The following is a 70,674-nucleotide window of genomic DNA, read 5'->3' on the forward strand; positions in this document are numbered from 1 at the left end:
TTCGTGACTATTGTTTCTCCAACCTAGCAACAGTAACCGTGGAGGGCGGAACTTGACAAAGGGTCAATTCACACTTTAACTCTAACACCGAAGTACATTAGAGTTTTCATTGTGAGTGTAACACTCCTGTGTTACCATTAGCTGAAAGCCTTGTTTAGCTTCACAGGTTTGTAAGCATGATGCATTTGTTTTCTTGACATTTACGGCTGCTCTCTCCACAGATCATCTGTCAGCTTGTCTCTGGGATTCCTGTTTGTTTCCTTTCTTTCGCTCTTCATGATTGCTGTCGCTGCTGAATTTCTCATTCTTCTGTTTGTTCCAAAGAAACGATAAACATCTTCGCTCACTGTGAAACATTTCCCAGAGACACCTGCCTGACACCATGACATCAGCGTGTGATACTGTGATCACAGAAGCAAAACAACCACTGGTGTCAGTGCAAACTGCCTGTTTAATATTATAAATAATACAGATGATGGGCTGGTACAGTGAAACATGTCTCCTGTTTCTCCTGTTTACACTTGATATGTGAAGCGCAGCTTAGTCGTTAGGGGAGATGAATCCAGGCAGGGGCCACTCCAACATGTCTATTAGTCTCTGAAGAGTCGTTTAAGACGTGCAGCCTCTCCCTGATTCACAATTACACTCCACTTTGCATTAATGTCTCTACCTGTGATGGCAACTGAGAAACAGCAGGACGTCTCCGACACGTGAGCTCAAACCTGGTGAAGTAGTCTCAACAACCCGAGGCTGAATGTGTCAGAAGTCAATGTGCATGCCGTCAGGGATCAGCACTGGTGTTTACTTAGTTGTCTATCACAGCATCTGTCCTGAGGGCAGAGGTCACAGTGAGGAACTTATTATGTCCTCATGGGCCTGGTAGAATAAGAGCTGGCCCATTGCCATAATCCCTATAGTCGATAAATGAGTAGGTTCGTTACGCCCAGCTGGCTAAAATCCAGGAAGTAGTGGTACTTCCTGGTTGGTACTTTCTGAATTTCAGCCAGCCAGGTGTGTCTGATTATTGTTTTGAGGTCAGACACACCGGGATTAATCAGTTTGGCCAATCATGTACAACAGGAAATAAAGGAGCTGGCTGAAATTCAGGCAGTACCAACCAGGAAGTACCACTACTTCCTGGATTTTAGCCAGCTGGGCATATAGCCTATTGTCGGTGTAAGCTATTTTTAGAACAGCGAAGCAGAGCAGCGAGCTGCTCAGAGCTACGCTACGGAGGCTAATGGGATTTCTTGGTTTCCCTCATAAAACTCATCAAATACACAATCCAACAACTCCAAAACGCTCTCATGGACAGTTGTGACCTGCACATTCACCACGCTATGAGATAATAACTGAACGTTACGAGACGGAGTTGTTTTCGAGGCAAATGAAGAGTCTGCTTCCTGAAAAACTGCCCCCAACGGAAACACGCATCAGCTTTAAATTTTAAATTTGTCTGACGAAGAGCAGTTGTCGCTCGAAACGTTACACTTCTCCTGTGAATAAATGGACTGCATTTTGGAGCCCTGTGGTGTGCAAGCCTTTCTATTTTCTTTTTAATTCTTGCACGTCTTTGGCTCAGCACCTGCCCAAAGTTCTTGGCACGGATGTGCGTGTGGTTTTTTCCTTTTTTGATACAAATTTGAAATTTGTTCACATCCAAGGATGTCAAATTTTTTGATTTGATTCATAACGATACATTTTGTAAAAGGAAAAAAACTAAGAGAAAGATCGAGCAAAGCAACTGAGAGGTTCGAGATAAACAGAACATTGTTACAATAAAATTAAAGATATATATTTCAATACAAATATCTACAGTCACTGTGTGATATGACATTTTAACTAATCAATAATTTTCTGATCAATCTGGTTTTAAAAGCTCTTCAGCTCTGACATAAAATCAATTATATTAAAACCTGAATAATTGTCAATGTGTGTAAAATATTGATTTTACTCCATTTCTCTCCTACTCCTCTCAAATGTCGATCAAGTAATAGCCTATACTGTTTGCAGTAACTCCTTGGAGAACCAGAAGATGTGTTCTACATTAGGACCTGTTCACAATTATATTGACAACTAAAGTCACAGAGGTTTGGGGGCGTGGCCTCTGACTGACAGGTGGGTTAATGTGCCAGGTCTCAGCTCCTCCTCTTTGACAATTTTCATATGAGTCAGAGTGACTGCCAAGATGGCGACTGTTGAGTAGCTCACTCTGAGCTTCAGAAACCTGGGGGCGGAGTCACAGAGGTGGCATCCATCTTTATCTACAGTCCGTGGGTTAAAGCTGAAAGAACAGAGCTGGACGGATGGTAACAGTTCTTGAGTAAGTTGAATAAATCGACTGAAGAAGAGATGAACCTGTTGGTTTGTGTTATGTTGAGCCAGGGGAGATCGGCCTTCGATCATCAACTGTCTCCGGTGTTTTATTGGCTGACGCCCACCTGCCTGGTGCGACAGGTGTTTTTAAAACAAATGCCACAACTTCACATAATGAGTCTAGCTCCTTTCAGACTGACGGCCCTCAGTCGACTGAGGGAGGAGGACTTTAACACCCAGGACATTTTATTTCCTCCACCCACACACTGACTCCCCCTTTCTCCTCACCCCTCCATCCCTCTCTCCTCCTTGCCAGCTCCCTCCTTCACTTCCTCTGCTCCCCTTCCTCCCTTGTGTCCTCTGTCACCTCTTTCGCCTTCTCTCATCCCACTGCTCCGCTTAATTCCTACCCTTCTATCATCCCTTCTTTTCTTTTCCTCCTCTCCTCTCTGTCTTTTTCTTACCCATTTTTTTTCATTCATCCTGCCCCCACTCTGTACACCCCCCCCCTCCTCCTCTTCCCCATGACGTGGGACCAGATCAAGGCACCCGTGTTGCCAGAGTAGCAGGGATTGAGAGCGACGCGTTGGAATGTAACTCCAGCCGAGTCCCTGAGAACAGGAGGGGAAAAGGAGGAGGGAGGGAAGGAGGGAGGGAGGGAGGGGGGGTCGAGAGCAAGTATTTCCACTATCCCTATGAAGTGTTTCTCCCACATTCTCTCTCTCCTCCTCCTTTGGTCTGTGACATTTGAGGCTCCTTCCTTTTCCTTCCCCTCCTCTGTTTGAGAAGCTGCTGCTCTTCTTCGTCTTCTTCTTTTTGCTGCTCTCTCTGGTTCATTCACCTGTCTCTACTTCCTGTTTCACCTCCCGCTACATATTTTCTTTCTTTTTTTTTCATTCTAAATCTTTCTCCTGTGTTCCGACTTTGTGTTTTGTCTGTTTGTCTCGTTGCTCCTATGTAAATGGGAGTGAGAGAGAGAGACAGAGAGAGAGAGAGCAAACACATGCTGTAGATACAGACTCAAACACACATTCACATTCAAACACATTCACACATTCCCTCTCTCCAAAGTGCCACCACACACTCCCCCTCCCTCCCTCCCTCCCACCCTCCACCCACCCACTTGATCAGCAGAATGAAAGTGCTTTCTCGCGGTATTTGAATGAGACAGAAAAAGCTCTATTCAGCCTCTGACCGGCTTCTATTAACACTGCGCGTCACTGAGGCGACATAAGCCCCCCCACCCCACACACACACACACACACACACACACACACACTGGCACACACATCCTCACCCCTGTCTGCCTCCACACACACACAGAGGGAGGTCTCTCCTGTTCAGGTATGATGATGATACCCCCCTCCCTCTCCACCTACCCACCCCATCCTTTTTTCTATCATCCCTCTCTCTCTCGTTGGCTCCTCCTCACTCAGGGGCTTTTGTTACCTCACCCTCCTCCCTTTCTACCACACCTCTCCCTCTCCTCTCTCTCTCTCTCTCTCCCTCTCCCTCTCCCTCTCTCTCTGCCTCTGCAGCTGAATGGAAATACGCACAGACGCGTAAAGGGGCGGTCAAACTCCACATATCCACCGGTGGCAGCGGCAGCATCACGGCCCCGGTCTCTCTCTCCGGACCAGAGGACAGGAGGACCGAGTAGGGGACAAACTACTGTTTTTTCCTTTCTTTCTTTTTTTTCTTTTTCTTTTTTTTTTTTGGACAATTGTGAAGTCGTCTGTCTGAAGCCGCCTTGAGCCCGGAGCTCGAGCCCGGGAACCACCTGTTAGAAAACCGGACCAGTTGTCTCGGATCACCCGGCCAGAGGAGCCGCGGTGTCCCGCCTCGGATGCACGGATGCTCGTCTCCTCCTCCTCCTCCTCCTCTTCTTCACCATCTCCTTCTTTTCCCCCTCTCCTCTTCTGTGCTCGTCGGTGTCTGATCCAGAAATAGCAGCAGCCTGTTAGAGGTTGTATGAGGATGATGGTGTTTATTCGCAGTAGTTTCTTCTTTCTTTCCCTGATTTCCTCTGGTTTGAGTCTCGTCTCTTGTCGCCGCTGCTGTTTGTGAGTTTGCAGCTTTGATGCTTCTCACTCTGCCGGAGTCTCACTAATTAGCGGCTTGATTGACAGCTAGGTAATTGGATTTATTTCATATCCGCTCCTTGAAGTTGTGAAGCCTCTCGCGGCTCCTCGAGCTTCATTCCTGCACTAAACAATAAAAGCAGCCGCGGGATGTGGAGGGAGGTTCCGGCTTTAATGCTCAGGTTCCCCTACAACAGGTCCCGAGGCTCACAGGCCCCGGACACAGCGGGGGGGGGTGAGTGTCAGCCAGAGTCAGGAATCACTAGTATTAACATTATATTATCTTCGTCATTAATATTATTCTATTTCATTAAGAACACAAAATGTAACCCCCCCTCTCTGCAGTGAAGTGTGTGACTGCATGTGAGAGGAATAGGTATTACAGATGTGTCCAGTGTGTCTGATCAGTCACGTGACTCTTTACTGATCAATGAAACCATTTCATCACTGACAGATTCTTATAAACTGGTTTAAATGAGGTTCAGAGAACTTGTTGGTGTCAGAGAACAACAGGTGTCTCTGTTGATTTAACATTCAATTATTTAGGCCTACGGGAGTTTTTATTTTGTTAATAAGGCTCCAATTCACAGAGGGGGAAAAACTAGGTTTTAGACTCAGAATCTGACGTTTAATTCATTTACACAAGAAGAATAACACGTGGGGTTTCTATTGTCCAAGTGGGATGTACACATCAGACTGACTGAAGCATCAGGAGACTGTATTTCAGTCCTGTCAGATTTGAGCTGAGCAGATACCTGAGTCTCTCTTTTTTTCCCGTATTTCTTTAGACACCCGTGTGTGTGTGTGTGTGTGTGTGTGTGTGTGTGTGTGTGTGCGGGGGGGGGGGGGGTTGGTAGGATGAAGCACTTGTGCCTCTGCTGTGTGTGAAGGAGGTGGAGAGGAGGTTCAGGAGGTAAAGGGGTTGACACAGTGGGAGGGGGGGTAGGGGGGGTGTCCAGGATCCAGCTCTGGGGACAAAAAAGTGCGGGTGTGGATCTCGAGATTGTGTCGCACCTCACATCGTCCTCCTCGTCCTCACACTCTCACACCCTCTGTCTCCTGTTCAGTCAGCTGATCAGGTCTCAGCCCAGTACCAGGCTGTTAAATCCAGTAAACCCAGTGTGTGGTCCTCCACAAGCTCTGATCCTGTTTCCAGTTCTGCAGACCTCAGTGTCTTTCTATCATCTGACTGTGTGTGTGTGTGTGTGTGTGTGTGTGTGTGTGTGTGTGTGTGTGTGTGTGTGTGTGTGTGTGTGTGTGTGTGTGTGTGTGTGTGTGTGTGTATCCTTGCAGTCTTCCCTATGCTCAGTGCGCTGTATGGCTTTTTATTCCTATCTGACTGTACTGATGGTTCATATAGGGATGGAAGCCATGCACCGCGCTGGGAGCCCAACGCACTGGACCGTGATGGACCTGAGCCCTGTCACCTTATATATACACACACTCACACACTCACACACTTACACACTCACACACTCACACACTCACAGGCCTGTATGTATGAATTCACACCCAGGCAATAAATGCATGCACACTTCCAGGAGTGCGTGAAGTGAAACCTGTCACACAGAAATATGGATACACATGCTCTGCACACATAAACATGCATTAGCAGGAGGTGTATGCATATGCATGTGTCTGCTACACACACACACACAGACACACACACACACACACACACACACACACACACTCACTCATACGTGTGCATACAGTGCAGAGTGGTGCCCTGGTCCCATAAGGCCAACTGCAGCAAGTCAGTCTGAAGCTGTTGGACTGTGTCAGCTGACAGACGGCTCTCTGAAGTGAAACACACACACACACACACACACACACACACACACACACACACACCTGCCTCAGAGTGTCAACGTGGTCAATTCAGATCCGAGCAGCAGGAAAAACAAGAGTGAAACCGAAATGAGGGAGAAACTGCTTCAGAGGAGAAGAAGAGAATCAGTTCATCCAGTCATAGTCCTGCTCCCTCTTCATCCTTTATTCAGGCTCCCAGTGGGAGGAAGAGAGCATCCCAGCATGCACCGGGTGAAAGGCAGTGAGTCTCCTGGGACACGCTGACACACACACACACACACACACACACACAGATTCTGAAGAAGCTCAGTCTGGCATGTGGGGATAAAACCTGTGAAGCAGCAGGAGGATGGAGGAGAAGATGTTTAGATGCCGTCACACTGATATTAATTAGACAGAACTTCATCACAGCAGTGAAGCTCAGTCCATTCACAACGTTAGAGTTTATTGTTACATCAACACAAATGTTCAAGTCAAAAATCACATGGAACTTTATATTCACTTGACAAACACTCATCCTCTGAGATTTACATGATTTTTTATCCTAACGATTTTTGATTCTTGAGATAATTGTACTGTACGTATAAAGCTGATTCACAAACAAGTTATTTTATCATGTGAATGAAAATGTTGTGATAAATTGATGAAAATCTCCAGTCGGGCTCATTTGATATTCAAACCTATGACCAAAGTTTGTGTTAAGTCATAAAACATAAACATCCTGTAGACACGACACATAATTAAATGCTCAATAAACAAATTGTCTTGTGTGATTTAGTAAAGGTGCGTTGAATCAACATTTATTTCCAGTCAGATGATCGAGGTCATATTTGTTTTTGAGCCAGTTAAACTCACGATGTTTACATTACTGTATCAAATCAAATGTTTTGAGTGCAGCTGTTTCCAATAAAGTTTAAAGTTCACAGTGTCAGAGGGAAACCACACTGTATTCATTACATTGCTAAAATGATTTTAGCTGCAGGGGATTTCTTCAGGTAGTTTGATGTTTGATGATATTGTGTGGAGTCCACTCATGAGTGTGAAGTAAAATCTTCACCTGAACATTTGTTTGATTATTGTTTTGTTTTTTTGTTTTTTTACACGGGCACAACAGGAAACACTACATGGACAACAAAAGAGAAAATGACATAAATCCATGATGCTCTGCACATTAGAGGAGAATGAGAACCTGTCATGACTGTATATTAAACCACAGGCTGTCGTCCTGTCCATGGTGTGACGATGAACCAGAAACTTGATCACTCACATTGATTCATGTGTTTTATTTCAGTTACATTAATATAATGCACAGAGCATCAGCACATGTGGCCTGGCTTAAATGTCACAACACAGTTCAAGATATTCTTTGAGAATAGGAACAGAAAATAAAATTAAACATGTTCAATCTCTGGTTCAGTTTTTCTACTGATCACTGTGTTTCTCCTGTGGAAAACATCTCTTCCGGTGTAGCCAAACAGCCTGCGTGTGTTTGTGTTGTATTCTAGTTATTGTTATTATTATTATTATTATTATTATTAATGTGTCACTGATGAAACTGATGTGACATTTTAATATCAGGGGACAGCAGAGACAAACTGAAAAAAAGGGAGAGAAAGCATCTTTTGGGAAATGAGGGATACTTTACCCCTCATTGCTTTTATATTCACCTGTTCTACGCGTGTCATAAAAATTCTGCTTATTGTTGTTAGATTACCTGAATTACTGTAGGCTACATAACATTACATTTCTTTTGATTAGTAAAGGAGTAACCAAGCAGAGGCAGCAACTGCAGCTACATATACAGCACAACAGCGCCCCCCAGTGGAAAATCTTTGGTATTACATCTGCAAAATCAGAATTTACATTGAACAAATAAAGAGAATTTAGTGTAGCCTAATGTCTTCATTAGTATCAAATATCTGAAACAATGTCTTACATCTGCTCATGTGCCTTTGCTTGGTTTTAGAAAGAAAGTGGGGTGAACAATAAGACAAAAAAATGTGAAGTTTGTTCAATACAGATATTATAGTAGCAGCTGTACCTTCAGGTTGTCAATCAGAAACTGTGGTGTTTATATGCATGTAATTGTAAACTCTGTCAGTACGTTTAGCGTCGTTGCAGATTTATTTATTGAGCATCAAAACAAAATGCAAACATTATGCAAACAAGTATTTTACAATTATATATTTGCTCAATTTTACATTCATAAATGTGAGATTGACAAAAAAAAAAAATAGGCTATATTGTCAAAATTATCCATTCTTTATATAAGTGACTACTCACACATTATATCCGATTATGTCCCAATAAGATAGAGAAGCTGGGATTCAATATCATCTTGGACAAAAATGTAATGTATGTTATTATCCTCAAATATTCTCTACATCTTCATTTTATTTTTATTTCATTTTTTTATATGAACTTCCTTCAAATTAAATGGAAATGAAGAGGAGGCAGGTGCAAGGGTGCAACCAGGCTATATGGGTGCAGCCCAGGTGCAGCCTCTATGGGTGCAACCATAGACTGTAAAAAGAGGGTGCAACCCATGGAAATATCCATGCTGCAACCAGGCAGCAACATTTTTTTTAGGCGTTGCGGATGTGGCGTTGCGGATGTGACGTCACAGTCCGGCGTCCGCCACAGCCGGAGTTTGTTGTTATGAAAGATGTTGGAGAAGTAACTTACACAACGGCGGCGTGGAGCGAGAGGAGCTGGAGGACATCTGGTCGCCTGGTTTAGTGAAAAGACGTTTGAATAATACTTTTTAAAAAGATCGAGAGAGAGAAAAAGATGGCGAAGAGGAGAGAGGAGAGGGGAAAGGGAGAAGAGGTCGAGGCCGGGACAAAGAAGCAGAGGCAGGTGCTAAAGAGCAGCGCAAAGAAGGAGAAGGAGAAGAAAGATGCAGGTACGATGGGACGACTCACCTGGACTGAGACTGAGAGCAGCTAACAGACTGTCAAAATAAAGTTCAGCTGCAGAAACACTAGAAAAACCCTGAAACACATGTCCCTATTAATGGTCGAAGTGATGAAAAATAACATTGTTGATGCAGACTGAGCTGTAGAGTCAGTGATTTAAAAAAAACAGTGAAACATCTACTATTATAAAACTAGATGTAAATATGCAAAAATGTTATGTGACATGACCCAGCTGATGTTGAACTCTGATAAACCTCAGTGACTGAACTTCTTTCTGCAGCTTTTAAACAATCATGTGAACATGTGATGTGTTATAATGACAGACTGTGATGAGCTCTGTCACTGACTCACTTCATTCAGGGCAGAGCCACTTGATCTTATTCAGCTCATTCAGTCGTGTCAGTAGCAACATGAACCGTCACAGGTTTGTGTTGATGCCGAGGGTTGTTGATGATCATCCTGGTCACTGGAGCTGATCTCCAGACTCAGACTCACCTGAGCGTCACTTCCTCTATACATCTAACTTGTTTTGTTTTGTTGTGACAGATGTTTGTTTGGTTCTTCACATCTGCATCTCTGTTCCTCTCTCATCTCATTTCCATGTGTCTTGTCAAAGTAACAACAGCAGTGTAAACACGACGACCACTGTACAGTTTTAATTATTGTGATTAGTGCTCACTCTATTTATCGTATAGAAATTGATCTTTTCCAGTGGTCCCAAAAGCTGAGGCAACATTTTTGTTTTTTTGTTTTTGTGTGTTGTCGTTGAATATGATTTATATAGTAAATATGCATTAGGCTAATGCAGTTGAGATTAATGGAAAGCAAATAATGCACTATAATGAGGATTTAGTTCAATTGTTTGATTTATATTGTGCAGTTACATAGAGCTGCATAAGACAAGTTACAGCTAAAAAATAAATGTTTAATTAACAGTTTGATAGTTTTGCAACAGTAGGGAGGAGAAAGTGTGACGACAAGGTTCAGTACAAATGGGGTAAAACTTGAATCACATATATAACATAATAAACATCTGTTCTGTCTGTGTCACAGAGGAAGAGGAGACACTTGAGAGGAAGGTCAAACCCAAGAAACGTTTGTCCTCAAAACTGCCAGCAAGTAACAGTAAGACCTCAAAGACCAGTACCACCAACCCCAGTGCCCAGTCCGCCACCAAGACCACCACCAAATCCAGCGCTCCTGTCAAAACCAGTAAATACTTCCAGTCTCCGGTGAAGCAGCGGGAGGTCGACAGTGAAGATGACTTTGACATGATGACGTCACCACCACCACCTGGGAAGAGACCAGAGAAGGAGGAGGAGGAGGAGGAGGAGGACAGTGAGGAAGATGAGGATGACTGGGAGGAAGTGGAAGGTGAAGATGAGTAACAGTTATTTTGTTTTGTTTTCTTACATCTCCACTTTATTAAGTGTGTGTGTGTGTGTGTGTGTGTCAGAGCTGGATGAGCCTCTGTATCCAGGTGAACATGCGGACCCTCCCCTCCCCTCTGAACCTGTGGAGATCGAGATCGAGACTCCAGAGATCAGAAAGAGGTGAGTGACACGTGTGGAGGGTTATTTCTTCTTTATTTTATGGCTTTGTTTTATTTTATTTTATGATAAATATCATTGATAGATATCTGAAGTCTTGGTTCGTCTCTCCTCCCTCTTCATGTTGTCAGAAGTCAAACGCATGAGCATCAAATGAATTGTATGACCCGCTTTCTTGGTTTGTCATAATAAACTGTGTTTATTTCAGATTCATTGACTCATTCACAGTTATTTATGTCTCTGTTTGACTGTCACCTCTGATTGGTCAGACAGAAGAGGAAGGCGGAGTTCGAGGCGTACCTGAAGAGGGTGATCAACAGATGCAAGAAGGACCTACTGGTGGACACACACAAGGTGAGGCACACCACTGCACCTGTGTGTGTGTGTGTGTGTGTGTGTGTGTGTGTGTGTGTTCTGTGAGATGTGTGTTGGCCTCCTCACACCTGTGCTGTGTTTCCCAGGTTCACCTCATGTGTCTCTTGGCCAGTGGGATGTTTCATAACCGTCTGTGCAGTGAACCCGACCTGCTCGCCATTACTCTGTCACTTCTGCCCCCCCACTTCGCCCTGGTTGCTAAGGAACGCATCGACCACAACTACCTCAGTGGACTCCTCAGATGGTGAGAGAACGTAATTCGTCTTATGTAAAGTGACCTGAGGACACTGGGGATTTTTTATTTTAAATTTTATTTAAACCTTAAATCATCATTTTATCTCATCAATTATTAAGTAGATGTAAATTAAACCTTCTGCTTTTTGTTTACATCAAGACAAAACAGTATACACAGATCAAACTGAGCTCATTCAGGCTAATCAAAAGAAGATGAATGGAGAAAATACATTAGAAATGAAAACAAATTTGATTCTGCATTTTGACTCATAGTTTTAACCAACTCTCTGCCTGAACGAGTCAGTCACTAAATTGCAGTTACGAGAATATAATTTAAAACTAAAACCTCAAGATCACATTTTTCAGATTTCTGAAACACCCGTCCTTGTTGTTTCCAGGTTCAGAGCCACCTTCACCCTGAACCCCAGTCTTCCCTATGAGGAGCGTCCGGACCCACGGGCTCAGCTGGAGAGGCGGCTCGCCAGCCTCTCAGCCCGGACCCACCAGGAGATGACTCATGTTGGTGTTTGGCTTTAATGATTGAACATGTGACTGAAGGTGCAGAGGTCTATGGCCACGATGATGATGGTCCTGTGTTTGTCTTCCTGCAGCTCTTCCTGCTTGTCCTCCGCTCGCTGCAGCTCTTCTGCCGATTGGTTCTGTCGCTCCAGCCGCTTCCTTTCAAACCTCCGACAGCAAAGGTACCGACGTCACAGTCACTCTGACTCATCCACTGGAGAGAGAGGAAACACAAACCTGGTTCAGACTTGGATTAAACCAGCTGCTCCACTACAAATGTCCTCATGTACTTCATTTGAGTTGATTTGATTTATTTGCACATGAAACATCACAAACACATTATTTACAGATTTTTCTGAAATTAATATGCAGGTTAGAAAAACACAGAGGCTACAGTTAAACATCGGCATAGAAAGAAACAATCACAGACAACTAGAAAAAAAAAAAAGAGAGACTTATATACTAGATCAATGGTTCTCAAAGTGGGGTTTGGGGACCCCCAGGGGTCCTTGAGAGGGTTCAAGGGGGTCCCCAACTTTTTCTCAAAATTTCACCACATTTTTTCCCCAGAAATCTCTTGAAATCTTTCCAAAAATTCATGCCACTGGCAGTAATTTTAACCTACATTGACTAAAAAAAAGTAACATTATTCATTCTGGGAACAAATATTTGTGATTTCTGGTGTTTGTTTCAAAATTTTGTCCATTTGGGGGTCCGTGGTAGCCTAGAAATCTAGCTGCACCCTAGCGGTAGCAAAAATATTTGCTCCGTAGGTGGGTCTAGAAACGAGCCGTAGGAACTTTTTGAGTCTCGAACACCGATTGTGTTCACCAATCACAGCGCTCTATCTGTTTAGAGAGTCGTTGGGTGGGCTTAACGCGATGGCGACGTAGATTTTAATTGGCTTGTCAGGCTAACGTCATCCTGCTCTTTGCTCTGATTGGTCGTAGCGCTACCCTATTGCGTGCAGAGGCAGTTTGAAAGACAGCCATCATCCCGCCCCCTGGATTGAGCCGAGGTCTACCGGTCGTTTCCAGACTATACATTTTAGTGATATAGTCTGGCTTGTCAGGCTAGGTCCGTGGTTTAATTGATGTAAAAAAAAAAGTTTGAGAACCACTGTACTAGACTAGATCATCTTGAGCTGATAAATAAATCTGTATTTCATATTAAAACTCCTCAGTGGAAGAACTGAAACATCCTCTGATGTTCAACTGTACACGTGTGTTTTGATATGTTATATCCTGCGCTGCTGACACATTATTAGCTGCTGTTTGATCTGAAGTGATCGTCTCTGTCTCCAGGGAAACGGGACCAGAACATTGACTGCTGCCTCTAAGAAGAACCAGACGAACGCCGACACCTCTAGGACGCCCTCCCCCCCTGAGCCAAAGGTCTCTCCTGGCACCAAGAGAGCGTCTGGAGCAAAAGGAGAGCGAGGAGGAAAGAAGGCCAAGAGGAAAGAGGTGAAGGAGGAAGAGGAGGGGGAGGAGAAGGCTAAACCATCCGGTGCACAGAGACCAAAGAACTCCAAACGCCGCAGCATCGCCTCCAAGGTCAGCTACAAGGAGGAGAGCAACAGTGAGCAGGAGGCGGGGCTTAGCGAGGAGGAGGAGGAGGAGGAGTTTAAGGCATCCGGTGAGGAGGAGAGTGAAGAGTCAGAGCGAGAGGAGACGAAGACAAAGAGCAAAGTGGGGAAGAACAAGAAACCTGCAGCTTCACAGAGGAGAAGTGGAGGAGGGAAGAAACAGGTGAAAGATGAGGTGGAGGAAGAGGAGCACAAGGATGAGGGAGGAACGACGAAGAACGGAGCAAAGCAAACGGGTGGGAGGAGAAAGAAGAGGGAGGGGCCCGGAGCGGACGAGTGGCTGGAGGTGTTCGTGGACAAAACATCCTCCTGGGTCTGCGTGGACGTCGACCACGGCGTCGGGATGCCTCACCTCTGCTCCCAGAATGCAACGGCCCCGGTGACGTACGTGGTGTCGGTGGACGGGGACGGGTTCGTGAAAGACATGGGGAGGAAGTACGACCCCACCTGGATGACGTCATCTAGGAAGAGACGGGTGGACGACGACTGGTGGGAGGAAACGCTGGAGCCGTTCCTGGGACCTGAAGACGAGAGGGACAAGAAGGAGGACAAGGAGGTGACACGCACTCACTCACTCACACACACACACACACACACACACACAAAATGATCAAAAGATACAAACAAAGAAATCTGATTAAATGTAACGTCTTTCCGATGAGGACGATAAGGACTCTTCAACATGTCATTTTTCTGTCTTTCCACTGATTTTACTGTGGTGGATGAGCAAAAATGTCTTGATGCTGCACATTAAAATAATCCCAGGTCCACAAAAAGACGTCAGAACTGTAAATTGACATAATAACATAACACTAATTAAAAAGATGAACATTGTCTGTGGGGTGGGAGGTCGAAACTTAAGACTGTCCACCCTCCAGGTTACATCCTGGGACTTCATCAGTCTTCATCCCAGCTGCAGAGAGTTAACCCAGAGAAAATCATTCATTTGAATGAAACCCTGAAATGCTGGCCTCCAATAATGAGAATAAAAAAGTACTTTACTCATGAGCATATTTTAAGACACTTGACAAAGTCAATGAAAATATTCAGAGACATAGACAAGATCAAAACTGTAAAATGCACCTCTTACCTATCTGAACATAAGTGACGGCTGTAAAACTCAATGATAAAATAAATAAATGCAGGTGTATTTAATTATTTATTGATGTATTAGAAACATATTAGAAATATAAAATCTGTGAACATTCTCTTCACTACATACGAACACACAGACAGACAGTTGGCGGACAGTTGATCTCTGTCTCTGTCTCAGTGGAGGACACAGGTGATTCACTGTCTGTCTTTAATGGTCAATTGATGATAAACTATGGCTCTTACATCAGTTACATCCTCTGTGCTGACTCTTTGTTTTTCTGCCTCAGGTCCAGAACAAGCTGCTGAACAAGCCTCTCCCCGTCTCCATAACTGAGTACAAGAACCACCCTCTGTACGCCCTGAAGAGACACCTGCTCAAGTACGAAGCCATCTACCCCCCAACGGCCTCGGTGCTGGGCTACTGCCGAGGAGAGCCGGTCTACTCCAGGTCTGTGCTGCAGGGGGGGGGTCAGTTAAATCTGGTAAAGCATGGTTTATACTGTAGCACAGAGGATGACAGAGGACAAACACTCTGAAACTTTTCCTTACTCCTCCAACAGGAGAAACCAGCTGTGAAACCTCCTCTGTACACGGTGCAGATGTTTTACAGATGAGTCTGAATGATGTGATTCACTGATATTTAAGTTTTATCAATCATCTAGAAACATCACCTGTAGTGTAACCGGGGGTAACAAGGAGGTCATACTAGTTTATTTTTGATTTTGTAAACTGGACTTATTTCACTTTATGAACTGTAGCAACCGAAGCAGAATTAGTTCTGGTCTGTGTAGGTGGTGGATCAGTCTGGACCTGGTTCAGTCAGGACCAGACCCTCTGTAGGAGTCACTGCTGACGGACTTTCTGAGTGTCAGTATCCAGCAGGTGGCGCTGTGGGATGAGTTAAACCTGAAGCTGTGCCACAGAGCAACAGTCACTGAGATGAGATGGCACTGTCCCATTTCTCCACACTTGGCTCAGTGCGCTTGATCACGCGCACACTTTGGTGACGTTTTGCTGGTGGAACGTACATTTGCATATAGTGTGCAAGCATTTATTAAGTGTCCAAGCACGCGGGGGGATATTTAAAAGCAATCGGGACATACTTGACAAGTGAAGCCTGTCATCTGAGTGCCATTGTGCACACTAGCACAACTCCGACACACACACACACAGCACAGCAACAGTTTTAATAAACAGTGCTGCTGGATCACAGTCTCATTTACTCCAAATGTTTCTCTATGCACAAGATTCAAATCACAAAAGTGTAAGCCCAACTCCGTAAGTAAAAAAACAACAGAAAAACGAAAATATAATATATATATATAATATAAAAACATGAACAGAGCGTGATGAATATAAAATATGAGATTAAAAAGTCATAATTATGAGATAGAAAGTTAATTTCATTTTATTGAAATTTATTCAATGGCATTTCCCAATCGTGGCTTGTGGCTCCCGGTGACGGCAGACTTCACCGTGGTGCATTGTGGGATTTATACTTGGCCAAATACCGCTCGTGTGGGTAAAGTGAAAATCAAGTGCGCTGCACGTTTGGTCGTTGGAGAAATGGGACACATTTGCGCACTTACACTAAGCCCATGAACGCGCACGCCAAGTGCCCAAGCGTGTAAGTATGACCGATTGTGCATATTGGGACAGGCCCTCTGTTGATCCTAAACCTCAGTGATCAGGTGTGAACTCTCTCAGAGACTGGATGTTGATGTTACACGATGATCTGACGGACACGTGGACGTCAGTGATGAGTGAAGTTACACTGAAGCAGCTCAGAGCTCCACAGGAAGTCACTCCTGCCTGTGGCCGTTAAACTGAACAACTTGAACTCACCTCCACAACCCAGTTATTTGTTTAGTTACTTACACAGATAAAATGACCATGCAATCTTCATATTCATTTACATTTGCATATTGGTGGTACTGTATTGTTCTCATATATATTATAGTGTAAGGACATGATTTTTCTTATATTTTGTGTACGTATTTAGAAGTGTGTATATATATCTTTATTTTTGTCTTAACCTTTATCCTCTTTATATTCTCTGTTCTCAGAGCAGCTGTAATGTAACGTAATCCCCTCTCTCCTGGGATCAATAAAGTATCTGATTGTGGTTTTGATTGTGATTGTAGTTCTGTTTGACTGTGTGTCCACAGAGACTGTGTCCACACGCTCCACTCCAAAGACACGTGGCTGAAAGAAGCTCGGACAGTCAGACTGGGGGAGGAACCGTTCAAGGTCAGAGAGGAGGAGGAGTCGTTGTCTTCTTTTTCTTCTCCTTCTCCTTTCTCATCTTCCTCTTATTTCTTTCTCTGTGAACCCGATGTGTCCCTTTGTGTCTGTCCCTGTGACTCATTCATGTAAAGAGGAACCGTTAATGACAGAAAGAAAACCTCCTTGTTGATATGGAGATCAGCTCCGACAACCTGACTGCTCTAACCGGTGCTTCTCCTCTGTGATTTACTGAGCTGTGGTTTGTTGTCAAACAGCTGCTTGAGGGTTTAACAGAGAGACGTTTTACTGCTCTGAGTTTATTCAGATTCAGAGGAAGCTGCTTGTTTTCCTGCAGAGTGGAAACAGACTTTTCACAGACCTGCAGAACGTGGATGATCTGGTGTTTTAAAGGGATAGTTCAACATTTTGGCAAATTGGCCCATTGCCATAATCGCTATAGTCATAGCAGTAGGTTCGTTACCTTTATTTGTCGGTGTAAGCTATTTTTAGAACGGAGGAGCGGAGCGGCAGGCTGCTCAGAGCTACGTTACAGAGGCTAATGGAATTTCTTGGTTTCCCTCATCAAACTCATCAAATACAAAATCCCAAAACTCCAAAACGCTTTCGTGGACAAGTTGTGACCTGCACATTCACCACGCTATGAGATAATAATGGAACATTACGAAACGGAGCCGTTTTCGAGGTAAATACAGGGTAAATACAGAGTCTGCTTGCTGAAAAACTGTCCCTGAACGCAACGCGCATCAGCGGTTTTGCATGAATTTACCTCTAAAACAGCTCCGTCTCATAACGTTCCGTTGTTATCTCATAGCGTGGTGATTGTGCAGCTCACAACTTGTCCACGACAGCCTTTTGGAGTTGTTAGGTTGTGTATTTGATGAGTTTGATGAGGAAAACCAAGAAATTCCTTTAGCCTCCATAGCGTAGCTCTGAGCAGCCTGCCGCTCCGCTCCTCCGTTCTAAAAATAGCTTACACCGACAATTAAAGGTAACGAACCTACTGCTATGACTATAGCGATTATGGCAATGGGCCAATTTGCCAAAATGTTGAACTATCCCTTTAATGTTAGAGACAAGCCGGTGCATATTCTCATTTGTCCAGGTCATAGTATTTCAAAGGAGGTTAAATCAAAAGCAACTGGACTTCGTTATTTGTCCAGGAAGACGTTTCACCTCTCATCCAAGAGGCTTCATCAGTTCATGTACGCATCTGACTGGTCAGATGCGTACATGAACTGATGAACTGATGTTAGAGACAGTGAACGCAGCACAAACAGAAGATTATCTCAGTGTTTCATCTCTACAGAGACATGATGTTAAGTGGATGTCCACACTGACCTGTTTGTGCGTCTCAGCCGAGGTTTACAGTGTCTGTTCGTGTGAACTCAGTTTATTAGATGAGGACGATGATGATGATGATGATGATGATGATGATGAGTGTTGGTGTCTCCTCCGTGTCAGATGGTGAGGGGTTTCTCTAATCGCTCTCGCAAGGCCAGGATGATGTCAGAGCAGAAGGAGGAGAAAGACCTGCCGCTGTTTGGAGAGTGGCAGACGGAGGAGTACCAGCCCCCGCTGGCCGTGGACGGGAAGGTAACTGACATCATCAGAGAGAGACAAGTGATGAAGCCACAGAGTCAAATTGGCCAAAATGTCCAGAGAGACACAAAAAAGTCTCCGTTGCCCACTCACTGATTTTTCAGGACCTGAGGGGAACAATATGATCGTCTAAAGGAAACTAACTCAACAATGTGACTCTGGATCAAACATTTCGGTAACACTTTATAATAAGTACACACTATTAAAGGGATAGTTCACCCTAGAATGATATTTCGCTCATTATCTACTCACCCTCATGTTGACTAAGGGCTGGAAGAATTTTCAGAGTCCTCCGTCCCTTCTCTGAGTTACAGGGGGTCTTGGCGTAGCAGTGCATTTCAATGCAACGGTTGCAAAGGGACACCAGAGCTCTTCGTAAAAAAACACACACAAAAAAACATCCAGATACCTCCATGATGCTCGTATGTAATGTCCATCTTGTGCTGAAGCCCCAAATTGCGTAATTGTCCCGAAAAAAATTAAATAAGTCCACATTCCAAGCATGTTTGTAGCATTAGCTCCTAGTGTCTGTTGTCCGGTCTTCCGCTGCCAGCGCGCATGCGCAAGGTTCGCACTGATACTGAGACCGACTGAGACTCGAGTCGGTCTCAGTGCGAACCTTACGCATGCAACATGAGGGTGAGTAGATAATGAGCGAAATATCATTCTAGGGTGAACTATCCCTTTAAGCATTAGTTAAGCATTAATAAATACGGAATTCTTCATTTATAATGCATGAATACTCATTAGTATGTAGTTTATAATTACAGTTAGTGCTTATCAATGATAAGTAAAACATACTAATGAGTATTCATGTGTTATAAGTGATAGATTCAGTATTTAATGCTTAACTAATGCTTAATAGTGTGCACTTATTATAAAGTGTTACCAACATTTCTGTTATAGACCAAACTAAAACACAACTAATGAAAATGAATTAAAATGCATATGCATATATTTACATATCTTCATTTTCCACTCACTCACCTATAGGTTAAATTGTTAAATTTCTCAGTGAACTGATTGACTGAACTGTCATTCACTCTGCGTGCGTGTTGTGTGTGTTGCCTTCAGGTTCCCCGTAACGACTACGGTAACGTGTACCTGTTCAAGCCCTGTATGTTACCTGTGGGCTGTGTTCACCTGAGGCTGCCCAACCTGCACCGCGTTGCCCGGAAGCTGGAGATGGACGCCGCCCCCGCTGTCACCGGCTTCGACTTCCACGGAGGATACTCACACGCTGTGTAAGAGAGAGAGAGAGAGAAATGAGGGTCGTCACAGTCACCATGGAAACCAAGAAGATTCATTGACTCAGACTCCGGTGTTGACAGCAGTTCAGATTTAATGGACTCTGTTGCTGAGGAAAAAGATTAAAATAGACTTGTTAGAAAAACGTATTAAATTAAAAAACATATTTTGTTATTACCTCTTTATCTTTATTGTTGAAATGTTTTTATTTCCTGTGTTTCAGGACGGACGGTTACATCGTATGTGAGGAGCATGAGGAGGTTCTCAGAGCCGCCTGGGTGGAAGAACAAGAGCTACAGAAACAGAAGGAGAAGGAGGTGTGTTTGTGTGCGTGTGTGTGTGTGTGTGTCGGATCAGAAGCATGCTCTCTTTCTGACACATTTATGGAACTGATAAAATTAAAACTCACATGAGAGATAAAAAAGTTCTTTATGAATTGTCTTTTCTTTGTCACAAGAATCTGCCACTAATCCTCCTCATGTGATTTCTCTGTTGCAAAATGTTTACTAACAGGATTTTGTTCCTATTTATAGTTACATACATTATACAGTATGAATATATAACACTTTTCCCCATGTTAATTATTCTTGGATATTAAAAAATTCCACCCATAAAATCAATTGTAAACTAAAAAATATCTACCTGCAGGATAAACCGAGGATTGTTGATGTTACAGATGTTTTAATGTGCAGTCAGTCTGTGATTGTAAGACTGTTATTAATGAGTAACTTGATCAATGTGTCTTATTGCTCTCACTCTAAAACCCTCAACATCACATCATCTGTTCTTTTCTTCCATTCTCCAGAAAAAGGAGAAGAGAGTGATTTCTAACTGGACTCTGCTGGTCAAAGGCCTCCTGATCAGAGAGAGGCTCAAACAGCGCTACGGCAGGAAGAACCAGGGGCTGAGCAGCCTCGCACAAGGAGACGGCGTTGGTCTCTCATCGGACGAGGAGGCGGCGGCCGAAGGTGGCGGAAACCATGAAGCCAAGACGGCATCAGAGACTCTGGCCATGTCTTGGCCCCAGAACAGACAAACAGAGGAGGACGGAGGGAGCGGCAGCGGACTGAAGAAGAAGACGACCACCAAACGAGAGAAGAGAGGACAAGAGAAACATCTGTTCCCCTTCGAAAAAGTCTGAAGTCAGAGCTCAGACTCTACATCCTGCTCTGATCAATCCATCACCACTACACTCTGTTGTGACCACTGCTGTGTGTCCAGAGGAGCAGCAGCATCACAGAAAAAATAATATGGCTTCTCTCAATTTCATATTTTCACTAAAAACAGAACCACTGAGTAAGAATTAAAAAATAAAACTATGAAACCATCAATCAATATTTCAAAGTTACAAATATAGCATAAAACTCTCTTAAATAAACCAGTTGTTACATTTATACATTTTATGAATAATAGAATTTGAAAAACAATTTGAGTGGGCCACTTTTAAGTGGTTTATTTGATCAGTTTCATGTTGTGGTTGTAGATCTGTATTATTGATTGATGGTGTGTGAAGTAGTTTGACTAATGATTCATTCATAAATTCTTTTTACAATTCCTGTTTAAATGTTTATTGAAATTAAGGAAATGTTCTATTATTATTCCTGTAAAGCAGGTGTAACAGATTTACAGAATTTGTAGCACGTTTGGATCTTTACATGTGTTTTCTGAAGCTGCAGTGAGTTGGGGGCAGCAGGTTGACACATGAATGTGCCCCTTTAGCCCCATACGTGTGTTTAACACAGAACACACAAACTCTCCGCTGGTCATTTTACCCAGAAGACTTTGAGACATTCAGTTTCAGTGGGCGGAGTTTCCGTTTCAACAGCCTGCAGCTTCTGTGGAGACTGAACTAAAAACTCTGTAAAAGCAGCAGAAACTGGCACTGAAACACTTTGACCTTTCTCTTCTGCTGTGTCGTTTCAACACATTCACCAGTCAGAGCTCTTCGTCCTGCTTTAGGCTCAAACACTTGGGTTGAACTGCTGAAGCATGTGGACCAAATTTTTGAATATAAGGTCGCATGTCATCTTTGTTCACTCCCCGTCTTCTCGATTCTCTCAGAAACTAAACTTCCTCTTTCTCTTCTTCCTTGTTCAGCTGCTGTTTCCATGGAAATTCACTTGTTTCTGTTGTTTTCTCATGAATCACATTCGTCTCTCTGTCTCACTGACGTCATCGTCTGTCTGACAGCAGCTGGTGGCTCTGTCTGAAGTCGTGAAGCTGTTTTTGTATGAAAAGTATTTTTGTAAGAAATGTAAAATACAAGTAAAAAAGCAATGCACCTAGAATCAATGTGTTCATCTATTTTTTTCTGTATTTTGTCCTTTAACATTTCTCTGCAGTCACAAACAACCATGAATCATCTTTTTCCAAATCAATAGTCACAGTTGCGGTAAAAAGAAATCTATTGTTGGTGGACATTTCCTTAATCATTTGACCCTGAGCAGATTTGACTTGTGCTGATTTGAGGTCTAGCATCCACACACATGAAGCAGGATTCAAGGACACATACACACGCACACACAGACAAACAGGAGTGGAGCAGCCTGATAGTGACTGAGCTTAAATCAAAGTTGTTAAAGTTTTGCAAGAATTTGTCAAAGTGAAAATTCACAATCAATAATCTGGGTGTAGTTTTTCACCCCTAACGACTTTCAGTGATATTTTGTGTATAAACAGCAGCATCAGCACCATTAGGTGATGCATCCTCCTGCTCAGCTACTCAGACCAATTACCAGTGCATTAACCCAGGGCCTCGACCCACCGCTCCTCTCAGAGACTCGGCAGAGTCATGCATTGTTTATAAAAACATCAGTCATACACCTGCAGACCTGAAACTCTGTGAGCTCTGTTTTCACTGTAGAGCTACAACACCTGCAACCACAGCCCAGCCTGTTACACCTAGAAGGGAGGAAGTGCCAACAGAGAGATGTAGACCTGCAGATCTATGATGATAATATCATTTAAAAATACAGGCCTGTCTTCATTACTTACTTAGTATAGTTGAGAGAGACTGGAAATGGGGAGGCAGAGAGATTTTCACCAAATATAAACAGTACACAGGCATTTGACTTGGTGACAAGAGCACAAGAGGATACAAATAAGCAAAACACACAGTTAACACAACAAGACTAAATTAACAATAAGAAAATAAAATGTAAAAGTAGGGGGATGGCAAAAATGCAATTATGTGCCATCAAAAGTGTCTATCTATCTATCTATCTATCTATCTATCTATCTATCTATCTATCTATCTATCTATCGGTTGGACTCAAAGTGATGTTGCTCCATCCTACATCTGATGTATTGATGGACAGCCCTGATGCATGAGGTGAAGCTGCTGCATCCTGCCTGTGGAAAAAGGAGGCATAAGGAGGGGGAGGAGGAGGAGAGGGGAGGCCGGCAGGAGAAATGCGGATGTGTCGTCACTGATAAGTGGCTCTGTATCGGTCCACCTTCCGCCTACCGACCAACCAGCCGAGCACAGTGTGAATCGCTCCTTGGATTTCCCTGACACAAACACGTCTCCTGGCCGTCACCGCCGACCGAGCCGAGGCTGCTACCACAGGTAAACACCTCCGGCCTTGACCCGGGGAAATGACCGCGGCTGCCGTGTAAATGTGTGTGTTCAGTCCCGGGCTCCGGAGGGCCTTGTTTACATCTCAATCCCCGGACTAGAGTGGGCGAGAGGCGGAGAGGCGCAGCGGGGGGCAGCGTGAAGGGGGAGGCTGTCCGGGCTGGACGCTGTGTTGTCAATTCTTGTTAAAATTACGCTGTTAAGTTTTTCTAGAAAACTTTTGCGAGTTTATTGTGGAGGCATCTCGCAGTTTTAAGCCGCCAACCCTCGGTGCTGTGGCATGCCGTCACTCCGCGGCTGGATGTAGCTGCCAGCGCGTTAGCCGGGGAGCTAACCCGGGCTAACAGAGAGCTAGCCCGTTAGCCGGGTTAGCCCGGCTTTGGCTACGACTTTCACGGCCGTTTTCAGCTTCGGCCCCGTAGTCGGTCCCAAATACCCTTGTTCAGCCACAACCAAGCCGGTCTGTGCTTTGCTCAACACCGTACCCCCCCTCTCCTCCCACCCAGGACACGGCAGCAGACCTGCGCTGAGCCGCCGTGATACATTAGCCCGACTGGATGTGTGTCACCCAGTTTGCTGCCTATTTTTAGCCCGGACCAGGCGGAATGTGAGCAGTCGTCTGTCGCTGGGCTGGCACCGGCACCGGGGCCGGCTGGCTGGTTTCCCTCCCCGGCTAACCTTGTTTTCTATCCAGGTGGATATTTGCGAAGTCACATTTGAAGCCCGGTGCCAGAAAGACTGCGAGTGTGTCACAGATGACCGGGTGAGACACGTCTGACAGGCGTGCCACCGTCCAGGGCTGGACAGTAACTAAGTACTTTTACTTGACTACTGTTCTTATATATTAGTAGAGTATTATCAAGTGTGTGGTCTTTATTTGAGTGTTATCCTGTTTGGAAACTTGTGACTTATTCCATGGCACTTTAGGACTTCCTCCTGACCCACCAAATCTCTATGAAGAGCTCTTATTTTAAAACAGCTTATAAGACAGTGAATTAATTTTCTTTAAATTTGAATGTGATAGATCATACACTGTGAACCAGCCGGTCGTGTGTGATTCTTTCTGTCAGTGTCTCCACAAGGCTTCATTAGATAAACATGACGCAGAAGATAAACCAGAGGCCATGATCTGATCAGGAATCTGCGTTTGAGGTTGTTGGAAATAAACAAAGATTAGTTTAGCTGAGGCTGACTGATTACCCCCTGGTGTAGAAATTACACTGTGACGGTTTGTGTTTTCCTTGTCCTTAAAGCTAAAGCATCTTCAGCTAAGCCTCTGAACGGTGACATTAGGTCTTAACTCATACCTTGTGTCCTGCACGTGTTTAACAGATCAACAACACTGTAGGCCACAGACGACCACTGTGACGTATGTGAGCAAGCACCGGTTTGAAATCGTGTCTTTGAGAAGTTCAGTCCAAACCTAGAGGCAGAAGTAGCGACGCATCGAGACACAAGAAGGGGAGAAATAATGAGAAGATGTCATTTGTTTATCATGTTGAAAAGCAGAGAGTCACATGGTGAGTGGAGGAGGCAGAGTCGTCTTCAGAGTCTGCAACCAAAATGTACAGTTTGTCCTCAGGTTAATTGAAATAAACAAAGTTTACGAGCTGCCTTCGCTGCTAACACACACTGCATCTTTCGGTATATGGAAGAGACATGGTTGTGTAATGAAAGAGGGTGGATGAAACAGTCAGACGGTTGCGAGCAGCTTCCTGGTGGCTCTAACAGCTCTGCTGCAGAGCTGGACAACAATGTTTTAAGTGTTCAAGAGGAGCATTGTTTTGAAAGGTTGGAACAAAGTTTGAGAGATGTTTTAGCTTATCACTAAATTATCACAGGGTGTGTTGTGCAATTCATTCTGCTGCTCTGATTGGCTTTATTCAGTGAACTACTTGCATTTTTATCTACAAGATCAAACCAGTATTAAAATTCGCCGTGACCTCCCAGTCAAAGTGTTTTTATATCTCCCAATCGTTTTAAGTGGAGTGAGATCCAGTCAGTCAACATTAACAATTCCTAATGTCCCTCTAATATACGAATAACCAGAGCTGCACTGTGACTCTTTTGGGCAGATGTTGAGATCTCAGTGTGAAAACGGTGTAAAAATGCAGCCTGTTGGTTCCACAACACTGACGGAGTTACACTGATCAACAATGGGACACATTTTACCTGCTTCTGTGATTTGAATATTTAGACTCAGTGAGTTTAATAGTGCAGTTCTGCTAATAAATAATGGGAAAACACAGTGCTGAGCTGGACTGTGTGCAGAAGTAGTGGGGTTGGATTAGATTCTCAGCTTTCTGTGCAGATCTTTAGCATTTTTTGTGCATTTAAATTATACAGTTTGTCATGTATTGTCTTCACTCCGCTGTTAGAAATAAGCAGGAGGGGAAAGACTTAATGAATAAACGTAAAATATCTTATGACCATAGCTTTTCAGTGTTATGTACGAGGTTCTCTGAGTTGTGGCCTTTGACCCTTTGGCCCTGTGATGCACCTCCTCTGCACTGCAGATGTCTGAGCTCCCGGTCTCTGAGGAACATCTGTAGCCAGTCTGATTGTTTGGGGCTTCCCTCCTCTGCCGCGCAGCCTTTGAGAAGTTGAGATGGATTATCTTCAGTGGACTCGAGGCTCTGATTCACGGCAGCTCTGTAAACTCATCTCGAAGATTTCTAGAGACACCATCACATTCAGAACAAAGTCGATGTTTGGCAGCTGAACCACAGTGTTGTATTTCAACTTATCTGAACTTGATGCCTTTTAGCTTTGATATTTCCTGATAAGGTTTTTATTGATTGATTGTGCGTGAAGCCAGCAATGCAGCTGCATATAAGCTGCATATGCAAAACACTTTACATTGTAGTTACATGGGCAGATATTGTGATTTCAGTGTGAATGGTCTTTTTTTTTTTCTTTTTTTTTAATCCGATGTGATGTTTGATGGGACTCGTACCAAACAAACATGTACTTTTAGAGTATGTTATGTTGTCCAGGGTGTCTCCTTAACAGCACAACACTTACGGTGCTGATATTGCGCAACAGTGTCGTAACACATTTTGCCCATTTATCAAAAACAAAATTGCAGCTCCTTCAGTTTGGATATTGCATTTGGCCATATGATCACATTGTGATTGATTTTTAGAATTGTTTATTGTGATATTATATTTCTGTTTTGGTGAGAAAACCTTTATGTACCATACTATAAAGTGTTGTGAGCCACTTACATGGACTTAAGCAAATATTTAAACGTTTAATTTACGAGTCTGTCTCTCTGTCATGATGACGGAGTAATGTCACAGGTGATGTCACTGGTTTGACGTCTTCAGTTGATAAATTAAATGTAATGAAATTAAAAGACTCATCAAGAGCAGCAAAACAACTTTCACTGACATGTTTTTTTTCTTGTCTTCCTGTTTCTTTTCCTCATTCCTTTCTCTTTCTCTGATCTGTCACGTCTCTCTGTCTCTTCTCCCCCCTTTGTCTCCAGTCTTCTTCTCTCTCTCACGTCAGACCGCCCTGTAACCAGCTTCCAGATGACTGACGGGGAGTGTGACTTCTTCTGCTTCTTCCGCTGCTGCTGAGCGCGCTCCGTACGCGCCTCACTCCAGAGGGCAGCGTGTCTCTGAGGAGTGAAACTAGCAGGTGGAAAGGGGGTGGGCTGGGAGAAGTGGGAAGGCGCGGCTTCAGAAAAGCCATTTTAGCCAATCGGACCGCTAGTATCCGACAGGTAGGCAGAGCGTCTACCTGTCCGGGGGACTGATTCAGTCGACTTGATGTCTGTGGACATGAACAGCCAGGCGTCGGACAGCAACGAGGAAGACTTCGGGGTGAACTCTGAAGAGGAGGACGATGAGGACGATGGCGGAGAGGAGGAGGACCAGGGCGACATCGCGGGCTACTATGAAGGCGTGGCCAGCGATGTGGAGCAACAGGGCGCCGACTCGTTTGACCCGGAGGAGTACCAGTTCACGTGCCTGACGTACAAAGAGAGTCAACGGGTGCTGACGGAGGAGGTCAACACTGTGGCTGCTGCACTGAAGGTGAGAGAGAGAAACAAGCTTCAACACACATCTAACACTTCCACACACACACACCCCAAAAAACCGAAGTGTGATGAGACCGACGTAGGTTTTAATTAGGAAAACCGTTGAACAGGAGGAGCTGGTTCTCTGCTCAGTTCTGTTCACATGAAGACACTTTCAGATGAAACTCCCTCCAATCCCAGAAAAACAAATCTCCTCTGTGACCCCGATGGAAACATCATTAGGTCGAAGGTGAAGGAGAACTCGTCCTCATTCAGGAGAAGAATCTGAGTGTAAACTAAACAAACACGTTGATAATGAATCCTTCATGAACCACAGAAATGACCAGGACTAAAATGTTGAACAAAGAAAACATGACAAAAAAACTTAAACCGAGAAAGTTGAATCATCGAAATGATGATAAACTGGGGCATGTATAGCTTTGCTGCGTGTTATTCCCCCTCTCCCTCTCTACCCATTTCCTGTCTCTCTCCAGCTGTCCTGTCAAAATAAAGGCAGGAAAGCCCAGAAAAATACTTAAAAAAATTATGATGATAATAATAAACTAGAAATAAAGAACAGTTAGAAGTAACATATCAGAGGAATAAACAAACAACGAAAAAACACAATAAAAGTGCACAAAATGAAGCTTCCTGTTACTTATTTCATTAAACCTTCAGTTTGTGTAATAATGTAAAAGGAGGAGAGTCGCCTGTTTGTCAGTGAAAAGTGACAGACTCTCTCTGTCTCTCTTTTGTCTCTTTTCTCTCTCTCTCAGGTTTTACCAGCAGTAGCTAAACTGATCCTGGTGCATTTTCACTGGCATGTTTCACAGATATTGGACAGGTATGTTTCCTCCTCTATCTCTCTCTTTTCTTTGTCCCTGTCTTCTCCCATTAATCCTCCTCTCCTGTCCTCTCCTCATAGTCTCCTCTACTTCCTCCCCTTCGCTCTTCTCAGATCTTCAGTTATTCCTCATCTTTCTTCCTCTTTCTCTTCTTCTCAGTCTTCTTAACTCTCTGTGTCTCTTGTCCTGTGCTGACTCCTGGTTCTGTCCATGTCTTCCTCAGAAATAAGTCCAACTCGTCTCTGATGTTGTCCGATGCTCTGGTGCAGCCCAGCAGCAGCTGCAGAACAGTCACTGTGAGTAACAGACACAATAAACACAAAGCTTTGTTTTAATTCACAAGGCTCAGATACAGTATTTCTTTGTCTAATTTTAGTTTTTATGATTATTATAATTATCGTTGTTATGTATTTCATGTGTGTTTGAGGATGGGACACTAACGTTTCAATTGTGTGGTTGTGTGTGTTTCAGGCCCCTCAGTCCCTCCAGTGTGGTGTGTGTCTACAGGTTGTACGGAGAGACTCCCTGCTGGCTCTGCCCTGTCAGCACTCCTTCTGCAAAGCATGCTGGGAGCAGCACTGCACTGTGCTGGTCAAAGATGGCATGGGAGTGGGTGAGTAAAAGGGAGACAGAGAGAATGTGTGTGTTTGTGTGCATCTGTGTAGTCATCAAAGCTGGTATTAGAGCGGGTGACTCACACTCTGATCTGAGCTCCCAAGTGTGTGTTGGTGTGTCTCTACACTCTGTGTGTGTCCACTCAGGGTTTCATCACAGCTTCAGCCTTCCTGTCCAACCTTCAGTGTTTTGTAGTCGAGACCAAACAGTATAAAAATGTAACACCTCAATCACAGTGACCAATAACAGTTATCAGGTTATTGTTGTTGAAATATTCAGAACATAACAAAACATAATCTGAGGTCAATTCACCAAGTGTATATTTGGATTTTAACTAGGGCTGCAACTAACAATTATTGTACGGTAATTATCGATTAGTATGTTGATTATTTAAATGATTGGTCAATAAAATGTAAAAATTGAAAAATTTCAATCAGTGTTTCTCAAACCAGAAGATGACATCCTCAAATGTCTTGTTTTGTCCACAAACCACAGAGATATTAAGTTTCTTGTCATAAAGGAACAAAGAAACCAGAAATATTCACATTTAAGAAGCTGAAATCAGAGAATTTGGACTTTGTTTTCTTAGAAAACTACTCAAACCGATTATTCCATTATCAAAATAGTTGAATAGTTGATTAATTTAATAATTGATTATTGTTCGATTAATCAATTAATTGTTGCAGCTCTAATTTGAACATTAGAATAAAAAGTTAAAAACAAACACCAACACATCTGTGGATCAGCCCTGTTACAACTGCAACCATGTTTTCACTGACACATAACAAACCCACATTGTTGAGACTAAGATTAGTCTAATTATAGTAATCACGGTAATGAACAACGGTTATAGTGATGATGAAAATGTACACAGTGATAGTAACGTTATGTGATTTTACTGTGAGACCAGTAACTGTTATTGTCTCTGCAGACCGGCGGTTTAACGAGCTGATCCGAGTGTAATGACAGAAAAACACTGGCTACATGTTCGTCCTCAGCTGTTTGTTGACGTGTTTGTTTGTAAAAATCCAACGGCAGCTCGTGACTCTGGAGATCAGTGAGGTGTGATACGAGGCTCTGATGACTCCATCTGCTGTGAAATGTTAGCAGGCTCCTGCAGCAGCCTCATGAGTGTGTGTGTGTGTGTGTGTGTAGAGTTCGCCTGTGTGTGCTGGTGTCAGCAGGAGAGCAGATGGGCGTGTGGGTGTGAGCAGTTTCTGTACAGTTTACTGTAATGTGCGTGGTACAGTGAGTGCGTCCTCTCCTTTAGCTGTCTGTCTGTCTGTCTGTGTGTGTCCATGTGTGACCCTGTTGGTAACATCTGTCTGATAAAGTGTGTCCATGTAACCGAGACCTTGCGAGTCTGATGGGTTTCATTATCAGTCGGACCGAGGACGCATCTATGACAACAGATAAACCTGCTTCACTCTCTGGGTCACTGTAACACTAGCGACCAACAACACAAGTTACACAACACAACCACACAGATGCACAGCTACAGAGGAGTTTTCTCAGTCTCAGACAAAGTTTAGATGATGTGTCGTTTCCTTGTTGCAGCTTGTGGAGGATGTACTGTCGTGTAACGGTGCAAACCTCAGTTCTGAATCATGGTTCGGTTTGTTTTCAGTACAGTGTGGGAAATAGATTTTACATTTTTTTATGGATCTGTGAACAAAAAGCTGTAATTATAAACTTGTGAACATGTAATTTAGTCAGTGATAAACAACAGTTCATCACTGACTTGTTTTTTGAACTCAAGAAATTAGTATAAAGACACATCTCGTTATTAAAGGGATAGTTCACCCAAAATTCTAATTTCACTCATTATCTACTCACCCTCATGTCAACTAAGAGCTGTGAGAAGAGAGTCCTCCGTGCCTTCTCTGAGTTACGGGGGAGGGTCCGCGCAGCAGTATAACCGGCTGAACAATTTCTCATGTCGGGGCTTCAATACAAGAGCGACATTACAGACGAGCTATATGGAGGTATTTGGATGTTCTTTGGTGTGTCTTTTTGGATGAAGAAAAGTGAGCACCATTCACAACCATTATATGGACAAATACTGCTGCGCGGACCCCCCTGTAATTCAGAAAAGGCACGGGGGACTTTGAAAATTCTCACAGCTCTTAGTCGACATGAGGGTGAGTAGATAATGAGTGAAATTTGAATTTTGGGTGAACTATCCCTTTAAACATTTTGATGTCTAAGTAACACAAACATATGAACTCACTTCATGAATATTGTGAACATTGCTTCTCCTGTGTCTGTGATTCAGGACTCTTCATATTGTGTGCATGTGTGTGTGTTTGTGTGCTCAGGTATCTCGTGTATGGCTCAGGAATGTTCCCTGCAGATGCCTGAAGACTTTGTCCTGCCGCTGCTGCCAGGAGAGGAGCTGAAGGACAAATACAGACGCTACCTCTTCAGAGACTACGTTGAGGTCTGTCTGTCCATCTGTGTGTGTGTGTGTGTGTGTGTGTGCGCAGGTTATGCGTCATACTATGATGAGACGTCAGAGTTATGTGGAGAGTGAGTGAGGAACTCTGAGACCTTGTGTTTGTTTCAACAAGTGAATGTTTAAATCCGCAACGTTTAAAGCGGAATCATCTCTCATTCTTCACTCTCTAAGTTTGATCTTTCACTTTTATCTCTTGTTTTTATCTGGGCCTGTTCCCTGACTAACTCAGACTGTCAGGCAGTGAAATAGTAGCTGGTGATATGTGTTTTTCTGTTGTATTATTGTGCCACACGTTGATTAAATGTTATTTATAAATGAACTGATTCAACTCCACATGAGACGGACGCAGACAAATCTACTGCACACGTTCTCGACCTGTCCAAGGTTCCTCCAGTTGTGACAGTTTGATACTTAATCTAAAATACAACAAGAACAATTGGATCCATCTCCTCTCAGCGCTTTATTCAGTATCACATGATGTCACATCTAAACTGTCACAAGTCCATCACGCTGCTCTCTCTACGTAGATGAGATGTTTACTGACAATATTTTATGCAATTTGGCAGCCATCATTGACTATTGTGGAGGAAACAGAAGCAGAGAACATGATTTCATAAGATTGGTATTGCCCCCCTCTGGCAACTATTGTGAAGGACAGATTTTCTTTTCTTTCTCCCAGCAACATAGTTATGGTAGTTGGGTGGGAGAGTGGAGTGGACTCTCCATGCAGGATTAGATGCAATGGTCTGTGTGTGTGTGTGTGTGTATATATGTCAGCTTTAGAGCACAGTGTCAAAGTTTCATCACAACCATGTTCCTTTTTTGTTATTTGAGTGAAATTATCTTTTATCAAGATCAAAACTAAGTGAAATCTTCCAGCTCAGGCCTCGTTGAGGTGGAGCAGCTCTGTACGTCGTCCTAATGATGCGTTCATGTACCTCTGTGACCTCAGAGTCACTTCCAGTTGCAGTTGTGTCCGGGCGCCGACTGTCCCATCGTCATCAAGGTGCAGGAGCCGCGGGCACGCAGGGTGCAGTGTAGCCGCTGCAGTGAAGTCTTCTGGTAGGACACACTCACACACACATCACAGAAAATTACAAAACACTTTTTAAAATTTCTTTTTTTGATTGTTTTTCTGCTGTTCAGTGTAAATCTGCATTGTAATATAAACTATGAATGATTGAGTGCTGTGATTCTCTCTCTTTGCCTCAGTTTTAAATGCCGTCAGATGTACCATGCTCCCACAGACTGTGCAACCATCCGAAAATGGCTGACCAAATGCGCCGACGACTCAGAGACGGCCAACTACATCAGCGCACACACTAAAGATGTATGAGGACAAACAAACACACACACACACACACAGTTTTAATGTGAACAAACACAGCTTGTAACCGTCGCCTCAATCATCAGACTGAAATGATGCGTGTCTCTCCTCCAGTGTCCTAAGTGCAATATCTGCATTGAGAAGAACGGCGGGTGCAATCACATGGTGAGTCAGAGCTGAGCATCACACTCACCCAGACAACAGGAGCATGACTCACACTCAGTTGTGTCAAATCAACCACTACATTGTGTCTCACATGTTTCTGGTTCATTGATTAACTTCCTCCTGTGTTTTTGTGTTTGTTGCAGCAATGCTCCAAGTGTAAACACGGTGAGTAGTATCTCACACACACATCTTGTCCACCAGTCAAAGGACAAGACCAGACACAACTGAACATTTGAGGAAGTGAGATGAGATGATTTGGAAGAAACCAAGTCTTCAGTTGAGCTCTGTGGGATCAGCAACACTCAGTTCAGCCAGACCGGTTAAGACAAAACCTCAGTTCAACCACAGCCAACATAAGTCTAGGTCAACTGTAGAGTTGAGCTGCACCGTCACACAGACACTCACTGTGTCTCTACAGCAGTGGTTCCCAACCTTTTTTAGCTCGTGACCTCATTTTGACATTACAAATATCTCGCGACCCTGTTAATCAAGATACACCAGCTCATTCTTATATGCTGCATTTTATTTAAACACGATTTATATTCGAGAAAGTGAAAGTATAGAATACAGTTGTTTAAGACTGTGTGTGGTGTTTTTAATCATAATTCTAAAAAGAATAGTAATTAGTTAAAAAATATATTTTTATCAGTAATTTTTTTTAATCAATTACTAGACATTTCAGGCGACCCCATTTGAATTTCAGGCGACCCCACGTGGGGTCCCGACCCCAAGGTTGAAAAACACTGCTCTACAGTGTCTCTGTCTCCACCTGCAGCAGCTGCAGTGGTTAAAAACATCTTCATATTATTTCATGTCAGTGTCACATTAAGATTATTTGTTTTATGTATGTTGAAGTGGGCTGAACATTGCTCTTACCATACTGTGTGTGTGTTTGACACAGACTTCTGCTGGATGTGTCTCGGAGACTGGAAGACTCACGGCAGTGAATACTACGAGTGCAGCCGCTACAAAGAAAATCCTGATATAGTGAACCAGAGCCAACAGGCTCAGGCCAGAGAGGCCCTCAAGAAATACCTCTTCTACTTTGAGAGGGTGAGAGTCCCGAGTTTCTGTTGTTCGTCCATTCAAATAACATGAAATTAAAATTTTATAGGCAGGTTTTTTTAACCTATATAGCTAAGAGTAAAAGCCTGTCTGAACTTGATGGTTTTTGGTGTTGTTGAGGCGGAAACTCGTTTTAATTCCCTGTGGCTTCAGTCCTAAATTAAGAAATATTGTTGTTCATTTTCTCTTTAGTGGGAGAATCACAACAAGTCTCTGCAGCTGGAGGCTCAAACGTACCAGCGGATCCAGGAGAAGATCCAGGAGAGAGTGATGAACAACCTGGGAACCTGGATCGACTGGCAATACCTGCACAACGCTGCAAAGCTGCTGGCTAAGGTAGGTTCAGTGTGAGCACTGACGGTGGTGCAGAGACCCAGTCTGGTGTCAACACTCAGGATCAGTGTCAGTGCAGAGATTTGGCTCTTTCAGGAAATCTCCTCCTCCTTTGTCCTTTGCACTTGTTTGTAGCTCTTTACAAACTCACAGCAACAGACCTGTTTCAGAACATACAAACTGTATAGGGGTCAGTGACAAATAATAAAAAAAAAAATTTTTAAATAGATAAATGTCATTAAAAATGCCATTTGAACTTGAACAAAAATCAGACTGAATGTCCTGAAAATATCAAATGGATAAATATTAGATATTTTACCCACCTACAGTCGACGTAAGGGTACATATAAGACATTAAAATGAAGTAGATTTTTTTTTGCTGTATTTCTATATTTCAATTTTAATGCATTTTAGCAACACTAGACACAACATCCTAAAAACACTGCTTCTGTTTTAAATAATAAGTGACAAATTATGTAAAATCTGTCAAGAAACATAGTGTTGCATTGCATAAAGTGAATCACATTTATTCCAAATTTGAGTCCAGATTTATTTTCCTGTATATAGTCAGATTTTTATGAAAAAATACTGGTTACACCACTTGATCTTGGGTTGCATCACGTGACGTCAATGACCCATAAACCAGTGCAGCTCCTCAGCTCAGCCCCCGTGTCTCTTGTCTCTGTCTCCAGTGTCGTTACACTCTGCAGTACACCTACCCTTACGCCTACTACATGGAGTCTGGCCCGCGCAAGAAGCTGGTGAGAGTCACTTGTTGTAAAAAGTTGTGAATGATGTTCTGGCCCTTTTGTGCCGTCGATCGTGTGTCTCTGACGTGTTGGACGTGTCTCTGCAGTTCGAGTACCAGCAGGCCCAGCTGGAGGCCGAGATAGAAAACCTGTCATGGAAGGTGGAGCGAGCCGACACCTACGAGAGAGGAGTGGTGGGAGGAGAGGGGGAGCTCAGCGCCAGTGACAGAGGGGTAAGAGAAAGTGATGCATGATGGGTGAAAAGAAGGTGTGTTGAACTGACCAATCAGGGAGCAGCAGGAGTGATGATGATGATGATGATTATGGAGAATTACCTGCAGTTGTAAAATTGCATCTGTCTCTATGATCCTGTTTAAAAACATCAAACTCACAGCCTCATTAGTGATGATTTAAGGATTTTTTATAAACTTATAAAAAGAATCTGGAAAAGTCTCAGTCCTTCGATTTCTTTATTTAATTTAAGATAATTAGCACTATTATTAAGACTTTTATTTCAACTCATTAAGATTCAAGCTGGTGGTGTTGCATGAAAACCATGTCCCAGAACTTCATGTGTCTGTGACGCTCATCATTAAAGCATTGGCGATGACAATTAGCCATAAATTAGCCTTAAAAGTTTCAGTTTGATAGAGGGTGAAATATTTAGATAATCTGAAATCTCTGGTGTTTGGTTCAGTTGATACAACAGAGAAACACTGGATTATTTTTTGCAGTAGTTCACTTTGTGAGTTCATTTTAGAGAATAAGAAAAACCTAAGAAGTTATAATAACAGATGGATTTTATTTTCTTCAGGATTTGGAGAATCAGATGCACATTGCTGAGCAGAGGCGACGCACACTGCTGAAGGATTTCCACGACACCTGAAGCTCCATCGTGACTGCAAAGCACCAGCATCATCCTCCTCTCTCCTACCTTTTGCTCCTCCCCTCCATGAGTCCCCCCCCCCCCTCCCTTTACCTTTGCTTCTCTTCGCTCACTGGTTTTGCTTCTTTCTTTCGTTCCCTCCTCTCGCTCCCGTATTGCTGCAGAGTCAGAGAATGGCACGATTGTATCTCTCCCTCTCATCCTCATTTACATGTTTTGGTTTCAGAGCGTCACTGTGGTTACACCTGTCGCAGTTTTTCACATCTGATCTGATCACAAAGGTCAAAGTTTGAGGTTTTGTGGAGTTTGTGAGAACAGAGACTTTTCTTTTCTTTCACATGAAACAATTAGAAAAAGAAGCGAAAGCTGTTTTAAGTGAGAGAGTCTCACAGATTTGAGTCAGATTTCTTTTCCTCCTCTGTGAGTTTGTTATGAAGCAGTTGAGGAAGATGTTTTGTTTTCCCTTAGACACGGTGCTGATTGTGGACCTGTGGTTTTGAGTGGACCATAACGACCAGCGAACCCTGTTAAACCTGTAGCACTTAACTGTGTTCAGTCAGAGCTGATGAATGAAGCTTCTGTCAGTTTCCTCTGCTCCACACTCACACGTCCATTTGCATAACTGTGTAACTGCCTCTGCCCCGGATCTGCTTTGAACAAACTTTATTACCAAGCAGCACAGGTGCAGCTCGACAGGCCAGTGAGCAGATATGAATGATAAATATGATGTCTGGTGTGTTTGCTGTGAAAAAGATGGTGACGCCATGGTTCCACGTACTCCTAAAATTACTGAAAAGAAAAAAGAAAAAAAAAATACAGTATTTTCCTACATATGATGCATGTTCATATACGCAAGATGTTATAGAAAAAGATGAATGTGACTTTTTTTAGATTTTGTCACCGATGTTTCATAATAAACACACCCCCTCCTCCCCCCTCAGGTTGTTGTTGGTGCTGCTGGTCGTTATTCACTAATTAAAACCACCGAGCTCCTTCATTCTCACTCTGGTGCTGGAACGTGATCAGCCGACGAGTCTCCACTGATCAGACGCTGTGAAGCAGCAGGTGTGACCTCAGCAGTCACTCACACTACAGCTCCGCCCACTGACACACACAAGCATGCACACACCGGCGCTCACACACTCCGCTGCAGAACATAAAACCTCACCCCCACCCACCCCCCCCTTTCCCTCTCCATCTCGTGCTCTCTCCTTTCTTTACATCCATCCTCCTCACACTGTTTTTGCTCTTTGTTTTCTCTTTTCCTCCTCTCACATCGTTCTCCACACTTTTCTTCTGGAAAATTGCTGTTGATAGATAGATCGTTTAAAAAAATGAAAAAAAATGAAAAAATACCAAAAAAAAAAATTGCTGTAATTTTCAACGGTTGTACATTAATACAGAAATAGAGTTACTGAGAGAGTTTTTAAAACCGGACACTGAGTCTTGTGTGTTCATTTCTCACACTCTCACACACACAAACACAAGCAATAAACAAATGACCATGTACTGAATAAGACGAACAAGAACTAAAGAAACACTGAAGGTTGTAAATCTGACAATATCTTATCCTAAAATGATAAGCGTACAATAGTGAAACAGAACATATTAACATGAGTTAAACAAGAGTATTAAAATAAAAACAATCCATGAAATATAGAAAGGATTAACCAGTAGAACAGTTTGTACGACAAAAATAATAGAAAGATAAATAGAGACAAAGAATTTGAAGCCAGACTAAAAAGGAAGACAAACAAAAAGTGATGTTTACAAATGAAATTGTTTGATTATCTTAAGTGATGTTTAGTTTTTATAAGACAGAAAAATTTTTGTGATTTAATAGTCCTTGTAGGGAAATGTTATTCACCACATTAATTGGAGACTCATGTGTTCCTCTTCCTGAACAGTGGAACCAGCTGGAGACTCAGATGTTTTGCAGAGTAAACATCAACTGGAAGAGTCAAAACTGCAGCTGAGACGTTTAAATACAACTTGACCATAATAAACTTCATTTGGCTCCATAAAACGACAGATACAATATTTCATATAGTAGTTGTATATTTTAAAATCTTAAGCCCAAATACTCAATGTGCCAGACACTGATATCCAATATGAAAATGTAATATATGTACATGTACTAAATTCCTGTCATGAATTATATACTGGTACATACACGTATGCAGAAACTATGCACAGAACCTATAAGACACTGGAGCTGTCTCACATTATGACATTTATATTTAGCCCATACAAATGTGTATGTTCTTACTTATATTCTTATCTTGTTTACAAAGGTTATGTTAATATATATCCATCCCAAACACAGATACAAATATATAATTATAATTTTGTAAACATGATTTTATGTTGAACATTTCATATACTGTATGTTATAAATTCATATCCTCATTATCCAGGTATACTTATAGGAGACACACTTATCACTGTTGATGTAGAGACATACATGTCATGTGCTGTATTTCTGTGTGGGATTACACTAAGGTTCAGCTGAGTCGTCACATCAGAAAATGTGAATGACAGGAGTCATTCATATTTACATCTTACATCTGTTGTTATTTCCCTTTTCCCCTCTGTAACTCTGTACCCAAAGTAACAGCTTATGAGTATCTTTTTAATATCTTTTTCAAAAGCCTTTTGACAGAGCAGCAGTAGTTGGTGTTTCTGAGCCGTGGCTGCAGTGTTGACAGTGGCAGTGAACCCCAGTCCACCTCTGACATTATCAGGTTGGCACCTCCAGCTGCTCTGTGCCCGCTGCTTCTGCTGCTGCAGCCTAATATAGTGAAGTGTGATCAGGTGCCAGCACATTTAATAACTGCTCCACTGCTCTGCTTGACCTTATGTATTTGTGTGTGTGTATATGTGTGTGTGTGACCCACTTTCACCTCCACAGTGGAACATGGCGGGTGAGAGGAAACTACTCCCTCAAGTGTTTGTTCCAGAGCACAACGGCCATGAGGCTGCCGGAAAACACAAGATGAAGTGGCATTTTACAGAAGTTCACCCTCCTCTTCGCAAACACCAGCCCACAGGGATGTTGGTTAACACACACACACACACAATCTGCAAGGTGTATTTTAGTGGAGGGTTAATTAATATATTTTTAGCTGCAAACAAATTAATTGAGGTCATGTTGCTGTCATGTGATCCATGACACTGCAGTTTGTTCCTAATATCATAGTTACCGATGTCAGACAGGATGCGTTCACCAACACAATAATAGTTTTTCTGACTTATTGTAAGTAATGTGCTTTACAATTACAATTTTGTAAGAATAAAAAAATGTTTAATTGAGATGTCTGAGAACAGACTTTATGCTATCAGATAAAACAGATGCTGACAAAGTTTTTCTTTCAGGACATAATCTGCAGTTGCAAAAAAAAAAAAATCACAGTGTATTACAAGATGTATTGCAATACTCAGGATATAGTAAAATTACTGAAATATTGTTTCTGTTATTTAGCTGAATTCATGATACAAATGGAAAACCTAAGGCATCATTATTCAGCAACACCACAAACTTTTTTTTTTGTATATAAACTTTATTTACACAAAGTAGTGTACAAGGCAACTGTCAATAAGAACACGGAATGCTCGAGGTAATGCACTTTGGGAAAATAACAAAACAAAGAAAAGAAAAAACAACAACATAATAATGACAATAGTGCATGAATCAAATAAAGAGAGCAACAAAGTGAAAATAAATAAATTAAAATAAATCAAATTCATTACATAAGGCTAAAGTTTTTAAAGCTTTGGAGTTTTTGCAAAAATTAAGTGTGTCCAGATATGACTTACAGTAAGAGACGAAGATAAAAAAGTTGGGTTTTTGTTTTGTAAATTTGCTGGTATGTATATGGAATTTTGCTAATAGAATAAAAAAAACACCACAAACTGTATCCATGATCATGTAGCCTTATGACAGCTGCAGTGCCATACATCTTTCTGCACATTTCCCCCTTGTTCCTTATTTATTCTTCATTGTTTGTTCATGTTTAATTTCAGTTCACTGGATTAACACGTAGTGAAACAACTACTATTGTCACTCGTCTGTTTTTGTTTGTTTGTTCTTTACCTTGCGGAAGGTGATGAGGATCCAAACGAGGGGAAATTCATGATAAAAGCAGCTCATATTAATTTGACATACCGGACGTGACGTCAGTGTCGGAAACGCTGTCAGACACGGGAGCAACGCACGTGTCGTTGTGCGAGCTGCAGAGAGAGACCATGAGCACCGAGCCCGTGCAGACCGAGAAGTCATAACCTGTCTCACCGACACCGAGGGACGACGCTCAGCTCGTAGCCGAAAACTCGGTCTCACGGTCGGGATCATCTCTGCAGCTCAGAGGCGGGAAACAGCCAGGACGACGGGTCAACCGTTACCGTTACGTGCCCGTGAAGAGGAGCAGCGTCCACGGCGGGGGAAGAAAGTTCTCGGTGTCTGTCCCGGGGCCTGTGTGTGTGTGTGCCTGTGTGTACAGTGTGTGTGCCTGTGTGTGTGTACAGTGTGTGTGTCTGCGTGTACAGTGGGTACAGTGTGTGTGTAGTTGGTCGGTAGTTAGTGAAGACTGACCGGAGCTCCTGCCGCTGGCTGTTACCTGGCGTCATGGCGGACTACCTGATCAGCGGGCAGACCGGCTACGTGCCGGAGGACGGGCTGTCGGGGCAGCAGCTGTTCAACGGAGGAGACGGACTCACGTACAAGTAAAGACACCGCCACCCCCACTCCACTAACCCCGGATAACCGGTTCATCCGGCCCCGGCACCGTGTTAGCTGAGCATGCTAACTGTTGCTGTGTGATATCCACTGTTAAAAGCTGCTGTGATGATCCATGCGTTTTACAGATTTTCATTGGGAGAAAAAATCCATGCATTTACCGCGGCTACTGAAACCATGGAAACGTAAACATAACATTCCAAAACCGGCAAAACAGGCTACGTTTTTGACGTTCGGAAAAAGGTGGATATCTGGCTATAACGTCAGATGACGTCACTAGCCATGAAACACGGCGGCTCTAACTACGTCACACCAATGGATGAATGAATGAATGAACCGAGCTGGTGCCTACACATGACAGCAGACAGACGGTTTGGTTACTGATTAGTCGGACCTGCATTTATGTAGGCATGGGTCCAAAAACGCTCGATACTTGACACTACATATCCCATAATGCCAAAGTGCCAAAGTTGTTACCTTGTTACCTTGTTACCAAGGCGACCCAAGACGGTTCAGTTTGTCACTGCATGTGAGTGACATCAACTGGTGCATAGTCTCAATCTCACCTGGATGTCGGAGTTTACCTAAACTCAAAGTGGCCACTTCGATTTTATTGATTACCAAAGGAATAGGTCGGTGTATCACAAAGACTAAAACTTGTTAAAATGGAGAAAAAACATATTTTTCATATTTGATCCACCGTTGTTTGAATCATGTCAGTAAATTACATATAGGCTAACCACTGTCTCTTCTACATCACTAACAACAAACACACTTTCACCTCTTTGACACCACCTTGTCCATTATGATTGCATGATTCCTGGTAACTGCTGTAAACAGCTCAGAAAGTGTAAACAGTAGAAAACAGCCGTGTAATGTTTTATAACGGTCTCTTGGAAACAAGTCGGGTACACGTTCCCTCTGTGCTTACACTACTCCTAAATATAGGTCCTGGTTTACACAGGCCTGTGTTGTTGTGCTGGACTGTGAGTAGGACAGATATATTTAGATCATGTGTGTGGACGTCCTCTGTGAAACAAAGCTGAATTATATAGGATATATTTATGTCAGTGCAGTGTTCTCTGTTTGTCAGGACCATCATCAAATCACTCAAGTATTCAAACAGCAAGAACATGAATTATAAAGAGAAAGGAAACACTTAGCTAATTAATTTAATACAATCTATATAATAGATAAATTTGCGTGCTGAACATTTACTAGCTACAACACAAGTCATTGGTGTCACTAGTTTTATTTTCTTTATTTGATTACTTTTGAGTCCAGTCGTTGATGTCTAATCAGCCTGTTAGAGACATTTTTTCAGGAATATTGTATTTGTGAGCGAAGGAAAGTTTTTTCGCCATGATTATATTGATTAATTTGTAGCTGTTTGTCAGAATATTATATACATGTATTTATGCAAAGTACGGTTACATGACTGACAGTAGCTCATGTCGCATGTTGGAACACGCCATATTCCCCTCCCGTCTTTGGCACATGGGCCTTGCTGCTGCACATTCACCACATGGTTTGTCACTCAGACCAAAAAGATTCTCCCAGAAACGGTTCTCACATGCTCTCGCTCTGTAACGTGACGCCACCTTTGAGGATTCCCCAGAAACAAATTCATGTCATGTCCTCAGAGCAGCATTTTTTCCTTGAATGCCTTCACAGTTTTCTATTTCTGAAGCAGGAGATATTTACTCGCACATGCTCATGACTTCCAGACACACGAGCTGCATGAACTTGTGTTCACTGAACCTTTACTCACTACATTAGAATAGATCTCACCTGTGAAGAGAAACAGGATCGAACAGGAACTTTTAGTTTTCAGTGGCTCTGATCAGCCCGAGGCAGTTTCGTAGATTGTAGAATTGACCGATCTTATTTCATGTTTTATATCAAATATTTATTTTGTTCACGTAGTGTACAGTGAAAACCTTGTTGTTGTACAGATTAAGTATCACAATATCACACATCTGAACAAAGTTATTTAACTCATACGTCATGTTGACATGACTATTATTTCCAATATGAAACTGTGGTCTGTTTTGAAATATTAAATGTCTTTAAAAAAAAAGAAAAAGTCATAATGCAATAAGCACAAAGAGGGAAAGAAAAGAGAAAATTACAAAACATAAAGAGAAACATTCTCATGTAACAAATTATGTAAAAGAGCATAGAAAAACAGAAGGATCATTAAAACGATCAGCTCGAGAACTAAGGAACTGAACAAGAAGATAAATTAAATCATATGACTTGGCAGGTCCTCTACAGACTTGTTTTTTCTCTAACATCATCTTTCTCTCTCCTGTAGCGACTTCCTGATTCTGCCCGGTTACATCGACTTCACAGCAGAACAAGTGGTGAGTTGTCATGCACCAAAATCTATTTATCAACTCACATAAAATCTGATTAATGCCACTAATCTGAGTTTGGGACGACGTCCAGAGCAGCAACAGAGCAGCTGGACGGATTATCAGGTTCCTGCCACAAATATTCAGTCACAGTTTCAAGATTACACAAATGCCAATTATAGCTCATACACTGCCATTAAAACCATTTTTAACTCTTTTACTCACTGGGTTGAGTGGGCGCCCCATTTACGGAGGCAGTGGTCCTCGCTGCAGTTCCGATAACCCCACTTTTATACAGTAGAGATTAAAATAAATAAAATACAAAGAAACATACATCAGAACAATACAACAGATTATACACAACGTGATATTGACAATATGAATCCCTAAATTCAATTGCAGGAACAACCATGAAATGTGTTGGGGTATTTTTTACTATGGCAACAGTAGAAACAGTAAATCACTACATAATTGTATGTCACAGTAATTTATTATGTAGCTGTCATCATGAGGAGAGATTAAAAACTCGAAGCTGTGATGAAGGACAAAGAGCTGAAGTTGTGTCTCTGATCTAGGACCTGACGTCGGCACTCACCAAACAGATCACCATGAAGACCCCCTTCGTCTCCTCGCCCATGGACACGGTTTCAGAGGCCAACATGGCCATCGCCATGGCAGTAAGTGTCACACATACACGTGGTGATACATGTACGATCACGTTTGTTCCACCATGACTCACCCTGACATGTCACACCCCCTCCACAGCTGACGGGCGGCATCGGCTTCATTCACCACAACTGCACTCCAGAGTTCCAGGCCAACGAAGTCCGCAAAGTCAAGGTAGTGATGATGAAGATGATAATGATGAAGATCTGTGTGGTTCTGTTCTCTTGTTTCCTTAATCTACTATTTGTCTTTTTCTTTAAAAGGAACCCCGACTATGATTGCCTATACGCCTGAATAAACCATGATCGTTCTCTTCTACGTAAATATGTTTTTAGAATTGTCATTTCTTTAAAAATCCACATTGTTTAGAATATATTTTTCCCTCTGGAGGCAGCCTTTAGGTATATTACCTCCGCAATGCACCCTGGGGGCAGTAATGTAAATAGGTTGCACTAGGGAGAAGAGCCGTTGGCGCTGGCGTATGTTTACCTCCATTAGTATCATCATCACAGTGCCACATTGTGCTGTTTAGTTGCAATTTCCAATCAAAAGGCGGAAGGCGATCACAGGATTATATGATCACAGGTTAATGTTTTGATTTAGGATACCTGTTGGTGACCCGGTTCCAATTTGGTAGGCCAGCACTCTCTTGGTCAGGGAGGCTGACGAGGGCAGCCCATAATACGTCCCGGTTAATGCACACTGCATCAAAGTTCTCATGTGCTGTGATGTGCGGGATATCTACATAAAAGATCAAACCCGTAAGCATCCTGTCATTGCATTTTACTGCTATATCCTACCAATACGAATAACTTTATCAATCCCCAAATTCATTTATTAATTCATTTCCTCATCATGCAGGCTGTAAATAATGCGACTATAATGCTAATCTCTGAATAAAATAATGCTAATTTCTGAAATCATTTATATTGGAATACGGTAAATCATATATAGCTGGAACAGCTGATTTGGAAATTGAAGCTCTCGACAACACGCGCTCTCCCACCCTCGCAAACATTGTGTTCGGGTTCAAATTGAAAATGTTGGACAGACGACATGTTTGTTGCTGTAAAGTCAGAAAAACAGGACCGGTGGAATCAGCGGGCAACCATTTGACATCACTGTCAATTACAATGACGACCTCCGGGTGAAATTATAATTTCAAATTTTATAAAAATGAAAACACCAAGAATGTGTTCTGTATCGCATTAATATGACTGATACCAACATTAATCTTATACAGCCTACAAGTCATCATAGTCAGGGTTCCTTTTAAAGTGTGTCTCTTCAGTCTCCTTGTTTTTCCTTGTCTCTCATCGTCTCCTCTCGTCTTTTTCTTGTTTCACTCTGAATGTCGTTAGTTTTTAGATCCAGTAGAATTGTATTTACCCAGAGTCCTCCTCCTTCTCCTCCTGCCCTCCTTTCCCATCCCTCCCACTTCCTCCACTTCCTCCACTCCCTCCTCTCCTTCCCTCTCCAGCGATATGAGCAGGGCTTCATCACAGACCCTGTGGTGATGAGTCCCAACGACCGCGTGCGGGACGTCTTCCAGGCCAAAGCTCGCCACGGCTTCTGCGGCATCCCCATCACAGACAACGGCAAAATGGGCGGGAAGCTCGTGGGCATCATTTCCTCTAGAGACATCGACTTCCTGAAGGAGGAGGAGCACGACCTGCTGCTGAGTGAGGTGGGTGGAGTTTAGACGTGCTCTGAAACGTCCGCATTATATCCCGGCGGTGAGTTTACAATCCATCTCTGTCGCCGTTTTCACAGGTGATGACAAAACTGGAGGACCTGGTGGTGGCCCCCGCCGGAGTGACACTGAAAGAAGCTAATGAAATCCTCCAGAGGAGCAAGAAAGGTGAGCAGCGCCTGAAACCTTCTCCTCACAGGAGAGAAGAACCTGATCAACACAATGCTGACCTCACCCGTGTGCTTCCTCCTGCAGGTAAACTGCCCATAGTGAACGAGGAGGGCTCCCTGGTGTCCATCATCGCCCGCACAGACCTGAAGAAGAACAGAGACTTCCCTCTGGCCTCCAAAGATTCACGCAAACAGCTGCTCTGTGGCGCCGCCATCGGCACCCACAACGATGACAAGTACCGACTGGACCTGCTGGTGCAGAGCGGGGTCGACGCTGTCGTGTTGGTAAGAAGGACCAGGTCCAGGTCCAGTCGCTTTCACTAAACACTGATTCATTGAAGACACCTCCAGACTAAGACCCCCCACATACTCAGGCGTACTGTGAGCAGCGCGGACTCCATGCGCACTGTCCGTGGACGTTTGAGGTTTCATAGTCGGGCGTACGGTGTCACATTAAAAACAGGTTGAGCTTTGTGAGGACGGGTCTGGTGGATGTGCGCTTTGGGTCCGCACTGAGTCTGCCTCGAGTCCGCGAAGTCATGTACGCCCAAGTATGTGGGGGCCTTAACTCAGGTCTGAGACCATGGTTTCCATGGTAACGACCTGTGACACCTGCACTGACCAGCATTTCCAACAACAAAAACAGGAAGACATGGCCGATTGATGTGGTTTCCTGACATTGCTGTTTTTTTAATATTGGGGGAAAAAAATTCATTGCAACACAGTCCAGTTTGAAGTAGTCAAGAACACCCAAGCCTATTAGTCCTGACAAATGAAATGTCTGTCATTGGTTACATGATTTAACACCTTTTCCCATATCAGAAGAACAAGTACACAGTTTTTTTAAAAATAATCTGTGATTTGAGATGTGTCTGCAGAAAATTCGTATGATGTAACATTATTTTAGGGAAACTTTTCAAGAAGCTGGGTGCTCTGTGGTGTAAGCGTCATGTGTATGTTCAGAAACAGGTTTTCAGCTTGCTCAGTTTTATGACTAATGACTGTAAACGCACAGATGTCAACATCAGTGCTACGTCTTCACTGTCACTGACCTCTCACCTCATTGTTATTGTGTCGATGCTGATGAAGCTTGTTCCTTTATCCTCCTGCAGGACTCGTCTCAGGGAAACTCCATCTACCAGATCAACATGATCAAATACATCAAGGAGAAGTACCCCAGTCTACAAGTCATTGGAGGCAACGGTAACTACACCTGCATCCAGACACACACAGTAATACACACCTGCACTCTAACAACATGCTGTTAGTTCAGGTATCGGAGGGAAATTAGTTTTTAAAATAACACACACACATAACTAGGATAAAGAGAAGAACATCAGGTATTTATCATGACAGCAGCCGTAAATGTGTTTCAGCTTTCAGTTCACATGTCATTTACATTATATACATGATATATTGGTTTTCATTTCATCACTTGTATTTTAAATTTTCTCTTAAGTTATCTATATGTTATTACTATTACATTCCTCCTATATGTATATCGAAACACTCTTGCACACACTCAAACACAAGGGCCTGACTAATTAATTGGCTGACTTGAGCCTCTCTCGTTAAGTTGTTAAACACTGCCATCATCCAGCACCAATGTCTCTGTCTCCCTCTGTCTGCTGCAGTCGTCACTGCAGCTCAGGCCAAGAACCTGATCGATGCAGGAGTGGACGGACTCAGGGTGGGGATGGGCAGTGGCTCCATCTGCATCACTCAGGAAGGTGAGTGACTTCCAGGAAACTGATAACCTGACCGATAGCTCCGCCCTCACACAGCCAGGCAGCAGGTAGCAAGACACCTGGACTGTTGCTGAACCTGCTGCCGTAGGGGAAGATGATAGTTACTGAGCTAATGTGGATCAGACGTGATAACATCAGACTGACGGAGGACTGTGTGTTAGTGCAGGAGCCTCAGGTCACGTTTCAGTTTGTCGTCCTTCTCTCTGAAGCTTCGGATAAAGTTGTTGTTTGAAGATGAGCTTTGTCTGATCTGGTGTCAGTGTTTCAGCGTGATAGTGAGGAGCTGTGAGTGTCTGGAGACCAGCTCAGTCTGATCCTGGTTCGGTTAGCAGGTCAGTGGGTCAGGACAATAAAGTTTGGGGTTTTGAATATCCATCAGCGGGACAGAGTCAGCTGTTTGTGTCTACGTTTCCTGTCGTCTCTTCATCTTTCTTAGGATTCCTCTGGTCATCAGCCGTTTTCCTCTTCTTCATTTATTCTGCTCATTGTTTTTGTTTTTTCATCTGTCAGTCATTTTCATCTGGGTGTCGTTCTACCTGACCCTCCCCCTTCCACTTTCTCTTCTTGTGTGTGTGTGAGCGTGTGTTTGTGTGTGTCTGTGTTTTTGCCTGTGTGACTCCAGCTCGCCTCAGTGTTCCTCCAGCTTTAAAGCTCCACAGCCCCAAAACCCCGACCACTGTTACAGGATACTGCAGTAAGTCCCGCCCACTGGGCTGCATCAGGCTCCCATTGGCTCCACTGTCACAGTGTGCCCCGCCCCCTCGTTCCTCTCACCCCACAGCCTGCCGCAGTGATTGGTTTAACAGCTTCGCTTCAGTAGCAGTAGATGGTCGTGGTCGTAGCTTTGGCTCCAGGTGTTCTGGGGTTTTGGGGTGTGGCTTGTTCCCATGTCCTCACTAATCTGTCAGTCTTCTCACGTGGATGTAGTACCCCCCCGTCCCCCCACCCACCACCCACTTTACTGACCCACTGGTCTCTGTTGTGGATGATGTCATCAGATTGAGACACCGTCCACAATGTTTCTTTTAAGACGGGTTCAGACTACACGATTTCAGGCCGATTTTCACACAATTTCGTTGTTTACACACAGTGAACATGTGCTTCATGTCTGCAATATAAGTGAATGGTTTGAGGTGAACACATTCATTAAAGGGATACTTCACCCAAAATCGATAATTCACCAATCATGTACTCACCGTCATGCCAAGGAAGGGTTTGGAGAACTTTTGGAGTTATCCAAAGATGTTGCTGCGAGATGTTCATTTGTCGTTGTAAACCATTGGATGTATGATGTAAACACGGACATCTCGCAGCACATCTCGCGCATCTCGCGCAGCCCCTGAGACAAGACAAAAAGACAAAAAATCATGTAGTCTGAACCTGGCCTTAGTTGCCATTGGTCAGATGGTGGTTGGTGTAAAGTCCTTGTGTGTGCTGATGGGGAATGTGACTTACCAACCCCTTCCCCCTCTCACCCCTCCATCCCCCCTCATACCCCCACCATTGAATCAGCTGTAGGCTCTCTCATCTCTAACACCATCTCTAACACGTGGCAGTGGAATGAGCGAACAGAGAGCAATGTAGTGCTGTTGGTAGAGACCACAATGATGCTATGACATAAATGATCAGAATGAATAATTGTTATTCAAGAGAAGTAGTCAATAAATCTATCTGTGATTATTTATTTGTAGCTCAGTCCGCGCAGTCTGCAGAGAGATGCTGTGGTAGTCGGCATGTGCTTGAGGGAAATGGGTCGATTTCAAACCTGAGCTGCTGCACTCAGGGCTGAAGGGGCATTTTCAAAAGTTTCTTCAGAAATAAATGGTTCCTGTGACTGACTGTTATTTCCATTTCAGCCAAGTCACAAGGAGATTATGCAACTCAGACTGATGATGTATGGAAAAGACTCCATCTCAACCACGGTCAAACAAAATGGTCTTGAATCTAAACAGAACGATTGGAGAGTAAAAACTGACTGCTCCATCAGAAATGTTCAGTTCTACACATCCCAAAGATCCCAAACCTTTGAAAAGCACTACACCTGTAGCAGGGACTTTTTTAGGGGGTAGATCAATTACCTCAGACCTAAACCCTGGTTCCTTTGGTGGAAGTTAGGCTTAAGTCTTTCTGGTCCTCACTCTACCAGGCAAACCAACGAGGCATAACCCAGCCCCCCTCCCAGAGAAGGCAGATCTACAGGCTCTGATAGACCTTCATCCACTAAGATGTGATGGAGCGTCCATCAACACAAAACACTGTGCATGTAACAGACATGTTAAAACTAGATATAGGTGATGAACTGATATTGTTGTTTCTGCAGCTGTTAACTCTTTGTTTTGAATACTTTTATTTATTCTGCTCAGCTCATCTGTTTCTGAACTGAACAATGAGGAAAAATCACTGACTGTAGCTCGATCCACAGTTGTAATATGTGGTGTGATAACAGGAGGTTTTCCCCCAAATAATATACAGGTAGCAGCAGGAAGATTATCAGCAGGATACATTATCAGACGTAATTAATTTCTATGGTGGCTGACGAGGTCAAAACTTGCGGATTTAAAATTACACACTATATTTACAAAACAAAAACACTGCACACCCAAACATGTGAGAGCTCCAGGCCTCTAGGAGGAGCTCCTGTCTCAAGTGTAACCTCCACAGACTGTTAACAAGTCAACACTAACGCTTTCTCTTTTATTATCGTTCTCAGCCACCATACGTCTGTTCTCTGAGATCATGATGGGCATGAACGCTCGGCAGGATGATGAGGTTCAGTAGTTAAGTCAGTCATGTGCCAGAAACCAAACTTCAGACGTAGAACAAGTATGACGTTTGTCTGTAGGTTGAGGTGTCGGAGCTGTTGGTCTAAACAGAAGCAGAATAGTCGGAGGGTGTGAGGGAGTTGTGTCTGTGTCAGTGTGTGAATATTGTTTCTCTGCTGATGTGACAAGTTTAACTTCCTAATTCTGTGCCAACAAACATGGCTGCGTTTTGCCTGTATGCTCATCCGCTGTGTGCTTTAACTTTATTAAACGTCTCAGTGCTGCATGTCTGTCCACACGCAGCCCAGTTTATCAAGCCCCGCCTCCAGAGCTCACCTGTGTCTGTGCTGAAGTGTCCACAGGTAGAAAACAGGAGACATGTTCCTGTTTTAGATGAATCATAAAGATGAATGTGACACTGTTATGTAAGAGCCAACGTGTGACTTTACAGAATCAGTCTGTATGTGTGTGTTCAGGTGTGTATTCTGCTCTGTGAAGGTTTTCTTTTCACATTATCTCATCATTAACAGCCCCACACTTTCTTTCTCTCTCTCCCCACTCCCACCAGTGTTGGCTTGCGGGAGACCCCAGGCCACAGCCGTCTATAAGGTGTCAGAGTACGCCCGGCGTTTCGGTGTCCCCGTCATCGCTGACGGCGGCATCCAGACAGTCGGCCACATTGCCAAAGCTCTGGCACTGGGAGCCTCCACAGGTGAGGACACCTGACTCTCTGTGACACTATTTAAATAAATAATGAGGACTAGTTTCAATTGATCATGTCACTAAGTGTTCTGTGTAACTGTTGTTATTTGATAGAAACTTCAAGATTTCCACTTAAAAAAAAAAGTTCCCTTAAATGTTTTAGATTTTCCCTAACTGATGCCAGTTCCTCAAAACTACGGTGGCCCTGAGAGGTCAGGTCACTGCAGCGTGAGAAAGCGCATGCAAAGACACAAATGTGCCACAAACAAGAAAACATCTTTTATCAATTTGTCCACACCTGAACCCTCAGGGCCACCGTAGAAATCACCTTTTCCACTTGAAGAGGAGAGAGTGGTAAATATGTTCAATGTTCCCAAATAGAGGTGTGTCAAAAGTGCTAATGGCAGCAAATCAGTTGTCTCCAAGGAAACTTTAGGCTGCAAAATCGCTGCCAATGCTGCAAGTAGCTAAAAAGAAATTAAACCTGAAGTGTCAAAGTTATGGTAGGAAACTGGAGGTGTTTTGGCCTCTGAGCTCCAACCTAAATTGTGTCTGTGTGTGTGTCTGTGTGTGTAGTGATGATGGGCTCTCTGCTCGCTGCCACCAGTGAAGCTCCAGGTGAATATTTCTTCTCTGACGGCATCAGATTGAAGAAGTACCGTGGGATGGGCTCCCTGGACGCCATGGACAAAAACCTGGGCTCTCAGACCAGATACTTCAGGTAAAGACACAAACACAGCTGGGCCAACAGACAGGTGATGGACAACAGACATTTACAGCGAATCAGAGAAGCTCCGCAGTCAGGAGACGAGTCTGTGCCAGGATTTTCCCACATGACAAAACTTCCTCTTTTGTATCTGTGGTTTTTCAGCTGGTGAAGAATCAGCTGCTGCTCCTAGAGACATTTTACCCAGACAGAGTAAAATGTGACTCACAGTGACATTTTACTCGGTTAAACAGGAGCTTAATGTTTGTTCATGTGACTATCAGACCTGTCACGGGAGAGAAGCTGCTCCCATTCATTCACCTGGTTACAGGTCTGATCTGAAGCCACTAGATGGCGGCACACAGTGTTGGAAATCACCTGCTCCGACTGACAGAAACTGAGGATGTTTCTCACCCCCCTCCTCCCCCACAGTGAGAGCGATAAGATCAAAGTGGCTCAGGGCGTCTCTGGAGCCGTGCAGGACAAAGGCTCCATCCACAAGTTTGTTCCCTACCTGCACGCTGGGATCCAGCACTCCTGTCAGGATATCGGAGCCAAGAGCCTCACACAGCTCAGGTACATGCACACACACACACACACACTTACACACACACACACACACACTTACACACACACACTTACACTTACACTTACACACTCGCAGTCACATCATGTAAATAAAATGATTAATGAGGAAATGAGAGCACAGAGATGTAAGGGGGAGTTTGGGGGATTTTTAACAATGAAAGTGTGGAGTTATGATTCTGATGTAAAACCCAGTGAGAACAGTAACAGTAAGACAAAAATAACACAGTTGAACTACAGACAATCATCATGAGATGTTCTGACCCAGGAGTCTTCACCACTCACAGGTCCCATCTGATCATCATCACTGGTGTCAGGAAAACAACTGAAATGTTGCTGCACAGAAAAGTTGAATTTTTGCTCATTTATAAAATCAGAATGGTCTGAATTTGGTTTTTGAATTTGTTCATAAACTCATTCACACACTGATCTGACTGATGAGCAGGGTCCTACCGCCACATCTTAAAAAACTCCTAGAGGAAACGCTGTATTTCTAACAGTTGTGTGCTCTTCCCTGCAGAGCCATGATGTACTCTGGAGACCTCAAGTTTGAAAAGAGAACGACGTCGGCTCAGATGGAGGGCGGAGTCCACAGCATGCACAGGTACGGTCAACATGAGGGCAGCTCAGTGAAGCTGGACACACACTGTAGGATTTCAGCCCAAGTTTGAGCCGTTTTAAAGTTGGGTTGATGTTCATCTTTGTCAGGGTCGTCTGTGGTTGCAGTGTTCAGGGTCGTGTCATGTCAGGATATCCGATATCAGAACCACAAGTTTAATCCTCCAGAGCCTTTTCTCTCACTATACTCTTGTGAAGTGTCAAACAGAACATCTGAAAATGCCATGGAGACAAAACGCTGCGCGAAAACATGGAGGTCAGGTTGATGTTGCTGTGGCAACAGCTGCTGCCACTTTGATGTTTCCTCCTCCTTCTGTCGCATTCAGTATGAATGAGATAAGAAGCCGCTGCCTCTTTCTCACACAGAACACAGATTACCAAGGCAGCTCTTGTCTGTCTTGTCAGTCTGCCTTGTTGGCATTGATGTGAAACAAGCTTTGCGCTGTCAAACAACCTTAGTATTGACAGTTGTTGTGACAGTGTGAGCACACAGTGTGGGCCATCAGGGATGATTTAACCCGAACAGAGTGAGATGGAGTTAAACAGCATGATTTCTAACATTATACAGTGTGTGTCCAACTTCATCAGGTCTGCTGGGGCAATAAAATGGGGGCAATTATGAAAAAATAATCATGGTTAAACCTTCAGTGAGAGCAGAGAGCGAAGCTACCGGGGTTGTGATGCTGCTCAGACTCGACTCATCACATCCAGCTCAGTTTCAAGTTGCTTTATGTCAGTTTCATGTCCGACCACAACCACACAAACCTCCACTCAAACTGCTGCGTCTGTCATTGGGTGGAACCTCACGGAGCATTATGGGTAATCATGTGACCTCCTCTCTCCCACAGCTATGAGAAACGTCTGTTTTAGAGGAAGCTGCCGCCCGATCTGCAGAGTCCAACGTCCAACAGATATGATATGCACACACGCAACCTCTCATATTCATACTCTCCACATGCACTAACTGACTTCTCATACAAACTAGTCCCAGAAGAAGACCACACACACATACATGCACGCACGCACGCACACACTCCATCAGTCTTCCTGCCAGACTCATCTATGCATCGTCAGTGTAGCTGTTTGTGTTGGAGGGAGGAGCCAAACATGAACAGGTGTGACTCTGAGAAATCCTCAATGTTGTGTTAATGATCTTCAGTCGACTGTGTGTTCAAAGCAAAAACGTTGTCCAACAATAAAAGTCATGTTTTTTTTCCACAAACTGCTGCCCTTGTGTTTTTGTCGTGTTCATTAATGAAAGTGCGTTCAGATGTGTTTATCTAGTAAAATAGTTGTAGTTGTTTTAACGGATAAAAATTCTGCTGAGCCAATGAAACGATGTTGAGATGATTTCTAATCGGATTTTAGTTGGTGTCTGTGGAGCTGCAGTCTGACGCCTAGACAACAAACTGACACAACCCAGGGACAAAGTTTCTGTTCATCTCATAAAGGCAATGTCAACAAACCATCTGGTCTCAGGTGGAGACAGTGAAGTAGAAACTGTTGGTACAGCCACATGAACGTGGTAAGCTAAAACATTAAAAACAATAAGAAAATGCTGAATGAGTTACACAAGAACATTCATATAGTTCAACGGAGATAGGTCATTTTTTAACAGCTTTTACTTTTTTTCCTTTCACAAGGAAAATCGATACAAACATACTGTACATATCAAAGTGTTAGTGCATATGATCTGAAATGGACCAAACCTTCAAAAACTACTCCACAATTTTCTGTTAAAAATGTTAATAAATACATTTTCTCCTGAAATGTCCTTGTTCTCAGTGGAAAAAGTTGTTTGTTTCAAGTAATAAATTAAAAGAATTAAAGGGAACGTATTTGTCAGCATTTTATATTTAAAAAATATGAATGTAGTGAATTTTATGAAAGTAGTGTAGCCACTGAGCAGGCGCCCCATATGCAGGGGCTACAGTCCTTGCTGCAGCCAGCCCTGGTTCGGATCCCGTGGCCCTTTGCTGCATGTCATCCCCCCTCTCTCTGCCTCCTGTTCTTCATGTAACTGGTGTATTATTGTTTGAGAAACTCATGACTTATTCTACCATGTTTTTTGTAATTTGTTTAGGAAATGATTGAAGCAGTTAACCCATAAAGTCTCTCTGAGTCTGAGTTTCCTTGAGGTGCAAACACAAACTGAACTTCTACATTAAACAATGTGGTTGTTAGTTCTCCGTGGGGAAGTCCTCCAATCAGCTCCTCGCCTGCTAATTAGTAAAGTACAGTGAAGGGGCGGTTCTGGTTCCTCCACCCTCCTCACACCACCATCAGCTGCAGGTCTCTGGGGAGGATCAGCCATTCGGCCGAATCCACCGGACTTTCCAGGCTGAAAACCAGACGGTGTGATGGGTCGACTGCGGTCACACTCTGCTGACAACACCTGTCCCACCTCATCCATCATGTCACAGACACACACACATGTCTCTAATGAACACCTGAGTCAGGTTACAGCTGCAGCTAGATCAGCATTTTACAGGAGGAAACACCTGGTACTGAACATCCTCCATCACCATATCACAGTTGCTCCCACTAATACTATCGCCACAACTGATACCGTGTACAAATACAACCCAGTACACTGCATCAAAGCCTATCTGCCTGTCAATATGACGACGTTTTCTAAGTCTAAATTTATTGAGACAGTTTTCAAAATTCAAAATGACTATACTTCCATGTAGATTAGCCACTGACATATATTGTATAATTATTGTGTTATTATTACTGTTGTCAATAATACCAACAAACTCCTATTATTGTAACATAGTAAATTAGAAAAAGACATAAACATTACCCCTCCTTGAACCGCCACCTTACCGTGGTGGAGGGGTTTGAGTACCCGAATGATCCCAGGGTCAGACAAAGAGCGGTTCAAAGCCCCTTATGAAGAAGAAAACAGCAAGGAAGTGTACGTCGCCCGGATCAGCTCAGCCGCCATGTGTTGGAGTTCTCCCCACTTAACGAGAGGGTCGCTTCCCTGCGCCTTCGGGTCGGGGATAGGTCTCTCACTGTCGTTTCGGCCGACGGGCCGAACCTCCCCGATCTGAACCCGAGCGGTGTTTTGTTATTGGATCTGTCCATAACAAACACCATGTTCGAGCATAAGGGTGTCCATCAGTGCACGTGGCACCAGAGGTCAATGATCGACTTTGTAGTCGTGTCATCTGACCGTATGTCTTGGACACTCGGGTGAAGAGAGGCTGAGCTGTCAACTGATCACCATGAGTTGGATCCGCTGGCAGGGGAGGAAGCTGGTCAGACTTGGCAGACCCAAGCGTATCGTGAGGGTCTGCTGGGAACGTCTAGCAGAATCCCCTGTCAGGGAGGTCTTCAACTCCCACCTCCGGGAGAGCTTTGACCGGATTCCGAGGGAGGCTGGAGACATTGAGTCCGAATGGACCATGTTCTCCACTTCCATTGTTGACGCGGCCGTCCGGAGCTGCGGCCGTAAGGTCTCCGGCGCCTGTCGCGGCGGCAATCCCCGAACTCGGTGGTGGACACCGGAAGTAAGGGATGCCGTCAAGCTGAAGAAGGAGTCCTACCGAGCCTGGCTAGCTCGGGGGACCCCCGAGGCAGCTGACGGGTACCTTGCCCAACCATTCCACATGTGTTTTGTGGACTTGGAGAAGGCTTTCGACCGTGTCCCACGTGGCATCCTGTGGGAGGTGCTCCGAGGCTGTACGGTGTATGACCTCGCATTGCCGGCAGTAAGTCAGACCTGTTTCTAGGCGCAGCCAAGTGCGATGTCTTGTTGGCTCCCTCGAGCCAGGACCTTCAGCATGCACTGGGGCGGTTTGCAGCCGAGTGTGAAGCAGCTGGGATGAGAATCAGCACCTCTAAGTCCGAGGCCCTTGGCTTGCACCCTCCAGGTCAGTTTAAGTATCTTGGGGTCTTGTTCACGAGTGATGGGAGAACGGAGCCGAAAGGCAAAGCTCTCGATTTACCGGTCGATCTACGTTCCCACCCTCACCTATGGTCATGAACTCTGGGTCATGACCGAAAGAACTGGACCCCGGACATAAACATTAAAACATGTTTTTCAAATCTGAACAGTGTGGTGCAAATTTAGGGTAAAATAAATCTGTTGTTTATTGTCTTGTCCTGTCTGAGTACCGCATCCAATATTTTAGTTACTGTTTTGCCTTTCCTGTTTGTGTAGTGTATCACCATTTGTATTGTGTTTATTTTATTGTTTTTATTCCTTGTGGTGTAGGCTACTGTTAGTTGTATTTTATTTATTTATTAGGGACTACGGACGTAAATTAGCGGCTCGGCTATAATCCGGCAATGTTCATTAATATGCACTGTCCCTACTCAAATAAAATATTTATTATTATTATTATTATTATTATTATTGTTATTATTATTATTATTATTATTATTATTATTATTATTATTATTATTATTATTATTATTATTATTATTATTATTATTATTATCATCAGCTGAAAGTTTCCTAAAAGACAGAAATAAGTAGTGTCATATGAGGAAAAAACACTTGGTTATTGACAAACATGCAGAAAATAATCAGTTTACAGTGTAACTGTGATAATGAGCTTCACACTGACGAGCATCATGGTGACAACAACCTGTCACTCAAACTATCAGCCTACATAAAACACATCAAATAAAACTAGAAAATAAAAACTACAAATAAAACTCACTTCAGTCTGGTGGTGGTGACTATGCACACAAGAGAAACTGCCTCAGACACAGACATTGACAGTGATAGAAGAGAGAAGAGGTGTGTCTCACAGAATTAAACTTAAAATACAATTTTTTTTCCACAGAGGAAACTGTTTTTAAATCAGTCACATTGGCTGTTTAATCTTTATTACAAACCCTTAGCACATTACACTGATCCCAGATTTGCTCTCATCAATTATTCTGTTTCTCTTTTGTTCTTAAATTGAACTGAGTTTTTATTAAAATTGGAAAGAGATTAACATTAAACAGTTTTCATTTGTTTAAACTGACTGACATATTTACACTTTTAATATTTATTCTAATTATATGAACTGTAGCATGATGTGTTATTTATTTATCCATTATGTTATGTTTTATATATATTCGTTCAATTTTTTGTTGTAGCCTATTCATATTGAATTCCCACATATGAAATATAGGTAACACTTTATAATAAGTACACACTATTAAGCATAAGTTAAGCATTAAATACTGAATTCATCATTTATAACACATGAATACTCATTAATATGTAGTTTATAAACACAGTTAAAAATGTTTTACTCATCATTGATAAGCACCAACTGTATTGATGAACTATACTAATGAGTATTCGTGCATTATAAATGAAGAATTCAGTATTTATTAATGCTTAACTAATGCTTAATAGTGTGCACTTATTATAAAGTGTTACTGAAATACTGTATATGTATGTAGCCTACACATGATAGAAATTGAAACAATGGGGGAAAAAAGAGGAATGTGGCACACTCCATAGCCTCGGATGCAAAAATATTTATTCAACGTTTCGACATTGGTTTTTAAGCTTGAATAAATATTTTTGCATCCGAGGCTACGGAGTGTGCTACATCCCTTTTTTTTCCTTTGTTCATTTTTTGTTTGTGAGCACCTCATTAATACAGGTGTGCGCTCTCCTCTTCAAAAGACTCAAGAAATTGAAACAATATCATATTTTGACCCGTCCACACAAAGATGTCGTGTTTATATCATAGACATAGAATCCATATGTATCCATCGCCAAGCCTGTCAGTATAGGTTGATATTATATTTGTAAATGTACAAGATAGATTAGATATAGATAGATAGATAGATAAGATATCTAAAATTAGTAAGAAAAACTAATACTGTATAAACATAAAGAATACATAAATACACTTGCATATATAAGTTAAATATATAATTAACACATGTTTCACCAAAACTCTTTATATTATAGTGGGTATTTTGTATGTTATAAACCAAGAGTATTTCCTCTGAGATATGTTGCCAGCTATTTAGACAATAATGGGTATGTATATGTATGAGTAATTTTCGGTGGATACTACTATACAAGCTGTACACTCACTACTCTAAGGTTTATCCAAGTTTCATTTCTACAGGATTGTCCCATGAGAAGATATAATAAAAATGTTTGCTGAAATGTGAGGGGTGTACTCACTTTTTTTGAGATACTATGACAAAATCAGTCATGATACATGGACGTTATTGTACTTCACTTTATTGTGCTCTACTGTGGAGAAAATGTGAAGTTTCAAACGACTGATCATTTACATTCAGAATCAGAATCTACTCTATTGATCCAGTAGGGAAATAAACATGGACTCACCTGCTGCACATAAAATCACTAAACTACTACTACAACTCACAGAGAGAGAGTGTGTGTGTGTGTCCAGCAGGGAGAGGAGGTGGAGCTGGGGGTGGGGAGGCAGGAAAGGAGGAGTTTATTGAGCTCAGGAGAAGTGAAAGTGAAATGAATCTCTAGAGTATTTAAGAGGAAGTCTGGACTCAGAGCTGCAGGCAGACGGAGGACAGGAGGACGGAGACGTGGACGGAGGACACAGATGCAGGCAGACAGAGGACGGAGACGTGCACCGACACATGTTGGTGAGCTGGAAACTTTCACTCAAACTTTACATCCCTTGTGAAAAGCTCTCTGCTGCTGCTGCTGCTGCTGCTTCTCTACTTTCATTCACATTATCTTTGTCCCTGAGTGCCCCCCCCCCCCCCTTCCTTCCTCCTTCTTCCTTCTCCCTCCTGCCTCTCGTCTTCCTCACTGTGTCCTCTTGTCAGATGCTTTCCCATTGTCTCAGTGAGGACTCGGTTCGTCCTTCGTCTTTGCTGAACAACGTCTCTTATCAGGGGTTGAAGTCTGAAACACAAACTGAAAGCATGTCACAGCCTGTGGCTCCGTCCTCTCTCTCTCTCTCTCTCTCTCTCTCTCTCTCTCTCTATCTACTTCACTATTTTCCCGGTTCACATGAGGACGTGAGAGTTTGAGGAAGCTTCAGATCAGGATCTCAGACCTGTGGTCCTCCTCTCAATCTCTTCCTTCATTTTTTCTTCTGCTCCTTCCTTTATCTCTCTATCAACTCCTCCTTGTCAGGCCGTCCTCTCCCCCTTCCTCCTTCTTTCCCTCCCCCTCTCTGTCTTTATTTTCTTGACAGATAAAACAACAGGTTTTTCTCGACGAGCCACCGATACAACACGACGTCCATTTCTAAATATAAAACAATGAATGAAGCCTGGCTTTCCCTCCACACAATCACACAGCTGGTTTTTCGTTCTTCCTTCAGGTTCCTGGATTGCCACAAACAGGTCACTGTCATGTCACTGCTGCTCATTCTCAAGCAGCTGAATAAGGTCCAATACTTTTCAAATTAAGAATCTGATTTTACAGTTTTTCAGCTATTAAGGTAGAAATGTATCTAATCTCTATTCTACATTGTCTGATTCTTAGATGCCAAATTTTCAAATATTGTCATAAAACCAGAGGAAAATACTAATTAACTGCCTGTTAGATTAACTGAAACAAACAGCATGACATGAAAACTCATCTTCAGAATAAGAGCTGATAAAAATAAAACAGGATATTTACTTTGAAATGGCAAATTCAATTCTCAAATGTGTCTCGGATTTAACGTCCAAGTTCTAACTCGGTTTTACTGTAAATGATTCACAATAACACAATTTTCATTTAGTTGTTCACCTGGTGCTTTGATTTATGATCGGTCTCTAATCAGACGCTGGTCTGAGGTCAGTTTGAATCACTCAGTTGTTTAATGTTTCACTGACTCAGGTTCACTTTCTGCTGTGAAACACAGAGTGAGCGTCTGAAGCTGAAACATGATGCAGCTCATTAAAGAACTGAACTGAAACACTGAGTTGACACAGGAAGTTTAAAGTCTTCGCTTTCTCACTGAGCCCACGTTTCACTCTCTGAATCGTTAGGGTGAAGTTTCATCGAGTCAACGCTGAGAAACTAAATCAGAGGAAGCTGCTGTGTGTGTGTGTGTGTGTGTGTGTGTGTGTATGTGATTTATCTGCTGTCTGTTGTGTAGAACTTTAACTGAACTTTCTGCTGCTTAAAGATATATGTAAATGTTCACAGCTTTGTGTCTGACACTTTACTACAGAGATGTACTGAGACTGTCTGAAGTTGAATGTGGCTCAAAAGTTTGGCTTCAGAATAAATGTCTACAGATGTTTGATTTTTTTTTTGACAGTAAACCGGCAGAATGAAGAAGGCTACTGGACAGAAAATAACACTTGTTTTCTTTCATTTATATTTTATCAAATGCAGCATGAACTGAAGTTTCTTTAAAACATATTCTCATTCTTTCAAAATGTGCAGCAGCAAACAAATTGTTTTCATTATGAGAATTATGAGTGTACATTCACTTTTTATCCCTTTTCTGACCAGATTTTTCCTCTTTTTAGCTCCGGACACCTGAGTCCAGTGCCGAGTCCAGACCTGAGTCTTGTTTTGGTGGGTGGGATTGTAACGGAACCCATAATGCAGCTGTGATTCTGTGCTCCAGCTGGTTATGGCGTCCGTTTCCATCCCACAACGCACAGGACATCCTCAGACGACCTCCTTCCTGTTTCACATCCTGACACATCCACTGCACACGACACAGTTTGTTTTTATTTCAGTTGAAAACTTTATTTTTGCCTTAAAAAAAAGAAAGAAAAACAAACAACACGTTTCAATCAGTGAAACAGTATAAAAGTATCTACAGTGTCAGTCCAGGTCGACTCCACCACACCAACGACCCACAGACTTTTTAGCCTCTATGTAACATACCCATGCTGATTCATTAATGCTAATGCTAACTGCTAACTGATCACCACTTGTCCGTTCAAGTTTGTAGTGCAGCTTTGTCATTAGTGAAACTCAGTTTGATGAAGTGAAACCAACCATTTTGGTTTGTTTGAGGTGTTTTTCCTCAATGACACGTTTTCTCCCGGATTGCTGAGGACAGTGAACGCAACCGGGAATTTCGTGTCAGCCAAGAATGACACCGAGAACGACGACAGGAGCTCGTCTCATGTTCTGTTGTTAATTTGTATTTGTTTGCTTGACCGTTTGTTTCATTGAGTGGTTGTTTCTAATAAAGCTCAGAGTTTTAACCTAATCTATCACTGTGTGTAATTTGGGGACTGATAATTATTGTGACTGACTGGCTGAGTGATGATATTTCCTCCACTGATCAGCCAAGTGTCCATCATCTTTACTAAAGCAATGGAAAGAGTAAACATAACAACTCTGAGTGAAATTAAATGAAAAGCCTGAAAACTTTAGTGTTTTTTTATGATCCAGTACTGAATGTCCTTTATGATCCAGGCTAGAAACAAACAACCGGGCATGAAGCTGTAGTTTCCTCTCTGCAGGTGAACTAAAGACTAAAACATGATTATTTACATCAGCACGAGGTCACTCTTTCAGCATCCACCTCCGTGAATCACAGCAAATACTGAGTAAAGAGTTTCGCAACAAAAGGCTGCAGCTGTTGCTGTGGTGCATTCACTGTCGCCGTTCACAGCAACGGGCTAAGCTCAGGTGGTGGAGGACGTTCAGTTCCTCGTCATCTATACGTCAGATAACACTGTTCGTTTGATCGGTAGTTTGTGTCTCTCTCTTGTAAACTGGAGGCTGCGTTCCCTCTACACGCGCGCAGCGTCCAAGTTCAGATTTGCGGCCTCATGAAAGAGACCACGTCACAGGTCAGAGGTCACGACAGGTCAGAGGTCAGTCTGGTCTGTGTGTTGGTCCAGTTCTGCTCATAGATCAGTTTAACACCTGCTGCTTCACCAAAACAAACATCAGACATCTCCAGACGAAATCAGGTCTGAGACTACTGTTGCTACTAGTAACAGTCAATGACACCTATGCTGACCAGCAGCCCCAACAGCAACAAACATGAAAACATAGCTAATGGTTTGAATGATGAGTTTAAAGAGACAGAAACCATTTTTGTTCCAATCAGACTATCCTCACACACTGAGTCTGAATTCACCTGCTGCTCTTCACTCTCTGGGGCCAGACTGTGGTGCAAAGAATTCTGGGAAAATTAAGACTCTTCTCAAAAAAAAAAAAAAAAGGAGGAAGCTGCTCCAACACTGAGCTCAGTTCAGCAGCAGAACAAGTTTGTCTGTTTGTTGAACATGAAGAAGAGTATCTGATGTAGAAAGAAATGACTGCTCTCTTCACAATGTCAGAAAACCACGAACTATCGGCCTTGTTTCCTGTTTCTTGTTGTTGGAGCAGCTGGCTACAGATTGATTGTTGCCATGGTGACTGGCAGTGGTCTCAGACCTGAGGTAGTCTGGAGGTGAAGTGTCTGGTGGTTTAAGTCTTGAAATGAGTCAGTGTTTGTTTCAGTGAAACAGTGACAGAGACCAGATCAGACCAGGTCCTGGTCCTGGTCCTGGTCCTGGTCCTGGTTCATGTCTTAACTTAGATTTACTTCACATAGATGTTAAACTGAGAGAAGCTGCAGATAAAACGTAACTCAACTGAATCCAGTGGATGAAACGATTCACACTACTTCTGAGTCTGATCTGAATCAGAAAACACTTTATTTAAATGTTTGATTTACTTCACACTGTGATGCATTCAGCATAAAGTCACCGAGCTGCCAATTTAATCTGACTTCATCGCTTAAACTGATGTTTAAAGGGATAGTTCAACATTTTGGCAAATTGGCCCATTGCCATAATCCCTACAGTCATAGCAGTAGGTTCGTTACCTTTAATTGTTGGTGGCTATTTTTAGAACGGTGGAGCCGAGCCGCGAGCTGCTCAGAGCTACGCTACGGAGCTCGTGGCTCTGCTCCACCGTTCTAAAAATAGCTTGCACCGACAAGTAAAGGTAATGAACCTACTGCTTATGACTATAAAATGACTACAAAATGTTGAACTATCCCTTTAACATAAAAGATTCAAGAGTGGACTACCAATGTTTTTGGAATATTTCTCTATTACAATATTCATTTCAAACGAATATTGCTGCTTTTTATTCATGGCAACTGTCAGTTTACACTGGTAGTGTATGGTATAGTATGGTCAAAGATGATCTCTCTACATGTAGTGTTAATGAAGGTGATGGGTTCAGGCACTGGTCAGTGGTTGGGGAGTCAGAGTAAATGTTGCTCACACAGGAGCAGAGGTCAGAGGTCAGTGTTCAGTGTCCTGATGGCGAGGGGAACCTGGACAGTATCGTATCCACGAGCTCCAGGTGCCGCTCGTGATTCTCTCGACTGATGCGTTCGTGCATGGTCATGAGCTGACTCACTAGACTGTTCTGCATTTCCCTCTCGTGGTCCATGAGCCGCTGCAGCCGGGCGTCCTCCTGCGCCTGCATGGCGGCGTCCATCTCTTTGAGCTGAGCGACTGTCGCCGACACTAAAGCAGAGACCTGATCCATTACTGTCGTCTTCTTCCTCTTTGACGGCATTTTGAATGCTGCAAAACCAAAGAGACAGTTAAATGTTTGTTTTCTGACTTTGGAGCACATTTATGTCTTTGCATGCGTTTTCTTAACTGCAGTGAGATGAGCCCTCAGGGCCACCGTTTACTATTTTTATTGATGAAAGTTAAATTGTAAGTGTCATTATTAATTCTTTTTTATTTTAATTTGTCGGACTCTTATTGTAAATCAGTTTCCTTTATTGTGTTTTACATTGTATTGCTCTGTAAAACAATTTGAAAACCTCATATATGAGATGTGTTTTGACAAATAAAGCCATCCTGCCTGAACCTACTGAACCAATGACACCAGCACACACACACTAACTCTCCACTTGTACATTACAACTAGAACTGTTCCTCATCAATTAGGAGAATGATGCTGCTTTAAAACTACAGCTCCTCTCCTCTTCATCATGATGTGTCTTGGTCATCTGTTTGACACGTAGCTGTGCGTATCTTTGTGAGATTTTAACATTCAAGCATGAACATGTCTGACTCCACCTGCTCTGTGGACATGTAAGGACTGATGTGCAATCAATCTCAGGCAGTTCTCAGCAGCTGCTCAACAGCTGGTTCAATAATCAAATAATTATTGAAGAATAGAATAATTCACTTTCTCCCACTATTATTTAGGCTACAACATGTGGAGCTAAACTAGAAACTTAAACAAGTCCTCTCTGGTCTTTGTTCCTCTGTCTCTTAGATCTGATTGACTGGACCTGGACCTGGACCTGGACCCTCAGCAGCTGCTCACCGGTGTTGTGTGGTGCGTGCAGCGGCTCTGGCGGGCTGTACTGGTCCTCTTCATCCTCCGCCTCCACCGGAGCCAGATGTTTATCCTCCTCGTCCCAGAGGCCGACCACGACCTCATGGTGCTCGTCGCTCGGCTGAGGGGGAGGAGGAGGAGGAGGAGTAGGGGGAGGCGGCGGAGGGGATGAGGGTGCAGACGGCGGAGAGGGGCTCCTCTGCCGCTTCACCGAGACCCTCGCCGGGCCCCTCCCGAACACCCGGTGGCACAGCTCGTAGAAGGGCCAGTCGACGCGCTGGTTCCCGCAGCGGCTCCTCTGCTGGTGGTGCTTCATGTACTGCTTCCTCAGCGCCTTCAGCTTGCTGATCACCTGCATGTGCGACCGGTACACCCCCCGCTCCGCCAGCAGTTTGGTCATCCGGTTGTAGACCACCGAGTCCTTCACCGTGCCCGTGATCTGGTTCCGGATCGACTCCGACCCGCGGATGCTCAGAAGTTCTTTGATCTCGTTCTCCTGCCAGTTGTGCATCTTCCTCTTCTTCTCCGCGGGGGCACCGCAGCACTTGGAGCGGCTCAACTTACTACAAACCAAACACTTCCCCTGTGTTTGAGCCTTGAGCCCTTTACGTCACATTTCTGAGCCGGAAGAAGCTGCACTCGGAGAAAAAGCCCTTTCACACCGCCCGCTGCAAGCGGGAACGTTGTTCCGCCTCTCCTCTCCTCTCCTCGCTCGGTGCTGCTGTGTGAACACGGGATCATGGCGGCTCCGCTGTTTCACACACCAGCACTGCAACACATCACAGAGTCAACAAACAAACAAACACATTATGGCCTTGAAAAATATATTCGGCAAACACATTAAATAAACAAACATCAAGTGTAAACATCCATGTTTATCTATCCAGGCCAGGTTTACATGGAGGTGACACTTCCCTGTTAGGATGTTTATGTTGATTTTCTATAGCTATTCTAGGTGTAATTTACTGTTATCTTCTCCACTCTGAAGAGCCTGGTGATGCGAGGCTACTGTTATATTCTCATTATGCCATGTTGATCATCACATTCTGCAAGGGAGACTGATGTCAGACTTTGGGACCCTCTTGTTAATTGCAAACACATAGGACTTTTAGGATGGAAATATGTATTATAACACATGTCTAGAATAGATCTAGACTTGAAAAACATTTGTATATTAGATTTTTTTTTCCTGGTCAGTACAGGCTGTGATCTGTCATCGTTTTGTGACTGGTGGAAAACTAATGTTCTTCTATTAGAGAATTTCATCTGGTCAAATGGTCTTTTGTGGATGATTTATTCAGTAAATAGCCTCTTACCTAATTATCTGAGCATGAAATACGATAAGATAGCCTACTTCTCCCGTTTATGTTGATGCCTTTTGAAATTTCAACCTCTCTTCATGTGATTCATTGAACTGAAATATGAAGTCATGGTGTTATCAGATCAACACTCAGATTCAGGTCTCCTCACCACACTTTGTGTAAGGTGCAAAGTAACACATGACCACAGGCCTCCTCTTCCTCCACTCCTCCCTCCCCCGCTTCTTTTTTCTTCCTTTCACCACCCTGTTGTTACCTCTGGCCTGCTTTATGCTGCTGTCATCACATGAGCAAAAGTGTGAATAAGTGAGTTGTTAAACTACTGTAATTGTGTTAAACTTCTGCTATTGTTACCATGGTTACCGTACAGTCATGAATCATGAGATCACAGTGAATTATTGTGGAGTCGTAGTAAAAAAGTTAAAGTCTGTTAATTCACCCCCTGGGGAAATTCAGATAAAGTGATAATGTGTTTAGAGTTTTGCTGATATCGTTTTTAGTTTTGCTGAACGGTGATAGATTCAGTAATTCATTGTGGAGTTAATTGTTTTATGAGACACTGTGACTGGAGCTGAACCATGATATTATCTATTATGTGTCTTATAATAGATCCATGAGCTGGTGCGCTCCGTCCACATACATTTGGCCGCGTGGTGTGGTAAGGATGCAGTTACTATGGCGACCACAGGGGGGAGATCTGAGCGACTCTCTGCTCGTCCAACACGGAAAATCAGCTCGTCAGAAACACAGATGTAGCTCCACTGGTTCCGTAGAGGAAGCTCGGCCGATGCAGTAGTCCTCCCCTCCAGTCAATATCGATCAGTGATCGGCCGCGCGGCTGCATTGTCGCCCGTGTTTCGACAGCCTGCCCCGGCACAGAGCAGCAGCGTGACCGCGGCGGTTCGTGGACATGTGCGGGGAGTGGATGTGCTGAGCGCCCAGGAGGAGCGAGCTCACCTGTGTGTGTGTGTGTTTTAGCGTCCGGGATACTGGTGATGGAGAAAACCGAGGAGCCTTCGCCCCTCCGGATCACACCTACCGTCCGGGCGCTGAGCTCCGCACTGCGGGGGAAGCGAGACAATGTCCCGGATTCGAGCCACGGCCACGGCGACAGGATCTCCCCGGAGCCGGAGAAGCTGTGGTTCAAGGAGAGCAGCGCGAAGAACCTGCGGAACCGGGACTTTCTGTCGCCGACCACGATGCTTAACACGCTGTACGCGGACGGACAGGTCGGTGTCACCGGGTAACCTGTTGGTTTACTGGCGTTTTAACGGTTTACCGGGGCGGGGGGCGTGTGGCCTGCTGCTGTGGGGACAGCTACCGGCCGGACACCCCGTTAACGACGGGGACGTCCCCGCCGGACGCTCGTTAAACTGCAGCGACTCCGCTAACGTCAGTTATCGCTAAAGTGTTTACGTTAAGAAACTCCACATGCTATTCTTCCGCCAGAGCATGTAGTTCCTCGGAGGATCATGTGTTTACTGGGGCGCGAGTGAATCTGCTCAGCGTAGTAGCCTAATAATAACTAGCCTATTACTAATAATTAACTCTCGTATTATTGTGAAATACATTTGCCTCATTGATTTAGTAAACACCATGAACCTGACACAAATAACGCAGTTGTTGGACTGATGTGAGGGTTTAAATGGCCGGAGGTATTTTCATCGTCCAGGACGTGACTCGGCCAATAGGAGCAGAGAACCGGAACTACCTGCTCATGGCGCTCAGCTGATTGAAAACAACATCGTCATATTTAATAATACATATTCCTCAAACCATAAATCAAAAGCATGTTCAAATGATACACATCCTCCAATAATAACCCCCCAGAGTCCGCTGACTTTGCCCCATCCTGATCGACCAGACACTGGCAGCCTGCGGCGGGAATTATTAACCCATGAGTGACAGATACAATATGGGTCAGACAAACACGCACAGCAGCCGAGGAGGTACGAAAACACCCGAAGGTCTGTTGCACAGCATACACCACAGAAATAAGAGGCTACAGCGATGGTGATAAAGGAGGAGGATGTTGTTACTGCGTGTTTTGCTCTGCATCATGAGAGTGTGATGTGTTGATGCACTGATATGGGTTAATGAAGTCGATGATAACAGTTTTTGCTCACTGCTGCTGACTGAGAATGGAAAACAGACTGTGTCCAGACATAGAAAAGGACAGTGTGGTGGGAGTTAAACTCACTAACACCTTAAGAAAACATGCAAAGAAACAACCATGCTACAAATTCAGGAAAAAAAAATCAATTTGACAGCATTGTGCTGCAAAAACTCAACGCAACAGAAGTGTTCCTTAAGATAAGCATCTGTTTGCAGAAGTTGAACCACTGCTCTGACCTCTGTGTCCACCAGGTCCCACCAGCAGTGATGTCCAGGGTGCTGTCCCTCCGGGGGAGCGGGGTTCTGCCAGTGGCCGGCGGGGAGGTGATGGGTGAGGGGCTCAGGGTGAGGGTCGACCGGGCTGCGGCCTTCAGGGCTGTCCTGGCGGCTGGAGCCACTGATTACCTCAAGCCCTTCAGTCAGAGGGAGGGCTGTGTGGTGCTTAACTGCCCCGCGCTGCACCCCAGACCCAACACACCCACCCCTGAGACTCTGACTCTGGGCCAGCTGAGGACGGTCCTGCTGGCTGACCACATGGGGGCGCTGCTGAGAGGACAGGGGTGAGTCTGACAGATGATTCCTTGTTTTTGTTCCTTTCACCATGAAAAAACTAAAGTGATGGAAATCTGAGCTCTGGAAGCTTTTTATTAACTAACTGACGAAAGAAATAGATGGGTGACTTACTTGAATGAAAGTGGTAACACTGACACCCCCACCTGTCTCAGATTTACAGTGTCCTATTGCCCCACACTCCCTGAGGATAGTGATATCATCACCTTTCTCCGAGCTCTGGGCATCGATTGGCCGACGGCTCCGGCCAACTGGACCAACGAGGACCGTGAGGAGAAGATCCAGGAGGCGCTGGAGAACTGTCCGTACAGAGAGCGGGAAACAGAGCGAGGCCGGAGGACCAGTGGAGGGGGAGGGAGTAAGGTGGAGGGGGAGAACGACGGAGCGCTCAGGGTCAACCTGAAACGTGTGTTCCAGGAGGAGGGGCTGCTGGGATATGACCCCAGCCTGGGCACCTGCACAGGTAAGAAGACAAGGTGTTCTTGTTTTGTGTGTTCTTTTTTTTGTTATTGTTTTTTATGTCCACTAAGTTTTGTGTCAAAGTAATGAGGATGTATGTGATGTGAAGATGTGATGTTGTGTGTGTTTCCATGGGTTCCCTGCAGCTGTGTTGAGCCTTCAGGGCCACCATAGGTCTCTAATCTGCTCTAGTGTTTTGATTTTTTTGTTTATTGACATTTTGATTAAGTTATACAGAGTGTACATTAACATACAACACAAACTTCAAGTACCTCACCCACCAAGGATCTCATCCATCAAGGTCCACAGAGAGGCAAAAACAAACAAACGAAAAAAGCAAATGTAAAATAAGAAAAAGTTAAGGATAAATAGAGCTATAAAATCAAACACACAGTGCAACGCCATTAAAAAAAAGAAAAGAAAAAAGAAGATGCACAGACAGCAGAGCAGCAGAGCAGCAGCACAGATGATTACAGAGTAGAGCAATGAGATTCAAGGGTGAAGGGCACACTGCGGATCCGCGCTTTCAAGAAAATGTAAGAAAAGGCCCCAGATTTCATAGAATTCACAAAGTCTATGTTTAATACTATAAGTCAGCTTCTCTAAAGACACAATGATAATTCTTTCAGCCAGTGACTAATAGGGGGACATTATATAATTTTCCAATACAAGGCAATGAGACGTTTCGAATGGATAAAGCAGAGATTAATAAATTTAATTTCATGCGATTTTAAGGAGAGATTTTCAGGATAGAGGCCTAAAGTACAGAATTTAGGGGAGATAGGAATGGGTTTTGGAAATTATTTGGGAAATTATATGTAAGTCGGTGTGAGTGTGACAGCCTCCGTTTGTTAATGGTTTAACATCAGTTGAACAAATTACATTTCTGTCTGTGTTTTCAAGAAATATTCAGACCCCTCCACTTTCACTTTGCTTTATTATCCTGCAGGTTTAGTTGTAAATAGATAAAACTGACATACTTTTTTACAAACAATTTGTCACAGACCCATCTAGTCTGATTCTGATCTGGCAAGAAGAAAGGAGATGAATCATAATGTGTAAACCTAAACCAAGAAGACTCACAGCTGCTGAAGAGGCTTTTACATTCAGAGTCGTAGTTAAATGAGAGATTTCATCTGTCTGTGTCTACAGATTAAACACAACATATTGATCAGGCTGTTGCTCCTTGTTCCAGTCTGTATGCTGAGCTAAGCTAACAGTCTCCATAATATGTGGAAGTGCTGTCTATTTACTGCATCTGTATCTGTTTCAGTTCACAGGGACAGTGTTTCCCAGCTGGCACAACTGGACCTGGCAACAGCCGACTGCACAGTGAGACACACACACACACACGCACACACACACACACACTCTATACAAACGCGCACATTTCCTTATTAAACCTAACAAACAGTCATTGACTTCTACTTCTACATCCTTGCTGCTTCCCTCGTAGGTTGCCATGGGAACAACATTACATGTGACTTCCTGTCAGGATGAGTTCCGCCAGCAGCAGATAGCAATGCTGTGGAGAGCCAGTGGAGCGACACACACACAGGTAACCACACACACACACACACAAACACACTCAATCATATCCTGCAT

General features: G+C 43.4%; 5 protein-coding genes across 6 annotated transcripts in view; 4 read left to right on the top strand and 1 right to left on the bottom strand.

Moving 5' to 3' along the window:
* The first annotated feature begins 8,823 nt into the window (after positions 1–8,823).
* On the top strand, positions 8,824–20,742 carry xpc (xeroderma pigmentosum, complementation group C). Its single transcript, XM_085781403.1, has 14 exons — positions 8,824–9,114; positions 10,181–10,501; positions 10,584–10,680; positions 10,947–11,031; positions 11,139–11,296; positions 11,685–11,805; positions 11,898–11,987; positions 13,110–13,949; positions 14,776–14,936; positions 16,657–16,738; positions 18,197–18,328; positions 19,409–19,578; positions 19,806–19,899; positions 20,388–20,742. The coding sequence occupies exons 1-14, from the start codon at positions 9,000–9,002 to the stop codon at positions 20,721–20,723; spliced, it is 2,802 nt and encodes a 933-aa protein (XP_085637529.1). The 5' UTR covers positions 8,824–8,999; the 3' UTR covers positions 20,724–20,742.
* A 2,242-nt stretch (positions 20,743–22,984) lies between these two features.
* Positions 22,985–37,066, top strand: arih2 (ariadne homolog 2 (Drosophila)). The gene is made up of 15 exons (XM_085781404.1): positions 22,985–23,150; positions 26,650–27,202; positions 27,963–28,030; positions 28,255–28,327; positions 28,503–28,644; positions 30,965–31,086; positions 32,057–32,166; positions 32,317–32,434; positions 32,546–32,596; positions 32,740–32,761; positions 33,498–33,649; positions 33,854–33,997; positions 34,687–34,755; positions 34,851–34,976; positions 35,558–37,066. The coding sequence occupies exons 2-15, from the start codon at positions 26,936–26,938 to the stop codon at positions 35,627–35,629; spliced, it is 1,536 nt and encodes a 511-aa protein (XP_085637530.1). The 5' UTR covers positions 22,985–23,150; positions 26,650–26,935; the 3' UTR covers positions 35,630–37,066.
* A 2,758-nt stretch (positions 37,067–39,824) lies between these two features.
* impdh2 (IMP (inosine 5'-monophosphate) dehydrogenase 2) lies at positions 39,825–53,593 on the top strand. 2 transcript variants are annotated; one of them, XM_085781405.1, is made up of 16 exons: positions 39,825–40,100; positions 40,138–40,351; positions 42,682–42,730; positions 43,297–43,398; positions 43,487–43,561; positions 44,868–45,074; positions 45,161–45,248; positions 45,336–45,535; positions 46,363–46,453; positions 46,885–46,980; positions 47,621–47,692; positions 50,329–50,472; positions 51,039–51,183; positions 51,601–51,744; positions 52,274–52,357; positions 53,220–53,593. In XM_085781405.1, exons 2-16 carry the CDS (start codon positions 40,254–40,256, stop codon positions 53,239–53,241), a joined length of 1,617 nt encoding a protein of 538 aa, XP_085637531.1. In that variant the 5' UTR covers positions 39,825–40,100; positions 40,138–40,253; the 3' UTR covers positions 53,242–53,593. The 2 variants fall into 2 exon arrangements, with proteins under 2 accessions (XP_085637531.1, XP_085637532.1); XM_085781406.1 differs by lacking the exons at positions 39,825–40,100; positions 47,621–47,692 and having other exon boundaries at positions 40,136–40,351.
* A 9,725-nt stretch (positions 53,594–63,318) lies between these two features.
* Positions 63,319–65,361, bottom strand: LOC146984337 (uncharacterized). The gene is made up of 2 exons (XM_085783095.1): positions 64,595–65,361; positions 63,319–63,834 (listed from the first exon to the last, which is right to left on the bottom strand). The coding sequence occupies exons 1-2, from the start codon at positions 65,115–65,117 to the stop codon at positions 63,554–63,556; spliced, it is 804 nt and encodes a 267-aa protein (XP_085639221.1). The 5' UTR covers positions 65,118–65,361; the 3' UTR covers positions 63,319–63,553.
* A 1,304-nt stretch (positions 65,362–66,665) lies between these two features.
* The window catches only part of dalrd3 (DALR anticodon binding domain containing 3), a 9,818-nt gene continuing 5,809 nt past the window's right edge, over positions 66,666–70,674 (top strand). The window contains exons 1-5 of the mRNA XM_085781407.1: positions 66,666–67,154; positions 68,293–68,600; positions 68,766–69,073; positions 70,343–70,401; positions 70,526–70,627. Of these exons, the coding sequence (XP_085637533.1) occupies positions 66,921–67,154; positions 68,293–68,600; positions 68,766–69,073; positions 70,343–70,401; positions 70,526–70,627 (1,011 nt within the window). The 5' untranslated portion in view covers positions 66,666–66,920. The remainder of the gene's footprint in view (positions 67,155–68,292; positions 68,601–68,765; positions 69,074–70,342; positions 70,402–70,525; positions 70,628–70,674) is intronic.

The sequence above is a fragment of the Trachurus japonicus genome, chromosome 7 (genome assembly GCF_045865225.1).
Source record: "Trachurus japonicus isolate A0001 chromosome 7, Traja_1.0".
Classification (NCBI taxonomy): domain Eukaryota; kingdom Metazoa; phylum Chordata; class Actinopteri; order Carangiformes; family Carangidae; genus Trachurus; species Trachurus japonicus.

Excerpts from the sequence above, each read along its gene's own strand:
- xpc (XM_085781403.1), top strand. The coding sequence starts at position 9,000 with ATGGCGAAGAGGAGAGAGGAGAGGGGAAAGGGAGAAGAGGTCGAGGCC. Across the intron at positions 16,739-18,196 it reads TGGGGGAGGAACCGTTCAAG|ATGGTGAGGGGTTTCTCTAA; the intron begins GTCAGAGAGGAG and ends CCTCCGTGTCAG. Across the intron at positions 19,579-19,805 it reads GGAGGATACTCACACGCTGT|GACGGACGGTTACATCGTAT; the intron begins GTAAGAGAGAGA and ends CCTGTGTTTCAG.
- arih2 (XM_085781404.1), top strand. The coding sequence starts at position 26,936 with ATGTCTGTGGACATGAACAGCCAGGCGTCGGACAGCAACGAGGAAGAC. Across the intron at positions 27,203-27,962 it reads CTGTGGCTGCTGCACTGAAG|GTTTTACCAGCAGTAGCTAA; the intron begins GTGAGAGAGAGA and ends TCTCTCTCTCAG. Across the intron at positions 28,031-28,254 it reads GTTTCACAGATATTGGACAG|AAATAAGTCCAACTCGTCTC; the intron begins GTATGTTTCCTC and ends TGTCTTCCTCAG.
- impdh2 (XM_085781405.1), top strand. The coding sequence starts at position 40,254 with ATGGCGGACTACCTGATCAGCGGGCAGACCGGCTACGTGCCGGAGGAC. Across the intron at positions 40,352-42,681 it reads GGAGACGGACTCACGTACAA|CGACTTCCTGATTCTGCCCG; the intron begins GTAAAGACACCG and ends TCTCTCCTGTAG. Across the intron at positions 51,745-52,273 it reads AAGAGCCTCACACAGCTCAG|AGCCATGATGTACTCTGGAG; the intron begins GTACATGCACAC and ends TCTTCCCTGCAG.
- LOC146984337 (XM_085783095.1), bottom strand. The coding sequence starts at position 65,117 with ATGCACAACTGGCAGGAGAACGAGATCAAAGAACTTCTGAGCATCCGC. Across the intron at positions 63,835-64,594 it reads GCACGCACCACACAACACCG|CATTCAAAATGCCGTCAAAG; the intron begins GTGAGCAGCTGC and ends TTGGTTTTGCAG.